This window comes from Procambarus clarkii, chromosome 80 (genome assembly GCF_040958095.1).
Source record: "Procambarus clarkii isolate CNS0578487 chromosome 80, FALCON_Pclarkii_2.0, whole genome shotgun sequence".
Lineage (NCBI taxonomy): Eukaryota > Metazoa > Arthropoda > Malacostraca > Decapoda > Cambaridae > Procambarus > Procambarus clarkii.
In genome coordinates, this window is record NC_091229.1 from 24,581,313 (window position 1) to 24,644,513 (window position 63,201).

Here is a 63,201-nt window from a genome sequence, read left to right on the forward strand (position 1 = left end):
GTGAAGTAATGGCTTTTCTGTGCCAGTTTGGCAGAAGATGCACTCTCTCTGTCGGGGTTCACCAATCTCCCAGTTGCATCTGTAACCTAGACGTAGTCTATATAGCCTAACTGCTATTTCCCTGTGGATTCCTTTTGGGATATTTAACCTTTCTAATTTGGTTGCCTGAAGATACCATGTTGCAGAGGGCGAACCTTCAGCTATTCTCTGGTGCAGGTAGGCTTTGTTGAGATGTGAAAGTTTTTTGGTGATGATGTTTTTTATGTTCTCTATGCTGGGTTGAATTGTTTTATGTATCACTGGATGACGAGTTGCCAATTTAGCAATTTCATCAGCTTTTTCATTTAATGGGATTCCAATATGGGATGGGATCCAGTTTAAAGTTATGTTGATTCCTTTGCCTTTAGCGACTGCTCCAAGATACAAAATGGTGGTAATTATTTCCACATTATCTTTCCACTGTTTTTGTCCTAATATTTGAAGTGCAGCTTTTGAGTCTGTGTGTATGATTGCATTTTGAGTGTTTTATGCAATCACATATGCGAATGCCTGTTGTATGGCAAACAGCTCAGTTTGGGTTGATACTGGTCCTCCCAGTCTCCAATATGCCTGTACGCTGGCCGTGCAAAGAGCAGCGCCAGCACTCTCATATTCTGTGTCCACCGATCCGTCTGTGAAAATGTGGGTGGCTCCTGCTACTGCTATGCTATACATTTGCTCTTCTATTATGCGCCTTAGGATTGTCGGATCATAGGCAGCCTTTTTCATTGGGAGACTTTCTATTACTATTTTGAAAGTAGGCTCTTCCCACGGCGCGGAAGGAGTGTAATTTGGGTGTGGATGATCACCCTCTCTATCAAGAATCATGTTTTTTAAATGTAGTCTGTTTAGGACTTTTCCTGCTCTTGCAACCGAAGAGTTTCCATTGTTTTGGCCTAGTCCAACCACCAAGGCCTGCCGTACTGGGATTGGATCAGAAGAAATAATTATCTTACTGATAATTGTAGCTGTCCTTTGTGATATTCTTTCTTGTAGAGAGGGCAAACCCGTCTCCAGTCTAAGAGTTTCAAGCCTGGTCCACATGGGGGCTCCCAGTGCAGCTCTCATAGCATTGTTTTGGGCAACTTCAAGCTTTTTCCACTGTTGGTGTGATAGATTTGTGAGTGCAGGTGCGGCATAATCGGTCACTGATCTGACTGCCTGTACATAGTATGTGCGAAGGACTTGCAGATTGGCTCCTCCAGAAAGGGAGGTTAGCGACCTGAGGATTGCCGTCCGGGCCGCAGTTCGCTCTCTCAAGTAAGTGGCCTCAGCATTAAAATTCATGTGTGTGTCCAGGATGATTCCTAGATACTGATAGGTGTCGACCCATTCTATTGGTTGACCCTGTACTGTGAGTTGGATGTTGGGCTTCGCTATTTTAATGGGCATGGCCTTTGACTTTGAGGGGTTGAGTTTGATCCCAATCTGTTTTGCCTCTTTACTGATGCAGTCTAAGCATTTGGGTGCAAGGCGCGCTGCATCCCTTCCTTTTATGATGATGACAAAGTCGTCCGCGTAGTTTAGCAGCCTGCAGTGATGTGGAAGTTTCAACCTCATTATTCTTTCCATTAAACAGTTGAAGAGAAGAGGGCTGAGAATACCTCCTTGCGGTGTACCATTTTCATGTCTTTTGTACTCAGAAACTGTGCCATGAAGTTTTACTCTTGCTTCTCTGTTTATGAGACAGTTTTTGGTCCAGGAGAGCAGGTTGCCTCTGACCTCTTTGTCAATGAGGCAGCAGAGAATAGCTGGGGCGCTAGCCAGTTCAAAGGCTTTTTCGAGGTCCAGGAATATCAGCAGTCCTGGTCTATCATTCAAGTGGGCTAACAGAGTTGTAATACATTCCACTGTGCCAACCCCTCTTCTATAGGCATACATATCATGGTGCAGTTTAGGCATTTTCCACTCCAGTCTGTTGAGTGCCATTCTGTCAGCCGTCTTGGCTGCACAGCTTTGGAGAGAGATGGGCCTGGGATTAGCTGGATCTTTGGGTTTTGGGATCGGCACTATGTCTGCTCTATTCCAAGCAGAAGGTCTAGTTTGAGAAGTCCAGGCTAAATTAATTAACCTTAGGTATGCAGCGTCTCCCTCTGGGCCGAGGTTTCTAATCATTTTATAGGTTATTTTGTAACCAGGGGATGTATCCTTGGAGTTTTTCTTAGCCCGATTGAGCTCATCCAGTGTGAAGGGGGCATTAGTGTCAGAGACTTCTTCACATGCTGTAAGGATTCTGTGCCACCTTTCTTCCTCTAGTCCGGTCTGTACTGCTAATACATCTGGTGGAAGTTGATTGCTGGCTGCTCTCTCTGCAAACCTGGTTGCCAGTACTTCGGCTTCCTGTTGAGGATCCTTTGGGTGTGGAGCTTTAGGTGTTTTATTCCCTTTGGCCCGGTGAATTTGCTGCCACATCTCTCCGAGAGAGGTGTGTTCATTCAGGTGTGAACACCATTCCAGCCACTTTTGTTCTTTTATTTGTCTGGTCTCTCGATGTACATGTTCCTTGACCTCACAAAGTAAGATCCTGTTGCGGTCACTTGGCTGCTTTTTGTATAGCTTTCTTGTTCTGTTGAGTCTATGGTTGAGTTCTTTGACACGTTCGCAATAGTACCAATGATCTTTATGGTGTCCGGTGGACTGTTTTTTCAGTGGGATTGAGTGGTTGGCTGCACTTTGAATCGCTTTGACATATTCTTGTTCTGCCTGATTAATGTCTTCGGGAAGATCATAGTTTCTTTGCCACTCTGAAATGAGGTTTTGAAATCGGTCCCAGTTTGCTAAAGCAAAGTTCCAGGCTTCAGATGGAGGCGGTGGTGGGGTGGGTAGGTCTAACTGAAGATCAATTTGGACCCCATAGAGGTCGCTTGTCAGTGTGGGCTCAACTGACCATGTTGCTGCATCTCTTAGGGAGGCTGACACGAAGGTTAGGTCTAATCTGCCTCCTTGGATGTGGGTAGGTTCATTCTTGTTTAGGATTTGTATTTCTGGAAGCTGGTCTAGTAGATGTGTAATGTGTATGCCGGCTTCATTTGTTCTGTTCGAGCCCAGTGCCAATCGATGATGGGCATTAAAATCTCCACAAATGATTGTGTTTGTTGTTGTCGCGTGTCCAAATAACACAGAGAGATCCATTTCGGCATGTGGAGACCTGTACACATTAAACACTTCAAGTTTGTCGTGTCTTAGCTCAATGGTGACTCCCATTACCTCTGTCCCTGCTCCACAATTGGGTGGGCTGGTTATGGATTTGGAGATCAGGTCACATTTTACATAGATTGCACATCCCCTGGATTGCCCATTGATCCATGGAAGGAAGAAGCCTCGATAGCCTGAGATTTTAGGTTCTGATCCGGCTCGAAGTAAGCTCTCCTGTAGTATCAGGATGTCTATGCCCTTGGTTGCTGCTATGCATTGCAAGTGTTGCAATTTAGTGCGCAGTCCTTGCGCATTCCATTGCAGGATCTTTAGACCTGTAGGTTCTTGGAATTTGCTGATAATTCCGTGGTATCCATGGAGTCTGATGAACACGCCATGGAAGTTGCAATTGGTGTATAGGTTCTTAGTGGACCTGAAACTGACTCATCAATGTCGCTTTCCGACGAGCTGGACTCTATCTGTTTTTTATGGGGGTGTCTCCTGCCCTGCTGTCTTGACGGTGTGGATATTACATCTTCGAATTTTTTGAGCTTGTGCTCAATTGTCTTCCGAGTCTCTGTGGTTTGCTTGATTCCATGTGAATACAGCAGACTTTCGATCAACTCAGTGACCAAAGTTTTGAGCATTGGCCAGAGAGCGTCCAGTTCAGTGGGAGCACTATTTAATGTTGTGCAGGTTTGGGGCCTAGTAGCTTTTAGACCCTTCTCGGTGGTAACTTTGACACTGGAATTGCTACTCCTATTGGCCCCAGTGTGCTTGCTGGATGAAATGGGAGGCCGACTGCTTTGAACATGATTCTTGTGTCCTCCATCTTTCTTTTTGTCCTGTACTGTACTGTACTGTACAGTACATTCCTGTACTGTCTTCTCACCCTTCACCATGGCCGATGGCGAAGGGCCGTGTGCCCCCTCTTCCTGAGTGGGTAGACCCCACGCGGTTTTAGTGGGCATGGGAGCTGGTATTCGTTTTGGTGGGGGTTTCGGCTCCGCTGTAGGCGTGGTGGGGTTCGTTTGAAGCCTTTTGAGCCTTTCAGGGCATTTCAAGTTCCAGGCATGATGTGCCTTGGAACAATTTGGGCATTTTGCCTGAACAGGGTGGTTTGCCTTGAATTTAAACAGCTTTCATTTTTCATTTTATACCCGCATTTTGGGTGAGGTGATATGTTACAACAGTTTTGGATGAGGTGAACAAAACTTTCAACACAGGATAGAACACGAAACAATGGGTGTTGAAGGTAAGAATGGAAGTAATTGCAGAGGGCCTATTGGCCCATATTTCTTGATGCTTCTATATTGATGCGGAGTCTTGAAGTGGGTAGAATATAGTTGTGCATTAATTGGCTGTTGATTGCTGGTGTTGATTTCTTGATGTGTAGTGCCTCGCAGACGTCGAGCCGTCTGCTATTGCTCTATCTATCGATGATTTCTGTGTTGTTTGCTAAGATTTCTCTGGTGATGGTTTGGTTGTGGGAAGAGATTATATGTTCCTTAATGGAGCCCTGTTGCTTATGCATCGTTAATCGCCTGGAAAGAGATGTTGTTGTCTTGCCTATATACTGAGTTTTATGAGACTTACAGTCGCCAAGAGGGCATTTGAAGGCAGAGACGACGTTGGTCTCCTTTAAAGCGTTCTGCTTTGTGTCTGGAGAGTTTCTCATGAGTAGGTTGGCCGTTTTTTTGGTTTTATAGTAAATCGTCATTTGTATCTTCTGATTTTTGTCTGTAGGGATAACGTTTCTACTGACAATATCTTTCAGGACCCTTTCCTCCGTTTTATGAGCTGTGGAAAAGAAGTTCCTGTAAAATAGTCTAATAGGGGGTACAGGTTTTGTGTTAGTTGTCTCTTCAGAGGTTGCATGGCATGAAGGAAAGTGACACGTTGAAAGTTCTCGTTAAGAGTCTCCCTATTGTCCCTATCTGAGAGGCGTCACATTTTAACCCCTTCACCTTGACGCAGACGTCAACACCTCTACCTCTCCCACCCTACACATGGAACCCTATTTCTCATTTGCTGTAGAAACGTACAATACGAACGTTTAACGACATTATAAAGCATCGTTTTTGTACGTTCCTGTATGTTGCGTCCAAAAATATGGATGGGGAGTGGAGTGGAGTGTGTGGAGGAGGGTGGAGGCATATATATGTATCTGTGATAATGTCACCTGTCAAATGGAGCAGAACAGAGACCCCTGTCATCATCCACAGACAGCGAAATATTACATGTCATCTAAGAGCATTTCCCTGAGGACACCTGTACTGCATATGTACAGTGACAGTGGCTGTCTTGGCTTCTCTTCTCTTACTATTATTATTCTCTCTATCTCTCTCTCTCTCTCTCTCTCTCTCTCTCTCTCTCTCTCTCTCTCTCTCTCTCTCTCTCTCTCTCTCTCTCTCTCTCTCTCTCTCTCTCTCTCTCTCTCTCTCTCTCTCTCTGTCTCTCTCTCTCTCTCTGTCTCTCTCTCTCTCTCTCTCTCTCTCTCTCTCTCTCTCTCTCTCTCTCTCTCTCTCTCTCTCTCTCTCTCTCTCTGTCTCTCTCTCTCTCTCTGTCTCTCTCTCTCTCTCTGTCTCTCTCTCTCTCTCTCTCTCTCTCTCTCTCTCTCTCTCTCTCTCTCTCTCTCTCTCTCTCTCTCTCTCTCTCTCTCTCTCTCTCTCTCTCTCTCTGTCTCTCTCTCTCTCTCTGTCTCTCTCTCTCTCTCTGTCTCTCTCTCTCTCTCTCTCTCTCTCTCTCTCTCTCTCTCTCTCTCTCTCTCTCTCTCTCTCTCTCTCTCTCTCTCTCTCTCTCTCTCTCTCTCTCTCTCTCTCTCTCTCTTTCTATCTCTCTCATTCTTATTTCATAAGAATACTTTTTGAATCTTCTCTAACAATCTGTATAGAGAACAATGCAGCTGTCACATAAAGACCGGGCACACAGTGACACTGCAAGCACAAGCTGTTCTCCTACCTCAGCTCATCTGAATCCTGTCTCAAGAGTTTCATTTATTTAATTTGAATCATTAGGAATAAATTTTATTTAAATGTGTAATAATCACATAAGGAACAGGATGAGCCTGTAGCCAACAGTGTGCCAGAGCCTTCAGTTGACCTGATCTCCCGTGTATCAACCTGTTGAGTGAGCAAGTTCCTGATGCGAGTCATCCTAGGAATGAATGCTTGAAGCTTCATTACTACTCCAGAGTGCCAGACCCGATCAGAGCCCTGGAAACACAAACCGAAACTGTCTCTATTTTCCGCTTGTTACAGCTTGTAATAAAGTTGTTACATCTTGGCTTAACGTGTTTATGACGTATTAGAACGTTGTTACAACTTGATATATTGGTTGTTATAACTGGTTAGGAAGTGTTAAAACTTGTTCGAACGTTGTACCAACGTCGTAGTTTCGGTGTGTGTTTGGCGGGAGGCTCCTGCTGTGTCTAGAGCATCAACACAGCTGATCTTTGACTCATCCAGTGACTGATGCCTCTTAGTGGTGAGGTTTAGCCAGAGATCAGCAGCAGATCGGCCTGTTTTGACACCATACTGTCGATCTATCTATCACTGTCTGTGTGTCTGTCTGTCTGTTTCTCACTCTGTCTGTGTGTCTGTCTGTTTCTCACTCTGTCTGTCTTTCTGTTCTATCTTGATGTTGATTATGATAATACTGACTAAAAGATGAACTCATTAAGTCAAGCAGCAACAGATGAGTGAATCCAAACGGTGATGTTTACATACCGAAGACCAAGAGCACTGTTAACAACGCAACATGCACAGATACACACAAGTATTTACCTGTCCCATTTTTAACCGTAGGCGGCAATTAGTCTCAATTACAGGTAACGGAAGATTGTCTCAAGCGTTCCTGCCATTGTTTCGTGTCATGGGTAGTTAGGCAAGATTGACTTCAATTCACTTCTTAATCCTTTGACATTCGAGTCAGTTCGGCTCCTCATACAGCCCGTCCTCATAAACAGAGGCCAGAGTCCATTCCATCCATCCGCCAAACCCGCTGTTTATGAATAAAAAACGGTTTACACACGACTCATAACTGATGACATCCGAACACTTCTGGAACAAGTGCTTCGATGACGACTTTTGTTCGAACCACAACGCTGTAAGTGCTTCACCCACGAACTACAAACACAAATAATCGCCAACAGCACCTAAACACCTACCCTAACCATTCCCTAAATATGCACAATATGCTAATTTATAATAATATTAATTTATATATGAAAAATTACTGTTTTGAATGAACAGCATGTTATAATTTTGTAGTCGAGTCTTTGGGGTCGACCGCTGAATGGAATGGACTTTGTGCTGCTTTGTCCTGCTTGATCCTGCTTGGTATTGATTGGTGCTGCTTGGTCCCGCTTGGTGCTGCTTGGTGCTGCTTGGCCTTGATTCGTGCTGCTTGGTCCTGCTTGGTGCTGCTTGATGCTGCTTGATCCTGCTTGGTCCCGCTTGGTGCTGCTTGGTCCTCCTTGGTGCTGCTTGGTGCTGCTTGGTGCTGCTTCGTGCTGCTTTGTCCTGCTTGGTGCTGCTTGGTCCTGCTTTGTCCATCATGGTGCTGCTTGGTCCTGCTTTGTGCTGCTTGGTGCTACTTCGTGCTGCTTGGTGCTGCTTGGTCCTGCTTGGTGCTACTTCGTGCTGCTTGGTGCTGCTTGGTCCTGCTTGGTGCTACTTCGTGCTGCTTGGTGCTGCTTGGTGCTACTTCGTGCTGCTTGGAGCTGCATAGTCCTGCTTGATCCTGCTTGGTCCTGCTTGGTGCTGCTTGGTCCTGCTTGGTGCTGCTTGGTGCTGTTTGGTGCTCCTTGGTCCTGCTTGGTGCTGCTTGGTGCTGTTTGGTGCTGCTTGGTGTTGCTTGGTGCTGCTTGGTCCTGCTTGGTGCTGCTTGGTCCTGCTTGGTCCTGCTTGGTGCTGCTTGGTGCTGCTTGGTGCTGCTTGGTCCTGCTTGGTGCTGCTTGGTGCTGTTTGGTGCTGCTTGGTCCTGCTTGGTGCTGCTTGGTGCTGTTTGGTGCTGCTTGGTGTTGCTTGGTGCTGCTTGGTCCTGCTTGGTGCTGCTTGGTCCTGCTTGGTCCTGCTTGGTGCTGCTTGGTGCTGCTTGATCCTGTTTGGTGCTGCTTGGTCCTGCTTGGTGCTGCTTGGTGTTGCTTGGTGTTGCTTGGTGCTGCTTGGTCCTGCTTGGTGCTGCTTGGTGCTGCTTGGTGTTGCTTGGTGCTGCTTCGTCCTGCTTGGTGCTGCTTGATCCTGCTTCGTGCTGCTTGGTGCTGCTTGGTCCTGCTTGGTGCTGCTTGGTCCTGTTTGGTGCTACTTGGTCCTGCTTGGTGCTGCTTGGTGCTGCTTGGTCTTGATTGGTGCTGCTTGGTGCTGCTTGATCCTGCTTGGTGCTGCTTGGTCCTGCTTGGTGCTGCTTGGTCCTGCTTGGTGCTGCTTGGTCCTGCTTGGTGCTGCTTGGTCCTGTTTGGTGCTGTTTGGTGCTGTTTGGTGCTGCTTGGTGCTGCTTGGTGCTGCTTGGTGCTTCTTGGTCCTGATGGGTGCTGCCTGGTCCTGCTTGGTGCTGCTTGGTCCTGCTTGGTGCTGCTTCGTGCTGCTTGGTGCTGCTTGGTACTGCTTGGTGCTGCTTCGTGCTGCTTGGTGCTGCTTGGTGCTGCTTCGTGCTACTTGGTGCTGCTTCGTGCTGCTTGGTGCTGCTTGGTGCTGTTTGGTGCTGCTTCGTGCTGCAGGTGCTGCTTCGTGCTGTTTGGTGCTGCTTGATTCTGCTTGGTTCTGCTTGGTTCTGCTTCGTGCTGCTTGCTGCTGCTCGGTGCTGCTTGGTCTTGATTGTTGCTGCTTGGTGCTGCTTGATCCTGCTTCGTGCTGCTTGGTGCTGCTTGGTCCTGCTTGGTCCTGCTTGGTCCTGCTTGGTCCTGCTTGATGCTGTTTGGTGCTGCTTGGTGCTGCTTGGTCCTGCTTGGTCCTGCTTGGTCCTGCTTGATGCTGTTTGGTGCTGCTTGGTGCTGCTTGGTGCTGCTTGGTCCTGCTTGGTCCTGCTTGGTCCTGCTTGATGCTGTTTGGTGCTGCTTGGTCTTGATTGGTGCTGCTTGGTGCTGTTTGGTCCTGCTTGGTCCTGCTTGATGCTGTTTGGTGCTGCTTGGTGCTGCTTGGTGCTGCTTGATGCTGTTTGGTGCTTCTTGATCCTGCTTGATGCTGTTTGGTGCTGCTTGGTCCTGTTTCGTGCTGCTTAGTGCTGCTTGGTGCTGTTTGATGCTGTTTGGTGCTGCTTGGTCTTGCTTGGTGCTGTTTGGTGCTGCTTGGTGCTGCTTGATCCTCCTTGGTGCTGCTTGATCCTGCTTGGTGCTGCTTCGTGCTGCTTCGTGCTGCTTGGTGCTGTTTGGTGCTGCTTGATTCTGTTTGGTGCTGCTTGGTGCTGCTTGGTCCTGCTTGGTGCTGCTTGGTGCTGCTTGGTGCTGCTAGGTGCTGCTAGGTGCTGCTTGGTGCTGCTTCGTGCTGCTTGGTGCTGCTTGGTGCTGCTTGGTGCTGTTTGGTGCTGCTTGATTCTGTTTGGTGCTGCTTGGTGCTGCTTGGTCCTGCTTGGTGCTGCTTGGTGCTGCTAGGTGCTGCTAGGTGCTGCTTGGTGCTGCTTAGTGCTGCTTGATGCTGCTTCGTGCTCCTTGGTGCTGCTTGGTCCTGCTTGGTGCTGCTTGGTGCTGCTTGGTGGTGCTTCGTGCTGCTTGGTGCTGCTTCGTGCTCCTTGGTGCTGCTTGGTGGTGCTTCGTGCTGCTTGATGCTGCTTGGTCTTGATTGGTGCTGCTTGGTCCTGCTTGATCCTGCTTGGTCCTGCTTGGTGCTGCTTGGTCCATCATGGTGCTGCTTGGTCCTGCTTGGTGCTGCTTGGTCCATCATGGTGCTGCTTGGTCCATCATGGTGCTGCTTGGTCCATCATGGTGCTGCTTGGTGCTGCTTGGTGCTGCTTGGTCCTGCTTGGTGCTGCTTGGTCCTGCTTGGTGCTGCTTGGTGCTGCTTGGTCCTCCTTGGTGCTGCTTGGTGCTGCTTGGTGCTGCTTGGTCCTGCTTGGTGCTGCTTGGTCCTGCTTGGTGCTGCTTGGTGCTGCTTGGTCCTGCTTGGTGCTGCTTGGTGCTGCTTGGTCCTCCTTGGTGCTGCTTGGTGCTGCTTGGTGCTGCTTGGTCCTGCTTGGTGCTGCTTGGTGCTGCTTGGTCCTGCTTGGTGCTGCTTGGTGCTGCTTGGTGCTGCTTGGTCCTGCTTGGTGCTGCTTGGTGCTGCTTGGTGCTGCTTGGTCCTCCTTGGTGCTGCTTGGTGCTGCTTGGTCCTCCTTGGTGCTGCTTGGTGCTGCTTGGTCCTGCTTGGTCCTGCTTGGTGCTGCTTGGTGCTGCTTGGTCCTCCTTGGTGCTGCTTGGTGCTGCTTGGTCCTCCTTGGTGCTGCTTGGTGCTGCTTGGTCCTCCTTGGTGCTGCTTGGTGCTGCTTGGTGCTGCTTGGTCCTGCTTGGTGCTGCTTGGTGCTGCTTGGTGCTGCTTGGTCCTCCTTGGTGCTGCTTGGTGCTGCTTGGTGCTGCTTGGTCCTCCTTGGTGCTGCTTGGTGCTGCTTGGTGCTGCTTGGTCCTCCTTGGTGCTGCTTGGTGCTGCTTGGTCCTGCTTGGTGCTGCTTGGTGCTGCTTGGTCCTGCTTGGTGCTGCTTGGTGCTGCTTGGTCCTCCTTGGTGCTGCTTGGTGCTGCTTGGTGCTGCTTGGTCCTGCTTGGTGCTGCTTGGTGCTGCTTGGTGCTGCTTGGTCCTGCTTGGTCCATCATGGTGCTGCTTGGTCCTGCTTGGTGCTGCTTAGTCCTGCTTGGTGCTGCTTGGTCCTGCTTGGTGCTGCTTGGTCCATCATGGTGCTTCTTGGTGCTGCTTGGTGCTGCTTGGTCCTGCTTGGTGCTGCTTGGTCCATCATGGTGCTGCTTGGTCCATCATGGTGCTGCTTGGTGCTGCTTGGTGTTGCTTGGTCCTGCTTGGTGCTGCTTGGTGCTGCTTGGTCCTTCTTGGTGCTGCTTGGTGCTGCTTGGTGCTGCTTGGTGCTGCTTGGTGCTGCTTGGTGCTGCTTGGTCCTGCTTGGTGCTGCTTGGTCCTGTTTGGTCCTGCTTGGTGCTGCTTGGTCCTGCTTGGTGCTGCTTGGTGCTGCTTGGTCCTGCTTGGTGCTGCTTGGTCCATCATGGTGCTGCTTGGTCCATCATGGTGCTGCTTGGTCCATCATGGTGCTGCTTGGTCCATCATGGTGCTGCTTGGTCCATCATGGTGCTGCTTGGTCCATCATGGTGCTGCTTGGTCCTGCTTGGTGCTGCTTGGTCCATCATGGTGCTGCTTGGTCCATCATGGTGCTGCTTGGTGCTGCTTGGTCCTGCTTGGTGCTGCTTGGTCCATCATGGTGCTGCTTGGTGCTGCTTGGTCCTGCTTGGTGCTGCTTGGTCCATCATGGTGCTGCTTGGTGCTGCTTGGTCCTGTTTGGTGCTGCTTGGTGCTGCTTGGTCCTGCTTGGTCCGGCTTGGTGCTGCTTGGTCCTGCTAGGTGCTGCTTGGTGCTGCTTGGTCCTGCTTGGTGCTGCTTGGTCCTGCTTGGTGCTGCTTGGCCCTGCTTGGTGCTGCTTGGTCCATCATGGTGCTGCTTGGTCCATCATGGTGCTGCTTGGTGCTGCTTGGTGCTGCTTGGTCCTGCTTGGTGCTGCTTGGTGCTGCTTGGTGCTGCTTGGTCCTGCTTGGTGCTGCTTGGTCCTGCTTGGTGCTGCTTGGTCCTGCTTGGTGCTGCTTGGTCCATCATGGTGCTGCTTTGTGCTGCCCTGTCCTGCTTGGTTGTGCATGATGCTACTTTGTGCAGCTTGGCGTTGCCTGATGCTGTTTGGTGGTGCTTGGTGCTCCTTTGTTTCATCTTGATATTGATTTTTTATAATCATGCTGCTTTTTGCTGAGTGATACTGCTTAATGCTGCTTGATACTGCTGAGCACTTCTTGTGCTGCTTGATACTGCTGGCTGCTGCTTCGTGTTTCCTGGTCGTGAGTTGTGCTGCTAAGTGCTGCCTGTTGCATCATTATACTTCTTTATGATGCAGCACAATGTCACATGATGCAACAGGGAGAGAGAGTTAACACTCAAGCAGGTAGGACAGTAAATTGACAGATACACTGACAGTCTCCCATTGTCTGACTGCCAGAGTGACAGGCATTTGACAGGAAGCTGAAATTCCCAGGTACGCTGACAGGGTTCTCCGAGACCTAACTGGTGATGTGAACCTCACTCAAGATAATAACGCCCCGTTCTGAACTGTAGACCGAAAGGTATCGAACCCCCGTGATCTTCACATTCAACCCACTGTCCAGAACCGCTGGCGCCTCAGCCCAGCTTAACAGGCCGCCCTGGTAAACAATGGTGTTTACGGTCTGTTGGTAATTGTTTGTGTTTGCAGTGCGTGAGTGAGGTATCTAGAGCGACGTGGTTCACGTCCACGCACCGTACGGGAACAGTTCGAACGGCGTCAGTTGTGAATCTCATATGGCATCCCAGCCTCATAAACAGAGTCCAAAGTCCATTCCATGCAGCCGCCAAACCCACTGTTTACGAATGAAAAATGGTTTACACACGACTCACAACTGATGACATCCGAACACTTCCGGAACAAGTGCTTCGCTGACGCCTTTTGTTCGAACCACAATGTCGTAAACGCTTGACCCACGTACTATAAATACCAATAATAGCCAACAGGACAATCGACTTGAGAATGGTCCAGGACGGATCGAAACGTCGTCGTCCCTACATTTTCTAGTTGGTGGATTGGTCAACATACTTCAGCCACGTTATTGTGACTCATCGCCTGCAATAGCCAACAGAACCTAAACATCTAACTTCATCTAACCTATGCCTATATATGCACAATATGGTAATATCTTATAATATTAATTTATATATGAGAAAATTCCCGTTTTGAATGAACAGCATGTTAAAATTTATGAATGCGTCTTTGGGGTCGACCGATGGATGGAATGGACTTGGTCTGAGGACGGGGTGCATATGCAGTAAGTTTTATTAATAAAAATAGGATTTGGGTGGCTGGATTAAGGATTAATGGCTATTGTTTATTAGGCCAGGGTACTTTATTAGGCCAGGGAACTCTATTAGGCCAGGGAACTTTATTAGGCCAGGGTACTTTATTAGGCCAGGGAACTTTATTAGGCCAGGGAACTTTATTAGGCCAGGGTACTTTATTAGGCCAGGGAACTTTATTAGGCCAGGGTACTTTATTAGGCCAGGGAACTTTATTAGGCCAGGAACTTTATTAGGCCAGGGAACTTTATTAGGCCAGGGTACTTTATTAGGCCAGGGAACTTTATTAGGCCAGGGTACTTTATTAGGCCAGGGTACTTTATTAGGCCAGGGAACTTTATTAGGCCAGGGAACTTCATTAGGCCAGGGAACTTTATTAGGCCAGAGTACTTTATTAGGCCAGGGAACTTCATTAGGCCAGGGAACTTTATTAGGCCAGAGTACTTTATTAGGCCAGGGAACTTCATTAGGCCAGGGAACTTTATTAGGCCAGAGTACTTTATTAGGTCAGGGAACTTTATTAGGCCAGGGTACTTTATTAGGCCAGGGAACTTTATTAGGCCAGGGTACTTTATTAGGCCAGGGAACTTTATTAGGCCAGGGTACTTTATTAGGTAAGGGTACTTTATTAGGCCAGGGTACTTTATTAGGCCAGGGAACTTTATTAGGCCAGGGAACTTTATTAGGCCAGGGTACTTTATTAGGCCAGGGAACTTTATTAGGCCAGGGAACTTTATTAGGCCAGGGTACTTTATTAGGCCAGGGAACTTTATTAGGCCAAGGTACATTAAACGTTTTTCCTTCATAAACACAAGGGTTCGTGACCGGATTAATGAGCATTTGACCATTGTTTGTGAAGAGGAGCTGTGGCCGAAGAAGGAGGTGACGCTCCTCGCCCTGGCCGTGGTTCGCACCCTCGCCCCAACTATGGTCAGGCAGTCAAGCGAGATAAATGCCGTGAAAACGCTGGTTACAAGTCCTCCTCCAGCCGCGTCTACTGAAGCGGTCCTGTGAAGCCTCCCATCACGCTCCAGTGAGACCTAGAGGCTCTAACAGGGCTCTGGAGCCGGTTGGACGCCGGCCATATAATTGACCACACCGCCAGGCGCGGCTCGGCCACGCTGCCACCATCCACCACCTCACCAAATATATTTCTTTTCAAGGACCAGATACAAATAATTAAAAAAAAATATTCATGAAGTTTTTAGTTACGGGGATCTCAGGAGAGGTGGTTGATGCCACGTGGTGCTACCTGATCATACTTCAAGGCATACAGGACAATGGGATGTATAAATCGAAGCGTTAGTAACAAGACACCAGGTGTTGTTCTCTAGTTATATCTGGCTCTGGTTAGGCCCCATTTAGATTATGTAGTTCAGTTTTGGTCGCCGTATTATAAAATGGATATAAATTCACTAGAACGTGTCCAGCGTAGGTTGACAAAGTTAATCCCCCAAATGAGAAACCTGTCATATGAAGAAAGATTAACAAAGCTTAAATTATATTCACTAGAAAGGCTGTGAGTTAGGTATGACATGATACAGGTGTGCAAGTGGATGAATAAACATACCAAAGGGGGATATTATAAGGTTATTAATTAAAAGTATTAACACAAGGCAGAACACGAAATAAAGGGTATAAGTTGAATAAGTTTAAATTTAGGAATGACCTGGGTAAATACTGGTTCGGTAAAAGGGTTCTTGATTTGTGGAACCAATTACCGCGTAACATAATAGAAGTAGGATCTCTTGATAGTTTCAAGCGTAGGTTAGACATATATATGAATGAGATTGGGATGTTATAAATAGGAGCTGCCTCGTATGGGCCAATAGGCCTTCTGCAGTTACCTTTATAATGTAATTATGTTCATGCTGATTCATGCTACTTTATGGTACTTAATGCTATTTGAAACACCTTCGTCATACATGACTAATGTTAGATAGTATTGCTTAATTCAATGTAAACAGCTCGATGGCATAGCTGTTGCTACTTGATGCTGCTTTTTGCTTGTTGGTAATGCTTGTTGCTGCTGTTGCTAGTGCTGGTGGTGCTGGTACTGGTACTGTTGGTGCTGCTCAATGGTGGTGGTGTTGCTGGTGGTGGTGCTGGTGCTGCTGGTACTGCTGGTGCTGGTACTGTTGGTGCCGATGGTGCTGTTAGTGATTGTGCTGGTGCTGTTGGTGTTGCTAGTGATGGACCTGGTATTGCTGCATGCTGGTGATGCTGTTGGTGCTGCTGAATGGTGGTGGTGTTGCTAGTGGTGGTGCTGGTGCTTGTGTTACTGGTGCTGGTGCTTGTGTTACTGGTGCTGGTGCTTGTGTTACTGGTGCTGGTGCTTGTGTTACTGGTGCTGGTGCTTGTGTTACTGGTGCTGGTGCTTGTGTTACAGGTGCTGGTGCTTGTGTTACTGGTGCTGGTGCTTGTGTTACTGGTGCTGGTGCTTGTGTTACTGGTGCTGGTGCTTGTGTTACTGGTGCTGGTGCTTGTGTTACTGGTGCTGGTGCTGGTGCTTGTGTTACTGGTGCTGGTGTTACTGGTGCTGGTGCTGGTGTTACTGGTGCTGGTGCTTGTGTTACTGGTGCTGGTGCTTGTGTTACTGGTGCTGGTGCTTGTGTTACTGGTGCTGGTGCTTGTGTTACTGGTGCTGGTGCTTGTGTTACTGGTGCTGGTGTTACTGGTGCTGGTGCTGGTGTTACTGGTGCTGGTGCTTGTGTTACTGGTGCTGGTGCTTGTGTTACTGGTGCTGGTGCTGGTGTTACTGGTGCTGGTGCTGGTGCTTGTGTTACTGGTGCTGGTGCTGGTGTTACTGGTGCTGGTGCTTGTGTTACTGGTGCTGGTGCTTGTGTTACAGGTGCTGGTGCTGGTGTTACTGGTGCTGGTGCTGGTGTTACTGGTGCTGGTGCTGGTGTTACTGGTGCTGGTGCTTGTGTTACTGGTGCTGGTGCTGGTGTTACTGGTGCTGGTGCTTGTGTTACTGGTGCTGGTGCTTGTGTTACTGGTGCTGGTGCTTGTGTTACTGGTGCTGGTGCTTGTGTTACTGGTGCTGGTGCTGGTGTTACTGGTGCTGGTGCTTGTGTTACTGGTGCTGGTGCTTGTGTTACTGGTGCTGGTGCTTGTGTTACTGGTGCTGGTGCTGGTGTTACTGGTGCTGGTGCTTGTGTTACTGGTGCTGGTGCTTGTGTTACTGGTGCTGGTGCTTGTGTTACTGGTGCTGGTGCTTGTGTTACTGGTGCTGGTGCTTGTGTTACTGGTGCTGGTGCTGGTGCTTGTGTTACTGGTGCTGGTGCTGGTGCTGGTGCTTGTGTTACTGGTGCTGGTGCTGGTGTTACTGGTGCTGGTGCTGGTGTTACTGGTGCTGGTGCTGGTGTTACTGGTGCTGGTGTTACTGGTGCTTGTGTTACTGGTGCTGGTGCTTGTGTTGCTAGTTACTGGTGCACCAGCAACCAGCAACACAAAAGTTCAAGGCTAAGCTCAGGGTGTTTGCTGTCGGAGATTTGGTGTTGGTGTGTAAACGTCGTCTAGGGACTTCCATGTCCTGTAAGTTCGAAGGAGCCTACCAAGTGGTAGAGAAGTCGGGAGACCTCAATTACAAAATATTTAACCCTACTCTTTCAGAACATAAAATGAGTGTGCATGTCAACAGGTTAAAGGCTTGTTTTAGTAGGGAGGAGTTACCACCTGAGGAAAATTGTAGTGAGGGGGAATGATGTTAATATTCAACTTCTCAGTTCCAGTTCAGGAGGGAAGGAGATGCTGTCATTTACAGAAGGAGCAGCGTGATGAGTTCCAGGTTCTGCTGGACAACCATACATCAGAGTTTCTTTCACCCTATGCCCCTGTTACCTAGCAGTAAAATAGGTACCTGGGTGTTAGTCAGCTGTCACGGGCTGCTTCCTGGGGGTGGAGGCCTGGTCGAGGACCGGGCCGCGGGGACACTAAAGCCCCGAAATCATCTCAAGATAACCTCAAGATCTCTGTTTGGGGAGATTCCCACCCAGACTCACCTCATCACACACGACATTCAGCTCCTGGACAGCACTCCAATCCGACAACATCCCTACAGAGTGAATCCCAAGAAAAGAAAACTTATCCAACAGGAAGTAGATTATCTGCTTCAGTATAATTTCAAGTCAAAGTACTTGGAATTCTCCGTGCTTGCTGGTACCAAAACCAGGGGGAGCCTGGAGGTTATGTGTAGATTATCGTAAATTGAACAAATTTACCACTGTTGATGTATTTCCTTTTCCACTTTTAGAGCAATGCATTGAATCGATAGGACATGCTACTTATGTGAGTAAACTTGATTTATCTAAAGGCTATTATCAAATTTGTTTAATTGATTATGCTAGAGAAGTTACTGCCTTTATTACACCTGATGGTGCTAATGAATTTAACGTCATGCCATTTGGTGTGAGGAATGCACCTGCCACTTTTCCAAGACTCATGAATTTCTTACTCAAGGATGTGCCAGATTGTAGGGCCTACCTTGACGACATAGTCTTATATAGTAAGAATTGGGCAGATCATCTTTCAACCCTTAAGCAATTATTTACAGTGTTGCAAAGTGCAAATTTAACAGTGAATATTAATAAGTGTAGTTGGGCAAGAGGTGCTATAATCTATCTTGGACATGAAGTAGGACAGGGTAAGATACTTCCTTTACAAGATAAGATACAAGCCATTGTGGACTACCCAGTGTTAACCAGTAAAAAGGGAGTCCAAAGATTCATTGGTGTGTGTGCTTACTACAGGCGGTACTGTAAGAACTTTTCGACAATTGCTGCCCCATTGACAAATTTGTTGCGATAAGCAGCAAATGATGATGTAAAGTAAAGTAAAGTTTAAGCAAGTTTACGAAAGTTTACGTTTACGTAATGTTTCGTAAACGTAATAAAAGTTTACGAAAGCAAGTAAAGTTTAAGTGGACACAAGATTGCCAGAATTCATTTCAGAACTTAAAGGGCATAGTATCAACGTCACCTGTTCTTGCCAGCCCTCAATATGACAGACCTTTTATTTTACATATTGATTCATCAGATTTGGGAATAGGTGCTGTTCTTATACAAGTGGGTCAAGATAACATTGAACATCCGGTGTATTATTATTCCAGGAAATTTAATTCAGCACAAAAGAACTATTCAGTGGTAGAAAAAGAGGCCTTAGGTCTAATTTTATCTATTAAGAAGTTTGAAACTTACTTTTCAGGTAATAAAGTGTTAGTGTATACTGATCACAATCCTCTTGTATTCATAAATATGATAAAAATTAAGAACCAAAGAATTCTGTATTGACAAGAATTTAATGTGGAGATTAAACATATTCCTGGAAGACAGAACTCCTGGATAAGGCTGGTGCCTTATCCAGGAGTTTTGTGTATGTAACATGACATATGTTAATTTTAAGTGTCATTTTATTTGATACATTTTTACTTTCAGAAAAAAATGCCATTGATCTTCAATCAATTGCATTTTTTGGGGGAGGTGGAAGTGTGTTACGTATTCCTATTTAAGGAATATACTCACATTACAGTTATCCTATATTTTGGAAACATAGGGAAGTATGGTGCGCGATTAAGTCACACGTCCAGGACCTGTTAGTTTTTTTGGGATCGTGAATTTTGATCCTGTTCAGTTGTGTAGTTGCCAGTTTTTCCCTCCTTATTATTCTCTATGCATATATTTATTCTATGTAAAATATGTTACATTTGTTTATTCATGTAAACCTGACCATTCAAATTTAAGTTGTTCTTATATTTGTATTAGCACGAAGTTTTTGCTCAGTTAAATAAATTAAAATTAAATAAATTTTCCACTCGTCATGTTGTGGAGGGGCGAGAGCTGGGGGGCTCCGACGCCAGTTTTGATTTAGTATCTGGAAGCCGGCCGTTGAGTCAACTGGTCCGAAAAGTTTTGTCTGTTTTAATCATCTGTATTTTGTCTTGGTAGTTTATTTTATCTAGGGAGAATTCCTTATATTATAACACTTTAGTAAGCCATCTGATTAACTGTTATACCTGAATGATAATGTTCCTTTGATATATATATATAGATAATTTAGATTATAACAAATAGTTTACATACCTGTGTTATTCTTACACCTTGTAAGAATTATTTAGTTTTTGTGACAGACTTATGGGACACTCTGGTTGCACATTAGAGACGGATTATTGTTGCTTTCCCGTAGCCCACTGCCATTGCTTACCCCTGCAGTGTGGACAAGCCCTTACAGTGTTGCTGGTCCTGGTGTTGCTGGTGCTAGTATTGGTGTTGCTTGTGTTGATGCTAATGTTACTGGTGCTTGTGCTGGTGCTGGTGGTAGTGCTGGTATTGGTGGTGCTGGTGCTAGTGTTGCTGGTGCTAGTGTTGCTGGTGCTGCTGTTGCTGGTGCTGGTGCTGCTGGTGGTGTTTCTGGTGCTGCTGCTGTTGCTCCTGGTGCTGATGTTGCTGGTGTTGCTGTTGCTAGTGCTAGTGCTGCTGGTGGTGTTTCTGGTGCTGTTGCTCCTGGTGCTGATGTTGCTGGTGCTGCTGGTACTGGTACTGTTGCTGGTACTGGTGCTGATGGTGGTGCTGCTACAGTTGCTGCATGGTGCTGGCGCTGCTGGTGTTGGTGCTGGCGCTGCTGGTGTTGGTGCTGGCACTGCTGCTGATGTTGCTGGCACTGCTGCATGCTGCTGCTGTTGCTGGCACTGCTGCTGCTGTTGCTGGTGGTGGTTCTGCTGCTGCTACAAGTGTTGGTGGTGCTGATGGTGCTGGTGCTGATGGTGCTGATAGTGCTGGAGGTGCTGGTGTTGGTTCTTGTGCTGCTGGTACTGTTGGTGCTGCTGGCACTGTTGGTGCTGCTGGTACTGCTGGTGCTGCTGGTACTGTTGGTGCTGCTGGTACTGTTGGTGCTGCTGGTACTGTTGGTGCTGCTGGTACTGTTGGTGCTGCTGGTACTGTTGGTGCTGCTGGTACTGCTGATGCTGCTGGTACTGTTGGTGCTGCTGGTACTGTTGGTGCTGCTGGTACTGCTGGTACTGTTGGTGCTGCTGGTACTGTTGGTGCTGCTGGTACTGTTGGTGCTGCTGGTACTGCTGGTGCTGCTGGTACTGTTGGTGCTGCTGGTACTGTTGGTGCTGCTGGTACTGTTGGTGCTGCTGGTGTTGGGTCTTGTGCTGCTGGTACTGTTGGTGCTGCTGGCACTGTTGGTGCTGCTGGTACTGCTGGTGCTGCTGGTACTGTTGGTACTGCTGGTACTGTTGGTGCTGCTGGTACTGCTGGTACTGTTGGTGCTGCTGGTACTGTTGGTGCTGCTGGTACTGTTGGTGCTGCTGGTACTGCTGATGCTGCTGGTACTGTTGGTGCTGCTGGTACTGTTGGTGCTGCTGGTACTGCTGGTACTGTTGGTGCTGCTGGTACTGTTGGTGCTGCTGGTACTGTTGGTGCTGCTGGTACTGCTGGTGCTGCTGGTACTGTTGGTGCTGCTGGTACTGTTGGTGCTGCTGGTACTGTTGGTGCTGCTGGTGTTGGGTCTTGTGCTGCTGGTACTGTTGGTGCTGCTGGTACTGTTGGTGCTGCTGGTACTGCTGGTGCTGCTGGTACTGTTGGTGCTGCTGGTACTGTTGGTGCTGCTGGTACTGTTGGTGCTGCTGGTACTGTTGGTGCTGGAGGTGCTGGTGTTGGGTCTTGTGCTGCTGGTACTGTTGGTGCTGCTGGTGCTGCTGGTACTGTTGGTGCTGCTGGTGCTGCTGGTACTGTTGGTGCTGCTGGTACTGTTGGTGCTGCTGGTGCTGGAGGTGCTGGTGTTGGTTCTTGTGCTGCTGGTACTGTTGGTGCTGCTGGTACTGTTGGTGCTGCTGGTACTGTTGGTGCTGCTGGTACTGCTGGTGCTGCTGGTACTGCTGGTGCTGCTGGTACTGTTGGTGCTGCTGGTACTGCTGGTGCTGCTGGTACTGCTGGTGCTGCTGGTACTGCTGGTGCTGCTGGTACTGCTGGTGCTGCTGGTGCTGCTGGTACTGCTGGTACTGTTGGTGCTGCTGGTGCTGCTGGTACTGCTGGTACTGCTGGTGCTGCTGGTGCTGCTGGTACTGCTGGTACTGCTGGTGCTGCTGGTACTGTTGGTGCTGCTGGTACTGCTGGTACTGCTGGTACTGCTGGTACTGCTGGTACTGCTGATGCTGCTGGTACTGCTGGTGCTGCTGGTACTGCTGGTGCTGCTGGTGCTGCTGGTACTGTTGGTGCTGCTGGTACTGTTGGTGCTGCTGGTACTGCTGGTGCTGCTGGTACTGCTGGTGCTGCTGGTACTGCTGGTACTGCTGGTACTGCTGGTGCTGCTGGTACTGCTGGTGTTGCTGGTACTGCTGGTGCTGCTGGTACTGTTGGTGCTGTTGGTACTGTTGGTGCTGCTGGTACAGCTGGTGCTGCTGGTACTGTTGGTGCTGCTGGTACTGTTGGTGCTGCTGGTGCTGCTGGTACTGCTGGTGCTGCTGGTACTGCTAATGCTGCTGGTACTGTTGGTGCTGCTGGTACTGCTGGTGCTGCTGGTACTGTTGGTGCTGCTGGTACTGCTGGTGCTGCTGGTACTGTTGGTGCTGCTGGTACTGCTGGTGCTGCTGGTACTGCTGGTGCTGCTGGTACTGTTGGTGCTGCTGGTACTGCTGGTGCTGCTGGTACTGTTGGTGCTGTTGGTGCTGCTGGTACTGCTGGTGTTGCTGGTGCTGCTGGTGCTGCTGGTACTGCTGGTACTGCTGGTGCTGCTGGTGCTGCTGGTGCTGCTGGTACTGCTGGTGCTGCTGGTACTGCTGGTGTTGCTGGTACTGCTGGTACTGTTGGTGCTGCTGGTGCTGCTGGTACTGCTGGTGCTGCTGGTGCTGCTGGTACTGCTGGTGTTGCTGGTACTGCTGGTACTGTTGGTGCTGCTGGTACTGCTGGTACTGCTGGTACTGTTGGTGCTGCTGGTACTGTTGGTGCTACTGGTACTGTTGGTGCTGCTGGTACTGCTGGTGCTGCTGGTACTGCTGGTACTGTTGGTGCTGCTGGTACTGTTGGTGCTGCTGTTGCTGCTGGTACTGCTGGTGCTGCTGGTACTGCTGGTGCTGCTGGTACTGCTGGTGCTGCTGGTACTGCTGGTGCTGCTGGTGCTGCTGGTACTGCTGGTGCTGCTGGTACTACTGGTACTGCTGGTGCTGCTGGTGCTGCTGGTACTGCTGGTGCTGCTGGTACTGCTGGTGCTGCTGGTGCTGCTGGTACTGCTGGTGCTGCTGGTGCTGCTGGTACTGCTGGTGCTGCTGGTACTGCTGGTGCTGCTGGTGCTGCTGGTACTGTTGGTGCTGCTGGTACTGTTGGTGCTGCTGGTACTGCTGGTGCTGCTGGTACTGCTGGTACTGTTGGTGCTGCTGGTACTGTTGGTGCTGCTGGTACTGCTGGTACTGCTGGTGCTGCTGGTACTGCTGGTACTGCTGGTGCTGCTGGTGCTGCTGGTACTGCTGGTGCTGCTGGTACTGCTGGTGCTGCTGGTGCTGCTGGTACTGCTGGTGCTGCTGGTGCTGCTGGTACTGCTGGTGCTGCTGGTACTGTTGGTGCTGCTGGTGCTGCTGGTGCTGCTGGTGCTGCTGGTACTGTTGGTGCTGCTGGTACTGCTGGTGCTGCTGGTGCTGCTGGTACTGCTGGTACTGTTGGTGCTGCTGGTACTGCTGGTACTGTTGGTGCTGCTGGTGCTGCTGGTGCTGCTGGTGCTGCTGGTACTGCTGGTACTGTTGGTGCTGCTGGTACTGCTGGTGCTGCTGTTGCTGCTGGTACTGCTGGTGCTGCTGGTGCTGCTGGTACTGCTGGTACTGCTGGTGCTGCTGGTACTGCTGGTGCTGCTGGTACTGTTGGTGCTGCTGGTACTGTTGGTGCTGCTGGTACTGCTGGTACTGTTGGTGCTGCTGGTACTGTTGGTGTTGCTGGTGCTGCTGGTGCTGCTGGTGCTGCTGGTACTGCTGGTACTGCTGGTGCTGCTGGTACTGCTGGTGCTGCTGGTGCTGTTGGTGCTACTGGTACTGCTGGTACTGCTGGTGCTGCTGGTACTGCTGGTACTGCTGGTACTGCTGGTGCTGCTGGTACTGCTGGTGCTGCTGGTACTGCTGGTACTGTTGGTGCTGCTGGTACTGCTGGTACTGCTGGTACTGCTGGTGCTGCTGGTACTGCTGGTGCTGCTGGTACTGTTGGTGCTGCTGGTACTGCTGGTACTGCTGGTGCTGCTGGTGCTGCTGGTGCTGCTGGTGCAGCTGGTACTGCTGGTACTGCTGGTACTGCTGGTACTGCTGGTGCTGCTGGTACTGCTGGTACTGTTGGTGCTGCTGGTACTGCTGGTACTGCTGGTACTGCTGGTGCTGCTGGTACTGCTGGTGCTGCTGGTACTGCTGGTACTGCTGGTACTGCTGGTACTGCTGGTACTGTTGTTGCTGCTGGTACTGCTGGTACTGCTGGTGCTGCTGGTACTGCTGGTACTGCTGGTACTGCTGGTACTGCTGGTGCTGCTGGTGCTGCTGGTACTGTTGGTGCGGTTGGTGCTGCTGGTGCTGCTGGTGCTGCCGGTACTGCTGGTGCTGCTGGTACTGCTGGTACTGCTGGTACTGTTGGTGCTGCTGGTACTGCTGGTACTGCTGGTACTGCTGGTGCTGCTGGTACTGCTGGCGCTGCTGGTGCTGCTGGTACTGTTGGTGCTGTTGGTGCTGCTGGTACTGCTGGTGCTGCTGGTGCTGCTGGTACTGCTGGTACTGCTGGTACTGCTGGTACTGTTGGTACTGCTGGTACTGCTGGTACTGCTGGTGCTGCTGGTACTGCTGGTGCTGCTGGTACTGCTGGTGCTGCTGGTACTGTTGGTGCTGTTGGTACTGCTGGTGCTGCTGGTGCTGCTGGTGCTGCTGGTGCTGCTGGTACTGCTGGTACTGCTGGTGCTGCTGGTACTGCTGGTACTGTTGGTGCTGCTGGTGCTGCTGGTACTGCTGGTACTGCTGGTGCTGCTGGTACTGCTGGTGCTGCTGGTACTGTTGGTGCTGCTGGTGCTGCTGGTACTGCTGGTACTGTTGGTGCTGCTGGTGTTGTTGGTGCTGCTGGTACTGCTGGTGCTGCTGGTACTGCTGGTACTGCTGGTGCTGCTGGTGCTGCTGGTGCTGCTGGTACTGCTGGTGCTGCTGGTGCTGCTGGTACTGCTGGTACTGTTGGTACTGCTGGTGCTGCTGGTACTGCTGGTGCTGCTGGTACTGCTGGTACTGCTGGTACTGCTGGTACTGCTGGTGCTGCTGGTGCTGCTGGTACTGCTGGTGCTGCTGGTGCTGCTGGTGCTGTTGGTGCTGCTGGTGCTGCTGGTACTGCTGGTACTGCTGGTACTGCTGGTACTGCTGGTACTGCTGGTGCTGCTGGTGCTGCTGGTGCTGCTGGTACTGCTGGTACTGCTGGTGCTGCTGGTGCTGCTGGTACTGCTGGTACTGCTGGTGCTGCTGGTGCTGCTGGTACTGCTGGTGCTGCTGGTGCTGCTGGTGCTGCTGGTACTGCTGGTGCTGCTGGTACTGTTGGTGCTGCTGGTACTGTTGGTGCTGCTGGTGCTGCTGGTACTGCTGGTGCTGCTGGTGCTGCTGGTACTGCTGGTACTGCTGGTACTGCTGGTACTGCTGGTGCTGCTGGTGCTGCTGGTACTGTTGGTGCTGCTGGTACTGTTGGTGCTGCTAGTACTGTTGATGCTGCTGGTGCTGCTGGTGCTGCTGGTACTGGTGCTAGTGCTGGTTCTGGTGCTGGTGTTGGAAATTCACGACAACCAAATTTTAACCCCCTAGGACGATAAAATAATTTTATTGTGCTAGGAAATCACATTTACTAACAATACTAATAAGTAGCCTTGTACAGCCAAATTCTCATCAGTATTGATGCTGTTATTACATCAGCTGCTGCCCGGCTTCTATGAAAATAATAAATATATGTATATATATATATATATATATATATATATATATATATATATATATATATATATATATATATATATATATATATATATATATATATATATATAGCCACTAGACCATCACGACTGGACAAAAGCTGATGGTAGCCGAGGCTATTTGCCCATCAGCCCACCAGCACTCTGATGGTAATCTTGGGCATAGTATTTTATCAAATCACCTCATTCTTTGGGGCACCATCAGAGTGCCGGCGGGCTGATGGACAAATAGCCTCGGCTACCGTCAGCTTTTGTCCGGTCGTAATAGTCGAGTGGATAAGGTGCCCTGTACACCAGTTGCATAGTGCTCCTGGCAGTATGGGTTCGAGTCATTTCTGGGGTGTGAGTTTTCAGTTGCATGTATGCCAAGCATTATTGGACTCCAGACTTTGCTGCCAGCTTCATCTTCATTGCGGACACCGCATCTGATTGACTAAGTACTCCATAATAGTTTTATTGTAGCTATAATATTATGGTTTTTGGGTGTCCAACCGTTATGTTGAATGAAGATCAAAGAACACCAGTAAGTGTGTTTTCCATACTCAGTCAACTCCACTCTCAATGTGTGCTTGTGGAAATACACACAGTTATATAGAAATTATATAATATTAATTTTGCAGCATGGAGTTATCTACGAGAGAAGCTTACCACATTCTGATGAATCATGTGTCTTCCAACACAAAGCGTACAAACAGGATTAGACGGGTTACAGAGAGTTGTCTGATGTATTCTACGTTCACAACTAGGCAGCTAAGAACTTAATTACCAATAATAACAGTAGTTAGTGCACTAACCCCATGATTGAAATTTATTACTGATTTTTATTACTGAATATATTTTCATCTTCATGTCATTGGTAGTCTCAGCAATATTGATTTTACCCTCCACCCCAAAAGAAGTGTTAGGGAAATATTCCAAATAATAATTAGAAGTTATTACACTCCACTTCTCTAGTTTTTATTTGGATCAATTATTTATTTATTATTATTCTAGCTGTACCCGGCAACGTGTTGCTGTGGCCAGCAACGCGCAACCCTCCCCTGTCCCCCTGTCCTCTCCACCATTCCCCCCTCCCCCGTCTCCTCGTCCTCCCCACCCTGCCCGTCCCCCTCGTCCTCCCCACCCTGCCCGTCCCCCTCGTCCTCCCCACCCTGCCCGTCCCCCTCGTCCTCCCCACCCTGCCCGTCCCCCTCGTCCTCCCCACCCTGCCCGTCCCCCTCGTCCTCCCCACCCTGCCCGTCCCCCTCGTCCTCCCCACCCTGCCCGTCCCCCTCGTCCTCCCCACCCTGCCCGTCCCCCTCGTCCTCCCCACCCTACCCGTCCCCCTCGTCCTCACCATTCTCCATTCCCCCGTCCCCTCATCCTCCCCGCTATTACCCCTCTTCCCCGTCCTCTCGTCATCCCCAACCATTCCCCATATAATTTCTGTGAGCTGAAGGTGTTGTCGCAGCTTCTAAGCATGTTGCAGCTGCTTGGTCGACAATAGGGTAATCCCAGCTGGATTGCTTTTGAGCTTCAGAAGGGAAGGGATGGGGACTCCCCCCCATCCCCTTGTTTTCTCTACTCTTTCCCCCTCCCCCATCCCCTCGTCTTCCCCAATATCCCCCACTCCCCTGTCCCCTTGTCCTCCCAACCATCCCCCACTTCAGTCCCCCTTGTTCTCCCCACCATTCCCCACTTCCTCATCCGATGTATTCCCAAATGATCTGATGTTCCCATCAGAAAATAGGGAACATCAATTGATCTGATGTTCTCATCACTGAAATATAAGAAAAACAGTTAAAAGAACGAAATGAAAAAAATTATAAAATACATAAAATAAACTATACTCACGAAATGAACGGAATGGTAATCAACACAGCTCAATTCCATCGCAATGTCACTTAAAATATTTCAATCAAAATGAAAATAAATCGAAATCTACAAAAATTCAATTTGTCAATGCAATCGGAAACACTGAAATGGAATAAATTTATTTAGTATTACGTGTGTTGCAATTACATTTAACAGATGGCACTGTTTTTCAAAAACCTAGTTATTACCTGTCACAGGTATGGCATCTATATAGTAGGCATATAAAAGCACACACATATTCAAATGGAACGCTGTGTCAAAATTTCTAAGCAATTGGTTTAGAACTTTCGGAGATAACAGTGTGTGTTACTCTTACGTCCAATAGATGACCCTGTTTAAAAAAAAAAAGTGTTTTCCTCTCACAGATGTGGCATGTATATAGTATGTATATAAAAACACGTAGTAGTAACCCTCCCCACCGTCCCCTACACGGAGTAGGGAAGATTATCTTCTTGAGATTATCTTGATATGATTTCGGGGCTTTTTTAGTGTCCCCGCGGCCCGGTCCTCGACCAGGCCTCCACCCCCAGGAAGCAGCCCGTGACATCTGACTAACACCCAGGTACCTATTTTACTGCTAGGTAACAGGGGCATAGGGTGAAAGAAACTCTGCCCATTGTTTCTCGCCGGCGCCTGGGATCGAACCCAGGACCACAGGATCACAAGTCCAGCGTGCTGTCCGCTCGGCCGACCGGCTCCCCTGTCGGCCGAGTGGGACGGGGGAGTGGGGAAATGGTTGGGGAGGACGAGGGGATGGGGGATTGAGGAATGATTAGGGAGGGGGGAATGGTGGGGAGGACTGGGGGACAGGGGAAAGATTGCTGTGACTCAGCAACTTACATGCGTTACTGAGCCACAGCAACGCGTGGCCGGGTTCAGCTAGTATAGATATACTGGCTCACAGTAGCTTTAAGCATCTCTGAATAGCATATTCAAGTACTCCTAACATTACAAAATATTTTTGGAAACCCGTTTCTTTTTTTATATGCAATAATTGGTAAGCCAGATGCAGACACAACAGTGGGCTGGAACACGAGAGCAGTCACCTAGACTTCAACTATTCCGGACCATGCATAAGCACGTTTAAATAAGCTTAAGTATGCACGTTGAAATAAGTTTCATCGTTCCTTTTTTTTTGATGGTTGAACAAATATGAACATGGTCAGCCATGTCTGGCCCTAACTGCAGTGTTTAATGCTGTATACATTTGTTTTACATTGATTTACATTCATTTGCATTTATTTTTGCACTAAATTTACAATTTACAATAAATTTACATAATTTATATTCTGTATACATATATTTACAATACAATTGGGCAGGTACATTTATACATATACTTCCCCAAAACGCTATAATTGCTAGTGACTAGAAAATTGTATAAACTCATGTATATATAAATAAAATAAGGATCAATTCAGCAAGTCTGAACTGGCAGAGAAGACTGATGTACAGCTTGATGTAATATTGTACGAGGGTATGCCTTGTGTCGATGGGCATATTTTGGAATGTATTTGGGCATTTATCTGAAGTGTAAGTGTCTGCTCGGGCACGCCTTGGAGTGTAACAGTATAATCGGGCACGCCTTGGAGTGTAACAATATAATCGGGCACGCCTTGGAGTGTAACAGTATAATCGGGCACGCCTTGGAGTGTAACAATATAATCGGGCACGCCTTGGAGTGTAACAATATAATCGGGCACGCCTTGGAGTGTAACAGTATAATCGGGCACGCCTTGGAGTGTAACAATATAATCGGGCACGCCTTGGAGTGTAACAGTATAGTCGAGCACGCCTTGGAGTGTAACAATATAATCGGGCACGCCTTGGAGTGTAACAATATAATCGGGCACGCCTTGGAGTGTAACAGTATAATCGGGCACGCCTTGGAGTGTAACAATATAATCGGGCACGCCTTGGAGTGTAACAGTATAATCGGGCACGCCTTGGAGTGTAACAGTATAATCGGGCACACCTTGGAGTGTAACAGTATAATCGGGCACACCCTGGAGTGTAGCAGTATAATCGGGCACGCCTTGGAGTGTAACAGTATAATCGGGCACGCCTTGGAGTGTAACAATATAATCGGGCACGCCTTGGAGTGTAACAGTATAATCGGGCACGCCTTGGAGTGTAACAATATAATCGGGCACGCCTTGGAGTGTAACAGTATAATCGGGCACGCCTTGGAGTGTAACAATATAATCGGGCACGCCTTGGAGTGTAACAGTATAATCGGGCACGCCTTGGAGTGTAACAGTATAATCGGGCACACCTTGGAGTGTAACAGTATAATCGGGCACACCTTGGAGTGTAGCAGTATAATCGGGCACACCTTGGAGTGTAACAGTATAATCGGGCACACCTTGGAGTGTAGCAGTATAATCGGGCACGCCTTGGAGTGTAACAGTATAATCGGGCACGCCTTGGAGTGTAACAGTATAATCGGGCACGCCTTGGAGTGTAACAGTATAATCGGGCACGCCTTGGAGTGTAACAGTATAATCGGGCACGCCTTGGAGTGTAACAGTATAATCGGGCACGCCTTGGAGTGTAACGGTATAATCGGGCACGCCTTGGAGTGTAACAGTATAATCGGGCACGCCTTGGAGTGTAACAGTATAATCGGGCACGCCTTGGAGTGTAACAGTATAATCGGGCACGCCTTGGAGTGTAACAGTATAATCGGCCACGCCTTGGAGTGTAACAGTATAATCGGGCACGCCTTGGAGTGTAACAGTATAATCGGGCACGCCTTGGAGTGTAACAGTATAATCGGGCACACCTTGGAGTGTAGCAGTATAATCGGGCACGCCTTGGAGTGTAACAGTATAATCGGGCACGCCTTGGAGTGTAACAGTATAATCGGGCACGCCTTGGAGTGTAACAGTATAATCGGGCACGCCTTGGAGTGTAACAGTATAATCGGGCACGCCTTGGAGTGTAACAGTATAATCGGGCACGCCTTGGAGTGTAACGGTATAATCGGGCACGCCTTGGAGTGTAACAGTATAATCGGGCACACCTTGGAGTGTAACAGTATAATCGGGCACGCCTTGGAGTGTAACAGTATAATCGGGCACACCTTGGAGTGTAGCAGTATGCTGGGATATGCTCGGCTTGTTTTCATCCCGCGTACCTTTGTTGACACTCTGGCGTCACTTGTGTGACGCTTTGTAACACCTGTCAGTCCTCAGTGAGTTAAGACAACACAAGAGATTATACTGTAAGCAGTAGCAGCTGGGGCAGACGTAAAGACCATGAGACATTCAGATTAACGACACACATGTTCCTTTGTACCCACAACATTCCTGGTCATGCCCACAACATACCCGGTCATGACTATATCTTGGAGGGTGGAATGTACCTCAGAATGAGCTGGAGGTCAATAATAGTTGGACGAAAGTGCAGTAATAATAGTAGGCTCTCAGAAGCACGTCTGAGAGACATACCAGAGAGCATACTGAGGAAGTTACTCGAAGCTTGCACTAAAGAGGCAAATTTTTGAGTCCCGATGGTCACATGTATAAACAGGTGGGTGGGGTCGCCATGGGTTCTCCCCAAGGTCTCCTGTTCGCCACTTTTTATATGGGTATCATAGAGGAGAGGGTCTTAGTTGACTTGACTTAAAACCTGCCATATACTGCAGGTATGTTGACGATATATTTATGCAGGTACCTGATGTCAGGCGTTTGCAGCAGGTGAAGGAGGCATTCCAGCAAAATTCCGTGTTAAGTTTCACTTACGAGATGGAGAGTGATGGGAAGCTGCCCTTTCTAGATGTAACAGTCGTGGAAAGGAACAGAGGCTTTCATACTGCAGTCTACACTAAGGAAACGAGCATAGAAATGTGCCTTAATGCCAAAAGTAACTGCCCAGACAGGTACAAGTGGAGTGTTGACAATGCTTACGTCGACTGGGCTCTCACTCACAGCTCTGGTTGGAAGCAGGTCGACGAGGAACTTTGTAGAATAAGGCAGATCCTAGTCAACAAAGGCTTCCCCTAATGGTTATGTTGGAGATGTCTTTAAAAGAATGATGACACGCCATGCAACCTTTGAAGAAACTACCAACACAACACCTGTACCTCCTATTAGATTGTTTTACTAGAACTTCTTTTCTACGGCCTATAAAGAGGAAGAAGGAGTCTTGAAAGATATTATTGAAAGGAACGTTATCCCCGCAGACACAAATCAGAAGATGCAACAAGAAGACCGTAAACTTGCTTATGAAAAATTCTCCAGATACCAAGCCAATCACCTAAGAGAGACTAACGTCGTCTATGCCTTCACATGTCCACTTGGGGACTGTCAGACCCAACGATCTTATTATATAGGCAAGACAACAACGTCTCTCTCTAGGCGATTAACAATGCACAAGCAACAAGGCTCTGTCTGGGAACATGTAATCTCCACACACAACCAGACCATCACCAGAGACATCTTGACAAGCAACACTGAAATAATCGACAGACATAACGATGGCAGGAGACTGGACATCAGCGAGGCACTACATATTAAGAAGTCTAGACCAGCAATCAACAACCAGCTAACACATAATTACCTTCTACCCACTTCAAGACCCTGAGCCAACGCAGAGACAGCATCCAATGACCCTACCTAAGGAACATAAGCTGCCCTATTGATACATTTAATACCTAATTAATACCTCTGATCCTTTTACTCATTGGTATATTTAATACCCAGTTAACACCCCCTTATTATGGCATTCATCCACCACCTCACCCAAAGAGTATATAATCCGATGTTAAACACGGTAAAATTGTCTTGTCAAGAAACATTTTTTGGCGTCAGACTGTAATAAAGTGTAAAAATGATCTTAAGAGAGTTAATTTTTCAACTGCCCTCGACAGTGAAGAAAAACAAGAAATATTGAGAAGATTCGTGTTAGAATCATGAATCTCACCCTTTCAGTCATATTCAACAACAGCAGAAATACTGCTATCAATATATATATATATATATATATATATATATATATATATATATATATATATATATATATATATATATATATATATATATATATATATATATATATATATATATATATATATATATATATATATATATATATATATATTAGTATATTTTGGTAGCAGTCTTTCCTGTAGACATATATTATTAAATATGACCGAAAAAGTAAGATTAATAATTCTAACACGAATTTTCTCAATCTTTCGTACATTTCGTTTCACTGTTGGAGGTAAATCAAAAATCAATTCTCCAAAATTCATTTTTATTTCTAGTCTGACGCGACACGAGCGCGTTTCGTAAAACTTATTACATTTTCAAAGACTTTAGTTCACAAATACACAACTGAATAGAACTTACGCATCTCCGATTTTATATCTACTTTTGAGTGAGGTGGAAGGGGTGATGTGGCATTAACACAAGACAGAACAAGATGTGGTATTAATAGGGTATTAATTTCATCAACACAAGACAGAACAAGAGTATTAATAGGGTATTAATTTCATCAACACAAGACAGAACACGAAACAATGGATATTGAATAGAAGTGTTTGTAGAAAGCCTATTGGTCCATATTTCTTGATGCTTCTATATTGGAGTGGAGTCTTGAGGTGGGTAGAATATAGTTGTGCAATAATTGGCTGTTGATTGCTGGTGTTGACTTCTTGATGTGTAGTGCCTCGCAAACGTCAAGCCGCCTGCTATCGCTGTATCTATCGATGATTTCTGTGTTGTTTACTAGGATTTCTCTGGCGATGGTTTGGTTGTGGGAAGAGATTATATGTTCCTTAATGGAGCCCTGTTGCTTATGCATCGTTAAACGCCTAGAAAGAGATGTTGTTGTCTTGCCTATATACTGGTTTTTTTGGAGCTTACAGTCCCCAAGAGGGCATTTGAAGGCATAGACGACGTTAGTCTCTTTTAAAGCGTTCTGTTTTGTGTCTGGAGAGTTTCTCATGAGTAGGCTGGCCGTTTTTCTGGTTTTATAGTAAATCGTCAGTTGTATCCTCTGATTTTTGTCTGTAGGGATAACGTTTCTATTAACGATATCTTTCAGGACCCTTTCCTCCGTTTTATGAGCTGTGGAAAAGAAGTTCCTGTAAAATAGTCTAATAGGGGGTATAGGTGTTGTGTTAGTTGTCTCTTCAGAGGTTGCATGGCTTTTCACTTTCCTTCTTATGATGTCTTCGACGAAACCATTGGACTAGGACCATTGGAGGTCCTAGTCAATAACGGCTTCTCCAATGGTTTCGTCGAAGACATCATAAGAAGGAAAGTGAAAAGCCATGCAACCTCTGAAGAGACAACTAACACAACACCTATACCCCCTATTAGACTATTTTACAGGAACTTCTTTTCCACAGCTCATAAAACGGAGGAAAGGGTCCTGAAAGATATTGTTAATAGAAACGTTATCCCTACAGACAAAAATCAGAGGATACAACTGACGATTTACTATAAAACCAGAAAAACGGCCAGCCTACTCATGAGAAACTCTCCAGACACAAAACAGAACGCTTTAAAAGAGACTAACGTCGTCTATGCCTTCAAATGCCCTCTTGGGGACTGTAAGCTCCCAAAAATCCCAGTATATAGGCAAGACAACAACATCTCTTTCTAGGCGTTTAACGATGCATAAGCAACAGGGCTCCATTAAGGAACATATAATCTCTTCCCACAACCAAACCATCGCCAGAGAAATCCTAGTAAACAACACAGAAATCATCGATAGATACAGCGATAGCAGGCGGCTTGATGTTTGCGAGGCACTACACATCAAGAAGTCAACACCAGCAATCAACAGCCAATTATTGCACAACTATATTCTACCCACCTCAAGACTCCACTCCAATATAGAAGCATCAAGAAATATGGACCAATAGGCTTTCTACAAACACTTCTATTCAATATCCATTGTTTCGTGTTCTGTCTTGTGTTGATGAAATTAATACCCTATTAATGCTCTTGTTCTGTCTTGTGTTGATGAAATTAATACCCTATTAATACCACATCTTGTTTTGTCTTGTGTTAATGCCACATCACCCCTTCCACCTCACTCAAAAGTAGATATAAAATCGGAGATGCGTAAGTTCTATTCAGTTGTGTATTTGTGAACTAAAGTCTTTGAAAATGTAATAAGTTTTACGAAACGCGCTCGTGTCGCGTCAGACTAGAAATAAAAATGAATTTTGGAGAATTGATTTTTGATTTACCTCCAACAGTGAAACGAAATGTACGAAAGATTGAGAAAATTCGTGTTAGAATTATTAATCTTACTTTTTCGGTCATATTTAATAATATATATATATATATATATATATATATATATATATATATATATATATATATATATATATATATATATATATAAAGTGTAATTGGCCTGTTATGTTGAACATTGTCTTCTGTGTTGGCATCGTTATGTTCTGGTCTTGTCCTTACTCTCATGGTGGGTAGAGTAAATAGTTCCGTGATTTGGGTGTTCATGGTAGGTTGTTCTATTCTTATGTGAATTGCTTCAAGAATTTAAATCTTCTTGCATCTTGGGTTTTGTCTATTATACAGGTATTTATGTTCAACATTTCTCTTGTTAGGGTGATGTCATGGGCTTGTCTCATGTGATTCCTGGGGGCCCACCGGATTGAAAATGGCATGTCAAACGCCTCGTCAGCTTGGTCGACGTCATACCTATGTACTTAGATTGAAGGTTACATCCTTCGTGGGGGCAAGTGTACATGTATACAACGCTTGACTGCTGTAGAGGGTTTTCCGTCGACTTTGGGCTGTTTTTGATAAGGAGTTCGGAAGTCCTCTTGGTTTTGTAGAATATTATCAGGTTCATGTTTTGGTTAGGAGTAGTGCTTTTTACTCCTTTACGGATTATTTCTTTCAACTCTTTTCTTTTCTGAAAGAAATAATCCGTAAAGGAGTAAAAAGTATTACTATATATATATATATATTTATATATATATATATATATATATATATATATATATATATATATATATATATATATATATATATATATATATATATATATATATATATATATATATATATATATATATATATATACTTAACTCTCGTGTTTAGGAGAGTTGTGCCTTAAGCAGAGACACTGTGTCTTCCCATATTAACAGGGACTTGATGAAATTAACGTATAAATGACCCCTCACTTGCTCTGGTGCTCTTGGGAGGTGTTGATCTTTGGGGTATTTAAATACTCCGAAATTACCATCTCTTTTAAGGGTCTGAGCGGGTGGTGGAGCGGGTTAAGGCGTACCTGTTATGCCAGTTGCTGGAAGGCTTCTGTGCTGGCTAGGGTTCGAGTCTCCTGGTGGGAAAGTGTTCTAAAGTTGTATATATATATATATATATATATATATATATATATATATATATATATATATATATATATATATATATATATATATATATGTATATATATATATATATATATATATATATATATATATATATATGTATATATATACATATATATATATATATATATATATATATATATATATATATATATATATAATATATATATATATATATATATATATATATATATATATATATATATATATATATATATATATGTGTGTGTATATCACGAAAATAAACACGTGATTAAAAATGTGACAATGTCAGACCACGGAGGAAAAATGAAACAGGAATTTCCTTAAGTACTTTCGTATATTAATACATCTTCAGAAGGAGTGAAGATGGAGTGGCTCCTTCTGAATATGTATTAATATACGAAAGTTCTTAAGGAAATTCCTGTTTCATTTTTCCTCCGTGGTCTGACATTGTCATATATATATATATATATATATATATATATATATATATATATATATATATATATATATATATATATATATATATATATATATATATGTCGTACCTAGTAGCCAGAACTCACTTCTCAGCCTACTATTCAAGGCCCGATTTGCCTAGGGTTATCGTCACATTAGATTAGAAGAGATTATCGTCACAATATATATATATATATATATATATATATATATATATATATATATATATATATATATATATATATATATATATATATATATATGTATGTATATATATATATTGTGACGATAATCTCTTTCAAAAGAGATTGAGCCTGCTCTTCCCTACATATTTACGTCTTTCAAGTGCAAGGTACTATATTGAAGATACGTCCACCAGTATCACCAAACGTTTTGCCCAGAAAGCAAAGCGTACCAAGCACAACTCGACACACCGGCTACCGCCCGCCGTCAACCAGCAAACTGCTCATTCTCCGCCTGCCTGTTGCTGATTGGCTGGTGTCTCGCCGCACCTGCACTCACGCCACCCCATGAGTCGACGTCTGGGCCAGCTGCACGCCGACTCCTCAGAATATCTCTGTGCTCCATGGAGTTGACATCTCTCTATTAGTAGACTAAGCCCTGGCTGTCGTGTACTAAGGGAGGTGGCAGCTTGAAGCCAGTATTCCCAGCACCTCACTTATTTGATTTATTTTAACTTGCACTTACTTGTCTTAGAGTAACTTTTCATTGCCCGTAATTATTCATGTTGTTTTGTTTGTTGACTTGTTTTGAATTTTACGAGATTGTCTTTATTCATATCTTGTTTTCTAGAGTAATTAAAATTTCATTGTTTATACTTTGTGTTTTGTGTGTCTTCCCATTACCTTACCACAGACAAAAGGACAAACTTCTCTTTTTTTTTTGTTATGTGACGAAGCCCTGCCCCCAGCTTTTGAAACAGCCGAACACCAACGCTTTACCGTCACATTACATGGGGGCCTGTCCACGGAGCTTCACTCAGGTACTGGTACCAGATCGTAAATTTGTAGTAAGGGTTTTTGGCTTTGGTAAAGTAACTTTTCACTGTTTTCAATATTCAATTTTATTTTCATATGGTGCTGTGTGTATTGTGCATTCCGAGAGTAGCATATGGTGAAGGTGAGACAACTTTGGATTACGTGGTGACTGTAGGCCTCAGTCATTCTCTTAATTGGTCATCTCTCCCTCCGTGTTATTACTCGTGTTTACCATCTTTTGTCCCAAGGATATTTCTCATATTTTCGGCAGATCATCATATTGGTACCCTGGTACTGTGGTCTGTCCCCGGGTCAAGTGCACCTAATCTTCTGCAATCCGACGGTAGGAGGATAAAGAGGGTCATAGTTCCTCTTGCATGAACTTTAGTTGCTGAATTGAGACCTCAGCAGCAGTTCTCGTCACCAGTTGACACCTCGCACCCCTACACGTCGGTCAGAGATGATGATATTTACATTGGTAGGGAATTAGCCTTCTTTTTCAGAGCACAAAAGTTCGCTAATTCTGTAAGTATCATATTAATTTCAGTGGGAAAAACTTGCTTATGTCCTATAGAGACTTGGCAAGGTATGCCTACATTCTTGGACTACCTAATTCACTTTTGAGGTAATTAACTGTTTCATTTGTTTTAGAAACTCAGTTTCGCTTGTTTAGTAGGATTTTCTTGCCCTTATCCTCTTACATGAGTACCGGGTACAAGATTTCCTGCGACCTTGATTTATTAATCATTTATCATCTTGAAATTAACATTAATTGTTAACGATTCCACAGGATAGGTACCAGTTGCCACGTTGTCCTGTTTCTGACATTCACTATATCACAACAGTATATTCGTTGTGCATTTATTTGCTAATTTCACCATGTTTCGTCTCCAAGCTTTCCGTGCAGATCCAGCAGGTGAAATAGGAACCTTAAGTCGTGCCAAGAGGACTGAATTACAAACTCTTGCACATGAGTATCAACTAGAAGTTCCCTACCAAGCCAACAAAAATGAATTACATAACCTGTTACTGGATCATCTCTTAGAGGAAGGTAAGATAGACTCTGAAACTTACTTTATTGCAGATAAAACTGATTTGGCAACGATGAAACTCAAAATAGAGCTTGCCAAGATCGAACGCGAACAACAAAGAGAAGCTCTACAACTGAGGAAAGAGGAAGCCGCCTTGAGGAAAGAAGAACAAGAACGTGAGATTGCAATACTCCGTGAGCGGGAACGAATACAGCTTGAAACAAAACAACGCCAATTAGAGATGCAACGCGAGCATGACAAACAACAAGCAACTCTGGCTATGGAATGTCGTCAACAAGAATTCGCGTTGGAAACTACACACCTCGCTCAACGCCAGCAAGCTACCGCCAGTCTTCCTGTCAGTTTCAATATCTCACATGCAAGTAAGTTAATGCCACCATTCGTAGAGACAGAAGTTGATGTATTTTTTACCACCTTTGAGACCCTTGCTAATCAACTAAGTTGGCCTGTCGACCAATGGGCATCCCTTCTCAGAGTACATCTCACAGGTAGAGCTCCAGTTACACTCAGTACTTTGGCGACTGAGAATGACTACCAGACTCTGAAACAAGCAGTGTTGGACGCCTACCTTCTCTCCACCGAAAGCTATCGAAGGAAATTCCGTGACCACCTGAAGGCAAGTACCACTACCTTTCTCGAATTTGCTAATACCAAAAGGAGATATTTTATGAAATGGCTGGAAGCAGCACATGTCTCTACCTTTGCAGAACTCGTCAACCTCATGCTGGTTGAAGAATTCTTGAGGCGTGTGCCGCCTCCTGTCCGTTTATATTTAGCAGATAAAGAAGAGACCGACTACCTAAAATGTGCTAAGTCGGCTGACACTTACAGCCTCATCCACCGGCTGACACCAGAACCATCTTCCAGTAAGAAGTCTTGGTACAGTTACGAGAAAGTGAGTACCGATCAAGCTGGCTCGCAATTGTACTGTAAGTATTGTAGACTCTATGGACATACCATAGATAAATGTGGTAAGTCTCAATACAAAGGAAATACTGAATCCACTAAACCCAAACAGACTCCTCCTAAGTCCGGTAAGCCTGTGATGAATGTTGGTGTTCATGTTAATGATCTTTCTCTTTTCAGTAAACACCTGTATACTGGAACTGTCTCTACCAACGGTTCAAATCCGGAGGGACGTTTCAAACTGAAGATCTTGAGGGACACAGCGGCTCTTCAATCAATTATTTTGAAATCAGCTGTGCCCAATATCGCCTACACCGGAGAAACTGTCTTCATCACTGACCTCACTGCTACCACTCCTTATCCTCTCGCCAGAGTCCACCTGGATTGTCCCTTCGTGACCGGAGAAGTCCAAGTCGCCATCAGGGAAAAGCCTTTTCCCATGCCTGGAGTGCAACTTCTCCTGGGCAACGACTTGGCAGAAGACCTGCAACCGACCAACCTGATCGTCATGGACAAACCCCAGGTGTGTACCTCTGTAATGGATAATCCCATCTTTGAGTATGTTCCAGCAAAGGTTCAAGAGAGTGATGAAGTTTCTCCTCTGGTTTTAGTGACCACCCGTGCACAAGCTGCACGACCACAGCCAGCTGACTCTACTACTACCGCTGTCCCTCAAGACCCTCAGAAACTACCCCCGAATCTGACCAAGTTGGAGTTCCATAAGTTACAGAGGGAAGATCTTACCTTGACACCATTATTTTTCCAGGCTGAGACTCAACCTGACAGTATTCCTGGGTTCTTCCTAGAGAACGAGTTGCTCTACCGCAGATATAGACCCAGTAAACTGAAGGAGGAGGACGATTGGGCCAACGTCGAACAACTAGTGATTCCTGCCAGCCTGCGGCCCACTATTCTACACCTGGCCCACGGAGCACTCTCACACTACGGATTTAACAAGACCTACCATGGAATCCGTCAAGACTACTACTGGCCAGGTATGGTAAATAGCGTCAAACAGTACGTCAAACAGTGTCATACATGTCAGCTGGCAGGTAAACCGAACATCTCTATCCCCAGAGCACCACTGATTCCCATACAGGTGCCTGCGGAACCTTTCCACAGACTTATTATAGACTGTGTTGGTCCTTTACCTCGGACCAGTTCAGGTAACGCCTATATCTTAACCATCCTGTGTCCTACCACCAGATTCCCCATAGCAGTTCCAGTAAAGAACATTACGGCTGCTACGGTTGTGAAACATTTATTGAAGATCTTCACCCAGTATGGATTTCCAAGGGAGGTTCAGAGCGACTGTGGCACCAACTTCACCAGTGATCTCTTCAAGAGGACACTGGAAGAGTTCAACATCAAACAGGTACTGTCCAGCCCCTATCATCCTGCTTCACAGGGTTCTCTTGAGCATAGTCATCGGACTATTAAAGCACTCCTGAAGAAGTTTTGTAATGAAACCTCTAAGGATTGGGATAAGCAAATTGACCTGATAATGTGCATCTATAGAAGTCTTCCCAATGAGTCTCTAGGAGTATCTCCTTATGAGATGCTCTACGGACGTAAGTGCCGTACTCCTCTCAAAGCTTTCAAAGACTCTCTACGTGATGCCACCTTCAGTGAGCATCAGAATACAATACAATACAATACAATTTTATTTAGGTAAGGTACATACATACAATAAATATTTACAAGGATTGTTTGACTTATAGGTAGAGCTAGTACATACAATGCCTAAAGCCACTATTACGCAAAGCGTTTCGGGCATGATAAACTTAAATGATAAGCTTAATACTAATTGAGCATAATGAGTAGAATGAAAACAAGAAATGAAAACATAGATGAAAAAGCAGCACAAATACAATTATGTCGACAAACAGCGCTCTTTAAAGAAAAAAACAGACATTGGTTGACAATAGAAGGGTAAGGTAGGTTAAAGGGAATTTATTAGGTATAGCTTCGCTTTTAACTTAAACTGCTTGAGAGAGGTACAGTCTTTAACATGGTTGGGAAGGTCATTCCACATTCTGGGCCCCTTGATTTGTAGAGCATTTCTAGTTTGATTAAGTCGTACTCTAGGAATATCAAAACTGTATTTATTTCTGGTGTGATGCTCATGGGTTCTGTTACAACCTTCTATGAAGCTTTTGAGATCAGGATTGGCATTATAGTTTAGCGTTTTATATATGTATAATACACATGAGAGAATGTGCAGTGACTTAATGTCTAACATATTCAGAGATTTAAGTAGGGGTACCGAGTGATGTCTGGGGCCAGAATTGGATATTGTCCTAATAGCAGCTTTGTGTTGAGAAATTAGAGGACGTAAGTGATTTTGGGTAGTAGAGCCCCAAGCACAAATACCATAGTTGAGATATGGATAGATAAGGGAGTAATAGAGTGTCACCAGGGCAGGGCGTGGTACATAATATCTGATCTTAGAAAGAATGCCCACAGTTTTTGAAACTTTTTTTGATATGTTTAGAATGTGTCCCTGGAAATTAAGCTTGTGGTCAATGAGAATGCCAAGGAATTTGCCATCTAATTTGTTACAAATTTGGGTATTGTTTATTTTGAGATTTATTTGATTAGAGGATTTATTGCCAAACAGAATATAAAAGGTTTTGTCAATGTTAAGGGTGAGTTTGTTGGCAGTTAGCCACAGATGGACTTTATTTAGCTCAGTATTTACTGTGGCATTTAGAGCAAGGGGATCAGGACTGGAGTAAATGAAGGTTGTGTCGTCAGCAAATAGAATTGGTTTGAGGTGTTGGGAGGCATTTGGAAGGTCATTAATGTAGATGAGAAAGAGGAGAGGGCCAAGTATGCTGCCCTGGGGAACACCAATGTTGATGGGTAGGGTGGGAGAAACTGTATTATTCACAGAAACATATTGGAGCCTGTCAGTAAGGTAGGATTTGAGGTATTGTAGGGAGTGTCCTCTGACTCCATAATGATGTAATTTAAGAAGAAGGTTTTGGTGGTTGACAGTGTCAAAAGCTTTACGCAGGTCCACAAACAACCCAACAGAGAACTCATTTTTATCAAGAGCTGTATGAATCGAGTTAAGCATACTAATAAGTGCATCGTTAGTGCTTTTTTTGGGTCTGAAGCCATATTGGCAAGGGCTAAGTATATTGAGTTTGGCTAGATATGAGTAAAGCTGCTTATAGATTAGTTTTTCAAAAATTTTTGACAAGTTTGGCAGGATAGATATAGGTCTGTAGTTGTTAACATCTGTGAGATTACCACATTTGTGGACAGGCGTTACTCTCGCTTTTTTTAGAATATCTGGGAAGGTTTGGAGTTCAAGTGACTTGTTGAAGAGCAAGGCAATAGCAGGGGCTAAAGATCTGGAGGCTTTTTTGTAAATGTACCCCAGTTTCTTCAAAACCTACAACACATTCTAGAGAGGGTACACAGTTTTGCCAACGATAATCTATTGAAAGCACAGGAGAGAATGAAGGCTCATTACGACCAGACCAGCAAAGTAAGGAAATTTAAACCGGGAGACTTCGTACTTGCCTATTTCCCTATCCCAGGTTCTCCTTTGCAAAAGAGGTTTTCAGGACCCTACCGCAACAAGGAGTGCAGAAACAACCACAACTACTCTCTAGAAACTCCAGATAGGCGGCGGAAGACCCAGTTGTGCCACGTCAACCTCCTGAAGCTATATAACGGTACTCCTCCCACTGTAATGATAACATATTCTTCCTTTAAAGAGCCATACATCCACAGTGAGACCTTCCCTGCTTCTCCTCCCGAAAGCACTGAAACGGAGTCAGCGCTTTCCAATTCGGAAATCCTAACTGATCTTCATAATTATTTTCAGGACAATCATAGTGCACCTCTCATCAAAATCTTCAAAGAACATCAGGAGTTGTTCCGAGATGATCCACAAGAGTGTAATGTAACTCAGCACGACATCCAACTGCTCCCTGACACCCGGCCGATTCATCAACCCTTCTACCGAATCAGCCCTAGCAAGAAGGAAGTCATGCGTGCTGAGATGCAGTACCTCTTGGATCATGGACTGGCTACACCTTGTGAGTCCCCCTGGGCCTCACCCTGTATCTTGGTGCCAAAACCCCAAGGTAAGGTTAGACTTTGCACGGACTACCGTAAATTAAATAATGTGACTGTCAAGGATGCATACCCCTTGCCACGGATAGATGACATTCTTGACGTCATTGGTAATGCCCAGTACTTGTCCCAAGTGGACTTGCTCAAGGGGTATTACCAAGTGTGTCTAACAGAGCGAGCCAAAGAAATATCTGCCTTTATCACTCCCTTTGGACTTTTCAGATATGAACGCCTTCCTTTCGGACTATGTAATGCCCCGGCCACCTTTCAGAGAGCTGTCAACCGCGTCATCCAGGGCTTGGATAACACCTACGCCTATTTGGATGATATCGTTGTAGCATCCAACACCTGGAGCGAACATCTGCTCCAGCTGCAACGAGTGTTCGCCAAGCTCCTGACAGCCGGCCTCACCATCAACCTGGGCAAGTCCACCTTTCCCAAAGGTAAAGTGCGTTATCTGGGTCATGTAATTGGGAGTGGCAGCCTAGCTCCGTTAAACACACACACTCAAGCCATCCAGCATTATCCACAGCCTACCACCAGGAAGCAGCTCCTGCGCTTCCTTGGTCTTGCCTCCTACTACCGTAGGTTTGTGAAAAATTTTTAGTACCGTAGCAACACCATTAATTACTTTAACCAGTCCCAAGCAACGGTATAACTGGACCATGCAGCAAACCGTTGCTTTCGAACAACTCAAATTCCTCCTCTGTTCTAATCTTATTCTCGCCTCGCCAGATATCACCAAGCCTTTCATCCTTCATGTCGACGTCAGTGGTACCGGCATCGGGGGTGTCCTGATGCAGCAACGAGGCGAGGAGGTTCTGCCTGTCAGCTACTACAACTACAAGTTGAAACCCCACCAGAGGAACTACAGCACTATCGAGAAGGAGCTACTCTCCATCGTCCTCAATCTCCAGCACTTTGCTCCATACCTACAAGGTGCCAGGTCTACCACCATCTTCTCAGACCACAATCCTCTCCGCTTCTTACATCAAGGCCAATTCAATAACCAACGTCTTCTACGATGGGCTTTATATCTGCAAAATTTCAACCTGGAGATCCGCTATATCAAGGGTTCTGACAACATCATAGCCGACGCCCTCTCCAGAGTCTATGAAGTAGAAGCAACTCCAACTATCACTCCACCACATGAAGACGTAACTTCTTCCAGAACCGCAGGCTTCGGGGGAGAGTTGTGACGATAATCTCTTTCAAGAGAGATTGAGCCTGCTCTTCCCTACATATTTACGTCTTTCAAGTGCAAGATACTATATTGAAGATACGTCCACCAGTATCACCAAACGTTTTGCCCAGGAAGCAAAGCGTACCAAGCACAACCCGACACACCGGCTACCGCCCGCCGTCAACCAGCAAACTGCTCATTCTCTGCCTGCCTGTTGCTGATTGGCTGGTGTCTCGCCGCACCTGCACTCACGCCACCCCATGAGTCGACGTCTGGGCCAGCAGCACGCCGACTCCTCAGAATATCTCTGTGCTCCATGGAGTTGACATCTCTCTATTAGTAGACTAAGCCCTGGCTGTCGTGTACGAAAGGAGGTGGCAGCTTGAAGCCAGTATTCCCAGCACCTCACTTATTTGATTTATTTTAACTTGCACTACTTGTCTTAGAGTAACTTTTCATTGCCAGTAATTATTCATGTTGTTTTGTTTGTTGACTTGTTTTGAATTTTACGAGATTGTCTTTATTCATATCTTGTTTTCTAGAGTAATTAAAATTTCATTGTTTATACTTTGTGTTTTGTGTGTCTTCCCATTACCTTACCACAGACAAAAGGACAAACTTCTCTTTTTTTTTTGTTATATGACGAGGCCCTGCCCCCAGATTTTGAAACAGCTGAACACCAACGCTTTACCATCACTATATATATATATATATATATATATATATATATATATATATATATTATTAAATATGACCGAAAAAGTAAGATTAATAATTCTAACACGAATTTTCTCAATCTTTCGTACATTACGCTTCACTGTTGGAGGTAAATAAAAAATCACTTCTCCAAAATTCATTTTTATTTCTAGTCTGACGCGACACGGGCGCGTTTCGTAAAACTTATTACATTTTCAAAGACTTCACAAATACACAACTGATTAGAACTAGCGTTTCCCTGATTTTATATCTACATTTGAGTGAGGTGGGAAGGGTGATGTGGCATTACATTTGAGTGAGGTGGGAAGGGTGATGTGGCATTAACACAAGACAGAACACTAGAGGATATTAATAGGGTATTAAAAGTATCAACACAAGACAGAACAGAAACAATGGGTATTGAATAGAAGTGTTTGTAGAAAGCCTATTGGTCCATATTTCTTGATGCTTCTATATTGGAGCGGAGTCTTGAGGTGGGTAGAATATAGTTGTGCAATAATTGGCTGTTGATTGCTGGTGTTGACTTCTTGATGTGCAGTGCCTCGCAAACGTCAAGCCGCCTGCTATCGCTGTATCTATCGATGATTTCTGTGTTGTTTACTAGGATTTCTCTGGCGATGGTTTGGTTATGGGAAGAGATTATATGTTCCTTAATGGAGCCCTGTTGTTTATGCATCGTTAAACGCCTAGAAAGAGATGTTGTTGTCTTGCCTATATACTGGGTTTTTTGGAGCTTACAGTCCCCAAGTGGGCATTTGAAGGCATAGACGACGTTAGTCTCTTTTAAAGCGTTCTGTTTTGTGTCTGGAGAGTTTCTCATGAGTAGGCTGGCCGTTTTCCTGGTTTTATAGTAAATCGTCAGTTGTATCCTCTGATTTTTGTCTGTAGGGATAACGTTTCTATTAACAATATCTTTCAGGACCCTTTCCTCTGTTTTATGAGCTGTGGAAAAGAAGTTCCTGTAAAATAGTCTAATAGGGGGTATAGGTGTTGTGTTAGTTGTCTCTTCGGAGGTTGCATGGCTTTTCACTTTCCTTCTTATGATGTCTTCGATGAAACCATTGGAGAAGCCGTTATTGACTAGGACCTGCCTTACCCTACAGAGTTCTTCGTCGACTTGCTTCCATTCCGAGCTGTGGCTGAGAGCACGGTCGACGTATGCGTTAACAACACTCCTCTTGTACCTGTCAGGGCAGTCGCTGTTGGCATTTAGGCACATTCCTATGTTTGTTTCCTTTGTGTAGACTGCAGTGTGGAAACCTCCGCCCTTTTCCATGACTGTTACATCTAGAAAAGGCAGCTTCCCATCCTTTTCCGTCTCGTAAGTGAAACGCAGCACGGAACTCTGCTCAAATGCCTCCTTCAGCTCCTGCAGATGCCTGACATCAGGTACCTGTGTAAAAATGTCGTCAACATACCTGCAGTATATGGCCGGAACCTGCAGAAGGAGGAAAGAATCGAGGCAACTACAGAAGCACCATACTGTCCCCCGAGCTTAAAGCGGCAGCTAAAAGCCTTCGTGAGAACAAGGAGATAGTTGTCAGGAGAGGTGACAAGTCGCCAATATATGTCATTCTTAAAAAAGACGAATATCTGGCGAAAATGAACATCATACTCTCTGACCAAACTAAGTTCCAAAGGGTAACGAAGGACACTACAGCCGAATTAAAAGCAAAGGTCAACAAACTGATCGAAACTGTGAACGCCAAGAAATCCGGACTCCACCTGCCAAAGATCATTGGGGAATATAAACCTGGATATGCGTATGGAAATGTCAAGACGCACAAGCCTGGAAACCCACTTCGGCCAATCATTAGCCAGATACCCACACCCACGTACAGACTGGCGAAGCGACTCAACGGCCTGCTGACTCCTTATGTTCCTTGCGCCTTCAGCCTGAAGTCTCCAAAGGAATTTGTGGACTTACTGCGGGGCGCACGGGCCACAGGGATAAGAGCCTCGTTGGACGTAGAATCGCTGTTTACCAACGTACCTGTGGACGAGACAATCGGAATGATAGCCGACAGAGTGTATCGTGATCCAGCCTGTACTCCTCTTGACATGCCAGAAAGTATTCTGAGGAAACTACTCCAAGCTTGTACTAAAGAGGCACCCTTCTTGAGCCCGGATGGGCACATGTATAAGCAAGTAGATGGGGTCGCCATGGGTTCTCCCCTAGGTGTCCTGTTTGCAAACTTCTACATGGGTACCATCGAGCAAAAAGTCTTAGTCGACATGAACTTGAAACCGGCCATATACTGCAGGTATGTTGACGACATTTTTACACAGGTACCTGATGTCAGGCATCTGCAGGAGCTGAAGGAGGCATTTGAGCAGAGTTCCGTGCTGCGTTTCACTTACGAGACGGAAAAGGATGGGAAGCTGCCTTTTCTAGATGTAACAGTCATGGAAAAGGGCGGAGGTTTCCACACTGCAGTCTACACAAAGGAAACAAACATAGGAATGTGCCTAAATGCCAACAGCGACTGCCCTGACAGGTACAAGAGGAGTGTTGTTAACGCATACGTCGACCGTGCTCTCAGCCACAGCTCGGAATGGAAGCAAGTCGACGAAGAACTCTGTAGGGTAAGGCAGGTCCTAGTCAATAACGGCTTCTCCAATGGTTTCATCGAAGACATCATAAGAAGGAAAGTGAAAAGCCATGCAACCTCCGAAGAGACAACTAACACAACACCTATACCCCCTATTAGACTATTTTACAGGAACTTCTTTTCCACAGCTCATAAAACAGAGGAAAGGGTCCTGAAAGATATTGTTAATAGAAACGTTATCCCTACAGACAAAAATCAGAGGATACAACTGACGATTTACTATAAAACCAGGAAAACGGCCAGCCTACTCATGAGAAACTCTCCAGACACAAAACAGAACGCTTCAAAAGAGACTAACGTCGTCTATGCCTTCAAATGCCCACTTGGGGACTGTAAGCTCCAAAAAACCCAGTATATAGGCAAGACAACAACATCTCTTTCTAGGCGTTTAACGATGCATAAACAACAGGGCTCCATTAAGGAACATATAATCTCTTCCCATAACCAAACCATCGCCAGAGAAATCCTAGTAAACAACACAGAAATCATCGATAGATACAGCGATAGCAGGCGGCTTGACGTTTGCGAGGCACTGCACATCAAGAAGTCAACACCAGCAATCAACAGCCAATTATTGCACAACTATATTCTACCCACCTCAAGACTCCGCTCCAATATAGAAGCATCAAGAAATATGGACCAATAGGCTTTCTACAAACACTTCTATTCAATACCCATTGTTTCTGTTCTGTCTTGTGTTGATACTTTTAATACCCTATTAATATCCTCTAGTGTTCTGTCTTGTGTTAATGCCACATCACCCTTCCCACCTCACTCAAATGTAATGCCACATCACCCTTCCCACCTCACTCAAATGTAGATATAAAATCAGGGAAACGCTAGTTCTAATCAGTTGTGTATTTGTGAAGTCTTTGAAAATGTAATAAGTTTTACGAAACGCGCCCGTGTCGCGTCAGACTAGAAATAAAAATGAATTTTGGAGAAGTGATTTTTGATTTACCTCCAACAGTGAAGCGTAATGTACGAAAGATTGAGAAAATTCGTGTTAGAATTATTAATCTTACTTTTTCGGTCATATTTAATAATATATGTCTACAGGAAAGACTGCTACCAAAATATACTAATATATATATATATATATATATATATATATATATATATATATATATATATATATATATATATATATATATATATATATATATATAGTATTAGTATATTTTGGTAGCAGTCTTTCCTGTAGACATATATTATTAAATATGACCGAAAAAGTAAGATTAATAATTCTAACACGAATTTTCTCAATGTTTCTTATGTTTCTTTTCACTGATGATGGTAATTGAAAAATCAATTCTCCAAAATTCATTTTTATTTCTAGTCTGACGCGACACTTGAATGCGTTTCGTAATAACGTATTACATTTTCAAAGACTTTTAGTTTACACACACACAACTATAACCTGCAAACACTAAACAGAGTTCTTACTATGCTATGATTTAAACAGCTTTCATTTTATTTTATATCCGCATTTTGGGTGAGGTGATATGTTACAACAGTTTTGGATGAGGTGAACAAAACTTTCAACACAGGACAGAACATGAAACAATAGGTATTAATTGGGTAAATTGAAGGTAAGAATGGAAGTAACTGCAGAGGGCCTATTGGCCCATATTTCTTGATGCTTCTATATTGGAGCGGAGTCTTGAAGTGGGTAGAATATAGTTGTGCATTAATTGACTGTTGATTGCTGGTGTTGACTTCTTGGTGTGGAGTGCCTCGCAGATGTCAAGCCGCCTGCTATCGCTGTATCTATCGATGATTTCTGTGTTGTTTGCTAAGATTTCTCTGGTGATGGTCTGGTTGTGGGAAGAGATTATATGTTCCTTAATGGAGCCCTGTTGCTTATGCATCGTTAATCGCGTGGAAAGAGATGTTGTTGTCTTGCCTATATACTGAGTTCTTTGAGGCTTACAGTCCCCAAGTGGGCATTTGAAGGCATAGACGACGTTGGTCTCTTTTAAAGCGTTCTGCTTTGTGTCTGGAGAGTTTCTCATGAGTAGGTTGGCCGTTTTTTTGGTTTCATAGTAAATCATCAGTTGTATTTTCTGATTTTTGTCTGTAGGGATAACGTTTCTATTAACAATATCTTTCAGGACCCTTTCTTCCGTTTTATGAGCTGTGGAAAAGAAGTTCCTGTAAAATAGTCTAATAGGGGGTATAGGTGTTGTGTTAGTTGTCTCTTCAGAGGTTGCATGGCGTTTCACCTTCCTTCTTATGATGTACTCAACGAAACTATTGGAGAAGCCATTGTTGACTAGGACCTGCCTTACCCTACAGAGTTCTTCATCAACTTGCTTCCATCCTGGGCTGTGGCTGAGAGCACGGTCGACATAAGCGTTAACAACACTCCTCTTATACCTGTCTGGGCAGTCACTGTTGGCATTTAGGCACATTCCTATGTTTGTTTCCTTAGTGTAGACTTCAGTGTGGAAACTTCCGCTACTTTCCATGACTGTTACATCTAGAAAGGGCAGTTTCCCATTCTTCTCCATCTCGTAAGTGAAACGCAACACAGAATTCTGCTCAAATGCCTCCTTCAGCTCCTGCAGATGTGTGACATCAGGTACCTGTGTAAAAAATGTTGTCAACATACCTGCAGTGTATGGCCGGTTTCAAGTTCATGTCGACTAAGACCTTTTGCTCGATGGTACCCATGTAGAAGTTCGCAAACAGGACACCTAGGGGAGAACCCATGGCGACCCCATCTACTTGCTTATATATGTGCCCATCCGGGCTCAAGAAGGGTGCCTCTTTAGTACAAGCTTGGAGTAGTTTCCTTAGAATGTTTTCTGGTATGTCAAGAGGAGTACAGGCCGGATCATGATACACTCTGTCCACTATCATCCCGATTGTTTCATCCACAGGTACGTTGGTAAACAGTGATTCTACGTCCAACGAGGCTCTTATCCCTGTGGCCCGTGTTCCCCGCAGTAAGTCAACAAATTCCTTTGGAGACTTCAGGCTGAAGGCGCAAGGAACATAAGGAGTCAGCAAGCCGTTGAGTCGCTTCGCCAGTCTGTACGTGGGTGTTGGTATCTGGCTGATGATTTGCCGAAGTGGGTTTCCAGGTTTATGTGTCTTGACATTTCCATACGCTTATCCAGGTTTATATTCCCCAATAATCTTTGGCAGGTGGAGTCCGGATTTCTTGGTGTTCACAGTTTCGATCAATTTGTTGACCTTTGCTTTTTTATATGCAAAATAAATGTTCCCATGCGCCCCTGGTCTTAACCAACAATGGCTGACCACTCCCCACTACTGACGCTACTGGCTTACTTTGTCTAGATGTCAGTAAGTGATAGAAGGGTCACATTTACTCTATTTTGATACTGATAATTAAGTTAATTCAAATGAGATGATTTTATGATGTAAAAAGTCCAAAGACTAATGTATTTAAGAATAATTCCCAACAGAATAGCTGGTGAATTTATCGTACTATGTGGTAATGATATCCCGTTTTCTATTGACGGAAAATTCCACTACAAGCAACATTTTCTATGGGGTAACTTGTTTATACAACAGCAGCAATATTATCTGCAATTGCATGTAATATTATTAAGTGGTGTTGGATTTTCTGACAACTAGTACCCCCTATTACACTATTTTACAGGAACTTCTTTTCGACGGCTCATAAAACAGAGAAAAGGGCCCTGAAAGATACTGTTGATAGGAACGTTATCCCTACAAACAAAAATCTGAAAATACAATTGACAATTCATTATAAAACAAAAAAAACGGCCAATCTACTCATGAAAAACTCTCCAGACACCAAGCAGAACGCCTTAAAGGAGACCATTGTCGTCTATGCCTTTAAATGCCCATTTGGGGACTTTAAGCCCCAAAAGCTCTGTATATAGGCAAGACAACAACGTCTTCTCTTTCCAGGCGATTAACGATACATAAGCAACAGGGAGCCATCAAGGAACATATAATCTCTTCCCACAACCAAACCATCACCAGAGAAATCTTAACAAACAACACCGAAATCATCGATAGATACATCGATAGTAGCAGGGTCGACATTTGCGAGGCACTACACATCAAAAAGTCAGCACCAGCAATCAACAGCCAATTAATACACACCTATATTCTGCCCACTTCAAGACTCCGAACCAATATGGAAGCAAGAAGAGGAAGTATGAGCCAATAGGCCTTCTGCAGTTCTCATATCCAATTTATACCCATTATTCCGTGTTCGGTCTTGTGTTTGTCATAAGTTTGTTCACCTCACCCAAAACTTTGTACCATATCACCTCACCCAAAATGAGTATAAGTTTGATGAATCTGTGTGTAAATTAAGTCTTTGAAAATGTAATAAGCATTACGAAACGCGTTCAGGCGTCAGACAATTTAAAAAATGAATTTTGGAGAATTGATATTTTTATTACCACCGACAGTGAAGAAAAACATATGAAATATTGAGAAAATTCGTGTTAGAATTGTTAATCTTACCTTTTCGTTCATATTCAACAACATATGTTTACAAGAAAGACTGCTACCTATATATATATATATATATATATATATGACAATGTCAGACCACGGAGGAAAGTGAAACAGGAATTTCCTTAAGTACTTTCGTATATTAAATACATCTTCAGAAGGAATGATCTTAACAAACATTGATTTGTTTGATCTTAACAAACATTGATATGTATTTAATATACGAAAGTACTTAAGGAAATTCCTGTTTCATTTTCCTCCGTGGTCTGACATTGTCACATTCTTAATCACGTGTTTATTTTCGTGATATACACACGCACACACATATATATATATATGTGTATATATATATATATATATATATATATATATATATATATATATATATATATATATATATATATATATATATATATATATATATATATATATATATATATATATATATATATATAACTGACAACTGGTTCAACTATCCTCCTGTAACATTGTTTGTGTTGATATAAGTGAGTGAGGAAGACCAGGTGTTGAGGCCTCCCGGCCGGGGCTAACGACCGGGTGTTTCTAAAGTGTTTTACAGGACAACAAAAGAGCCGGGCAGGCCAGAGCACACTCCAGTGCGCTCTGGCATCACGGGGGAACTACACGTCGACAGGACTCCACTCTAAAGGCTGCTTCAATCCTTTCAGTTGATGGCAGAGAACACGTCCCCTGAAACCTGGATGAATCAAGCAACGGAACCCCTCTCATTTTAAGAGCGAAGGACGGCTTATGTCGGTCCACCCGGAGCCCTTATGAAGTTGGAACTGAGAAATAATAGGAAGGAAACCTTACTAAGGCTATAGCCTTGGGGGGAGAGTATGTGAGGCGAAAAGGAGAAGTTAAAGCATAAAAACACCAGCTAAGAAAAGTTTCCTATCAGATAAAAGGAGAAACTAAATATAGTAACCTGAGAAGGGATATAGAAGCAGCAAGGTAAATCAGAAGGCACTAAGCCATAACGACTATATAGTACTTAGAAGGGATATGAGGATAAGGACTTTGGATGGGACCGGGGGGGGGGATGATGGAAGGAATGGTGCCCAATCACTTGGACGGTTGGGGATTGAACGCCGACCTGCAAGAATTGAGACCAGTCCGAATGCATAATAAATGCAAACAAATAATTGAAGGAAAATTTTCTCGCCATCCCCCACTCCACCGTCCCCTCGTCCTCCCCACCATCCCCCACTCCACCGTCCCCTCGTCCTCCCCACCATCCCCCACTCCACCATCCCCTCGTCCTCCCTACCATTACCCCCCACTCTCCTGTCCCCTTGTCCTCCCACATTCACAAATTCCACGACCCCTCCTCCCCACCTTCCCCAACTCCTCCGTCCTCCCCACCATTACCTCCTCCCCTGTTCCCTCGTCCTCCCCACCACCCCCCACTCCCGTCCCCTCGTTCTCCCCCCACCATTCCCCACCCCCTCATTTTATGCATTCCCAAATGATCTGATGTTCCCAGCAGAAACTTGGGAACATCAAATGATCTGATGTTCCAGTCACTGAAAAATAAGAACAGTTAAAAAAAACGAAATGAAAAAATGTAAAAATAAAAAAACTATACTCATGAAATGAACATTACGGTAAACGACACAACTCAATTCCAATGCAATGTAACACAAAATAATTAAATCAAAATGAAAATAAATCGAAATCTATGAAAACTCAATTTATCAATACAATCGGAAACACTGAAATGTAATCGTAACATATTTAGTATACACATTACATATTGAGATCCATTGCAAACAATTCTAACTGTTCCCTCAATCCGCCGCAAAAAGCTCCCTACAGTGTGTGGCTCAGTTGTTGTGCCTATAATTTTCAGAAACTGAATGTGTCTCTTAACCCTGATAAAACTGTTCACTATATTCCCCCTTGGAAAGATGTGGAGGTCTCTCTGCATTATACCCCCATCAGTGTAAAACAAATGTATAACACTGACATTTTGAGATGTATAACATTAGAAGCTATTGACAGTCATCTTCAAATTCTCAAACCGACTGAATCCTATGCCTTTACTGATGGATCTGTGCAGTTAGGCACTGGTAGAACAGGTTGTGCATGTGCACTATGTAAAGGGAATGAAATGATCATGACTAGTACACAGAGATTGAACAACTGGACAAGCACGACACAGACCGAGCTATTGGGCATTTATCTAGCCACTAAATGCCTAAATTAAGCTCAATGGTGGTGGAGTTATTTTCTCTGACTCTAAAAGTGCTCTGCAGTCCTTAAATAACCCATCACAATGTATGTCTGAAGTAGCTTGTAATATTAAATGGAATGGAATTTTTGCCAATGATTATAACTCTTGTATAAAATTTGTGTGGATCCCATCCCATGTTGGAGTTGGAAAACATGACTTTGTTTATCGATTGGCCAATGAGGCTTGCAGGAAAGAAAACATTGATTATGACTTTGGACTATCTGATGCAATTATTAGAAACATACAAATTAAAGAAATTAATTCAGATTTAGAAGAACTAAGATATGCCCAGAGACCTGAAAGCTGCAGTATTAAAAGTTATGACAAGTTTTGTAATAATAGGTATTTGTATGGTCAGCACCGTAACCGAACCAGGCAATGTGATGTAGTCATTGTGCGAATTCGCCTTGGCTATAGACACATCTGGCAGGTTAGTGAGGCTGAGCCGCTACCAGAATACTCAGATTGTAATTTCTGTGAATATGAAACCGTAAAAGACTTTAGACCTCCTGGCCTCTTGTACCACCAACTGTGTAACTATTTTATTGACTCAGGTGTTCTGGACGACATCCTAAAAGTTTATCCAAAATTTGCTTGTCCATTTGAAAGAATGAAGAACAAATTTTATTTATATTACTTCCAAGCTGCATCACTTATGAACCCATCCCTGCCCTTGTGTGGCAGTGCACATCCCTGCCCTTGTGTGGCAGTGCACAGTAGAAAGTTGTTTTCACATATCCATACATTAAAACATTGATTGCAACTATGATATATATGTACTTCCGCCTACAGTTTAGACCTATTGTCTTGTGTATGACCCTCTGTCCTGCGTGACAGTGAATACCAGCATTATCCTCACTCTAATAAAACTTAATCGAAATCCTCAGATTAGGCAAAATTGTAATTAATTTTGTCAATAAAGATGTTAATAACAAAATAATAATTACATATTTATATTTAGTATAGCGTGCATTGCTCTTACGTGGAACAGTTGGCGCTGTTTTCAAAAAAGTATGTTTTTACCTGTCACAGGTGTGGCATGTATATAGTAGGTATATAAAAACACGCATGTATTCGAATGGAACATTGTGCTAAAATTTCAAAGCAATCGGTCAAGAACTTTTGGAGATTACAGAGTGTGTTTCTCTTACGTCCAACAGATGGCACTGTTTAAAAAAAAAACTTTTTTCCTGTCACAGGTGAGGCATTTATATAGTATGTATATAGAAACACGCGCCTATTCGAATGCAACGTGGTGTCAAAATTTCAAAGCAATCAGTAAAGAGGTTTCGAAGATTTCCCTCACATGAAAAACAGTTTTTCCAAAAAGCATATTTTTTCCCATCACAGACGTGACATCTATATAGTATGTATATAAAAACCTACTCGGATGCGAACGGAAGGTTATGTAAAAATTTCAAAGCAATCGGTGAAGAACTTTCGGAGATTAGCGGTTATGAACAAACGAACATTTCTATTTTTATATATAGAGAGAGTTATTAGTCTCATCATCATATTCAGTTCATTTACTCACTATTGTGAGGCCACAGTAACGTTTACATTCCTTGGTATGACTCATCGGTGTCATTACTTACTCATCGGTGACCTCACCTTCCAACCGTGGGATCCCGTTCTGGTGTTGCACTGATTAAACACTTATCTAACCAATCTATTTTTCTTCTATTATGTGTACTGAATGTGTTTCTCTCAAACACACGCGCATACATACGCGCAACTCCAGGAAGCAGGCCGTAACAGCTGTCTAACTCCCAGGTACCTATTTACTGTTAGGTGAACAGATCATCAGAGTGAAAGAAAATCTGTCCATTTGATTCAGCCTTGGCCGGGAATCGAGCCCGGGCTCATAGGACTGCGACCCATCTCCCCACCCCCTAGCGTTATCCACTCACCCGCGAAGTGTGTGTACGCACCAATTTGTGCCTGCAGAATCGAGTGTTGGATTTTGGATCCCGCCTTTCTACCCTTCGGTTGATTAAAGCAATGATTCCTGTTCTTCTTTATCATGCCTAGTTTTAAAGCTATGAATAGTGTTTGCTTCCACAACGTGCTCCTTTAGTTCATTCCATTTCCCCACTACTCTCATGCTAAAAGAAAACTTTCTAACCTCTCTTACTCATCTGAGTTTCCAGCTTCCACCCATGTCCCCTCGTTCTGATAGTATTCCGTGTGAATATTTCGTCTATTTTCACTCTGTCAATCTCCTTAAGTATTTTGTATGCTGCTATCATATCTTCCCTCTCCCTCCATTTTTCTAACGTCGTCAGTTTCAGTTCCTTCAGTTGCTCTTCATTTCCCATCCCTTGCAACTCCCGGATTAGCCTCATAGCAAATTTCTTTAACCTTATCCAGTTTCCTAATGTATGTCGTCAGGTGGGGGACTCCATGATGGGGGTGGCATACTCTAAGACTGGTCTCACGTAGGCAGTGTAAAGCACTTTCAATGCCTCCTCACTTAGGTTTCTGAATGACGTTCTAATTTTTGATAGCGTAGAGTATGCTGCTGATGTTATCCAATTTCTTTTTGCCACCAGCGTTAGATTTGGTGTTACGTCTACTCTCAGGTCCCTTTCTCGAATCATCACAGGAAGATAGTTCTCCTTCATTGTGTACTGACCCTTTGGTCTCCTGCCACCTAGTCCCATTTCCATAACTTTACACTTGCTCTTGTTGAACTCCAGTAGCCATTTCTCCGACCATCTCTGCAGCTTGCTCAAGTCCTCTTGAAATATCTTACAATCCTCATCTGGCATAACTCTTCTCATAAATTTTGTGTCATCCTCGAACATCGACATGTAGGACTCGACTCCTGTAGACATGTCGTTCACGTATATTAGAAATAGAACTGGTCCCAGCACCGATCCTTGAGGAACTCCACTCGTTACTGATCGCCAGTCCGACTTCTCACCCTTTACCGTTACTCTCTGACTCCTTCCTGTTAGGTAGTTCCTTACCCATGCATAGGGCCTTTCCGCTTACTCCTGCCTGACTCTCAAGTTTGAATATCAGTCTCCTATGCAGAACTGAGTCAAAGGCATTTTGCAATCCAGAAATATGCAATCTGTCCATCCTTCCCTGTCCTACCTTAGTCATGTTATTTTATCATAGAATTCCAGAAGATTTGTTAGGCATGATTTCCCTTTCCTGAACCCATATATGTGTTTAGGTGTGTAACCGGACTTAACCTGATTATTCTTTCAAGTTCTTTACAGGGGATGCTTGTGAGTGATACTGGTCTGTAGTTAAGTGCCTCTTCCTTAACTCCTTTCTGAAAATTGGAAAGACATTTGCATTTGTCATCATTCCAGCAGCTGGGCAACTCTCCATTCATGAGTGACTCATTATAGATCCTTGCCAGACGCACGCTGAGGGCCTGCGCTGCCTCTTTTAGTATCCACGGTGATACATTGTCTTGTCCAACTGCTTTAGTTTCATCCAGTATTGTTAGCTTTACCATTACCTCCTCTGATGTCACCTCTATATTCGTTAGTCTCTCATCTTGGGTCATCTCCTCTTCTAACAACGGGAGCTGCTCAGGCTCGGTTGTGAACACTCCATGGAAACTGGCATTCAGTTCCTCTCAAATTTTCTTGTCACTTTTCGTATATGCCCCCTCTGTTTTCCTTAGTCATGTCACTTGATCGTTCACCGACATTTTTGTTCTAATATGGCTATGTAATAATTTAGGTTGTTTTTTTCATTTTCATTGCAATATCGTTTTCATAATTCCTTTCTGATACTCTCCCTATATTAATTTATTCATTCCTAGCTCTGATGCATCTAATCTTATTGTCCTCTATCCTTTGTCTTCTGTACTTCCTCCACTCCCTCCTGCTTCTCACTTTTGCTTCCTGACACTGTCAATTATACCATGGGTTATTATATTCCCTCTTGCTTTTTTCCTTCAGTGTATAAAACTCTCTTTGGCCTCCTTGCATTTCCACTTGACTAAGTCCATCATATCTTTCACTGTTTTTCTCCTACTTCTTCTTCCCCCCCCCCCCAACACATTTGTGTGTGTGTACACTCACCTAGTTGTGCTTGCAGAGGTTGAGCTTTGGCTCTTTGGTCCCGCCTCTCAACTGTCAATCAACTGGTGTACAGATTCTGGAGTCTATTGGGCTCAATCAAATCTACATTTCAAACTGTGTATGGAGTCGGCCTCCACCACATCACTTCCTAATGAATTCCAGTTGTTAATTACTCTGACACTGTAAAAATTCTTTCCTAGTTCTCTGTGGCTCATCTGGGTACTAAGGTTCTACCTGTGTCACCTTGTCCGTGTTACGCCCATGTTAAATAGTTTGTCTTTGTCCACCCTGGCAATTCCCCTGAGAATTTCGTAGGTGGTTATCATGTTTCCCCTTACTCTTCTGTCTTCCAGGGACGTAAGGTTAAGCTCCCGTAGCCTTTCCTCGTAACTCATACTTCTTAGTTCTGGGACAAGTCTGGTGGCATACCTCTGAATCTTCTCTAACTTTGTCTTGTGTTTAACTATGCATGCACTCCAGGCTGGAGCAGCATTCTCAAGGATTGGTCTGACATATGTGGTTTACAAACCTGAACGATTCCTTACGCAAGTTTTTAATGGTAGTTCTTATGTTGGTCAATCAAGCATATGCCGCTGATGATATCCTGGTCAGGTTCGGGGTGATATCAATCCCAAGTCTTTCTCTCTCTCTCTGATTCTAGAAGAATTTCATCTCCCAAATGGTACCTTGTATCTGGTCTAATTATTCCTTACACCTATCAACATTATATTACATTTGCTTGGGTTAAACTCTAACAACCAATTGTTGGACCATTCCTTCAGTTTGTCCAAATCTTCTTGAAGCCTCAAGCTGTCTTTTTCTGTCTTAATCTTTCTCATAATTTTGGCATCGTCAGCAAACATTGAGAGGAATGAGTCTATACCCTCTGGAAGATCATTTACGTATATCAGAAACAGGATAGGTCCGAGTACAGAGCCCTGTGGGACTCCGCTGGTGACTTCACGCCAATCTGAGGTCTCACTTCTCACAGTAACTATCTCCTTTCTATTGCTTAGGTACTCCCTCATCCACTGGAGCACCCTACCAGTTACTCTTGCTTGTTTCTTCGTTTTTATGAACCAGCCTTTTATGCGGTCCTGTGTCAAAGGCTTTCCGACAGTCCAAGAAAATGAAGTCTACCCAACCATCCCTTTCTTGTTTAATCTTTGTCACATGATCGTAGACTTCAATTAAACGCGTGAGGCAAGATTTACTCTCCCTAAACCCATGTTGGTGGTTTGTCACGCAGTCCCTTCTCTCTAGATGTGTTACTATGTTTTGTCTGACAATCTTCTCCATCACCTTGCAAGGTATATACGTTAAAGTCACTGGCCTGTAGGTCAGTGCCTCTTGCCTGTCACCCTTTTTGTATATTGGGACTACATTAGCCGTCTTGCATATTTCTGGTAAGTCTCCCTTTTCCAGTGACCTACTTTAAACCATGGACAGTGGCAAGCAAATACTTCTGCGCACTCTTTCAGTACCCATGGTAAGATTTCGTCCGCACCAACAGCGTTGCTCACGTCCAGATCCAACAGATGCCTCTTAACCTCATCTCTGTAAATTTCGAACCTTCCCTGGCCTCTTGGCTTACTGCCACCTCTCCTAGCGCAGTGACTTCATCTCGTTCTATTGTGAAGACCTGAAACCTCTTGTTGAGTTTGTGGGAAAATTGTCGGGATTGATATAATGAGGAGAACTACTAGGGACTTGTACTGTACTAAATTAAAAATTACTGTATGCAAAATTAATTCAACTAAAGACTCTAGTTAGGGTCGTAAATCCTAGCTTCTCTTTCCTAATGATGGAGTGTGGGCTATAAGGGGCAGGTGGGGTTCCTAAGGATAAATGGAGAAGTTGATTGAAGATCCACAATCCACCTGCAGACAATTCAACACATTAGCTTGTATTGTTAATACAAGGATAAGAATAACTAACTCAGTTCTATAACTGAACACTGGTTCTGTTTAAATCATTGATTTAAACATGAACACAGTCCAGAGTAGAACCATAACTATAACAGCCAATATTCATATACTAATAAACACAACAATTTGTATTATAGAGGTATGATATGTGTGAATATGCAATCAAATAACCATAAATGTGGTCCAAGTACTGTTTACTATGATGGGAGCCGGTCGGCCGAGCGGACAGCACGCTGGACTTGTGATCCTTATATCAAGGTTATACAAGCATGCATTTGGTCAATCAACACACCAAAACAGCTAAATATACTTATGTCTGAGTATCGTGTGCCGTCTGATAAGCTGCCAGACTGATAACTCTCTTGTAGAGTTTTGGCACTAAATTTTATGTCACAGCTTTGCTGTTTAACATTCTGATAGCGTTGCTAATTGATTATGTCCTTAATTGCGTTTGCAGTAGGATAAGATAGGTGTGGTGGAGGCAGCGTCACTTCGAGCCACTATACACCCTTAGGGGGCATCAGAATCAGATTTCCCCCAAAATTAATTAAATGAAAACTGGTTTGATTTCAATCAAACTTTTTTGACGAGTTGTACATGAAAAGAGTTTCATCTGGCCCAAGTCTCAGCATCGTAGCATAAATAGGAGGGGAGAAAAAAAATATTTAATTAGGTGTCAAAATTATTCCAAATGGTCAAAAACGATTATCAAACACAAGTGTCAACTGAAATCATATCTATGACTCTTTGCTATTTAGATAAAGTACTAGGAATTTTTCCTAGTAGATATTGTGCAGGTACTCCTCCCGTTCTGGAGAGTAATTACTGGTGATAACGATATGTTATTATGGTGTCCATTACTGAATGATGTTCGCAAGGCACCGCCACTTGTTTTCACTCTGTAAACAACGCTTTCTCTGCCCCGGGGCAGAGAGGGCACCCCTTAGGTCGCTTCATCTCCCGAGTTGGCTCCGCCCTCTTCCCTAGAGAGAGGAACCTTCAATGCATATTGACTGAATATTTTTACTGTCTAGACGTATGATTGAGATAAGATATGATTATAATATAATTAGATATAAGATTCATAGATTATAAGTAGTACTTAATATTACTATTGATTCTTATTAAGGATTTTATTTAATCATTACCAGTAATCGATTGATTGTTCCAATAGTTTTTTTAATTACGATACTGTTCTCGAAGCTTCTAGATCCTTGAAAAATCATGCAAAAAGTCACATGGGGCTCTATGATGTACGTGATCACAGTGGCATTGTCATGAAGGGTCCAGATGTAGGATATAATGAATCTGAAGTGATTCTGATATGATTTTTATATGATTTTTGATATGTGGAAATAATACATTTCTTAGATAATATTGATATAATGAGTAAAATTTCCCATAGTGTTCTTCACACACCTCTTTGTCATTCTCTGCGTACCTATCCTCACCCATTCAAATTTTCATCGCCTGTTCTTTCATTGTAGTTTCGCTCCTGATTTGACTGTGGAGCAGTTTTGGTTCAGTCTTGGCTTTATATGCTATATCATTTTCATATTGTCTCTCTGCTTCTCTTCTCACACTAACATATTCATTCCTGGCTCTCTGGTATCTCTCTCTCTCTCTCTCTCTCTCTAGTGTTCGGTTATTTCGGAAGTTTCTTTACGCCTTTTTGTTCAGGTCCTTTGCTTCCATATATGCCTTATTAAACCATGGATTTTTCTTTTGCTCCTCATTGTTTTCCTTTTAGGCCACGATAAATCTTGTTTACTGCCTCCTGACACTTTTGGGTGACAGTCCATCATGTCTTGTAATATCTTAGTTCTGACTTCTCTGTCCCATGGTATTTCTCCTAGGAATTTTCTCATCTCATAATTACCCTTTCGTAATTTTTGTAATTGTGTGTGTGTGTGTATTCACCTAGTTGTTCTTGCGGGGGTTGAGCTCTGTTCTCTTGGCCTGCCTCTCAACTGTCAATCAACTGTAACTAACTAATAACAAACTATTTTTTTCCACACACACACACACACACACACACACACACACATCCTCCCCCATCTCTCCCTCACCCGCTCTCTCCCTCTCCATCTCTCTCCCTCTCCTCTCTCTCCCTCTCTCCCTCCAGCCTCTCTCTCCATCTCCTCCCCCCTCCCTTTCTACTTTCTTCTCACTTCAGTGGAAGGGTCGGATCCCCCCCACCCGCCCATTTATCTCTCCCTTTATCACTCCTCTTTCTCTCTCTCTCTTTCTTTCTCTCTTCCTCTCTCTCTCTCCCTCCCTCATCCCACTCTGCCCTCCTGACAAATCCTATCACGGCACAACTATAGGAACAGGGTCAAGCATGGCAGCCAGAGGTACCAGGGGAACAGGGAAGAGCCAAGGTGACGAAATGAAGGAAATGTTCGCCCAGTTTCTGGAGGACATCAAGAGTGAGATGCAAGAAATGATGCAAGAAATGAAGAACGAAATAAGCAACCTGAAAAGAGAGCTGAAAGCAGCAAAGGAGGAGATTAGAGCCCTCAAAGAGAATGGTATCGAGGCTGAGAATCAGAAAACCATCCAGGGAGAAGGTGGTAATAGTTTTTTGGATGAGAATGCCACAATAAAAGCAACATTTGCGGAAATACTAAAAAAAAATAACTCTGAAGTAATGACTGCAGTGATGGAGGTGGCCATGAAAGCAGCCACCTCACAGGAGGCGGCATGCTCCACTAGCCAACTGCTGGAAAGGAACAGATCAGTGGTTGCTGTGGGTATTAAAGAGCAGAAAGGTTCTAATAGGACAGAGTGGGATGACAAGGACAAAGAAGCAGTGAATGAAGTACTAAAGGCACTAGACATGGAAGGGGCTGATCATAGCATTGAGAAAGTTTTCAGGCTAGGTTGGTACAACAAAGACCGAGACCGAATGATAAAGATAGTGTTTGCAAACGAGAGCACAAAGGAGAAGATCCTATCAAGGAAGAGCTCCCTGAAAAACGGGGGAAAATTAAAAAATGTATTCCTCCAGAGAGACATGACAAGGGAGGAGAGAGCCGTGGCGGCAGAAGCAAGGAAGAGGCACAGGGCGAGAGGGGAAAACC

The 63,201-nt window shown here is 44.6% G+C and overlaps 5 protein-coding genes across 5 annotated transcripts; all 5 read right to left on the reverse strand.

Moving 5' to 3' along the window:
- Positions 1-7,767: 7,767 nt before the first annotated feature.
- On the reverse strand, positions 7,768-10,052 carry LOC138357937 (ribosome-binding protein 1-like). The gene is made up of 2 exons (XM_069315118.1): positions 9,658-10,052; positions 7,768-9,376 (listed from the first exon to the last, which is right to left on the reverse strand). The coding sequence occupies exons 1-2, from the start codon at positions 10,050-10,052 to the stop codon at positions 7,768-7,770; spliced, it is 2,004 nt and encodes a 667-aa protein (XP_069171219.1).
- Positions 10,053-10,088: 36 nt separating this feature from the next.
- On the reverse strand, positions 10,089-10,952 carry LOC138357938 (salivary glue protein Sgs-3-like). Its single transcript, XM_069315119.1, has one exon. The coding sequence runs from the start codon at positions 10,950-10,952 to the stop codon at positions 10,089-10,091; it is 864 nt and encodes a 287-aa protein (XP_069171220.1).
- A 17,502-nt stretch (positions 10,953-28,454) lies between these two features.
- LOC138357940 (mucin-22-like) lies at positions 28,455-30,504 on the reverse strand. The gene is made up of 2 exons (XM_069315120.1): positions 30,495-30,504; positions 28,455-30,097 (listed from the first exon to the last, which is right to left on the reverse strand). The coding sequence occupies exons 1-2, from the start codon at positions 30,502-30,504 to the stop codon at positions 28,455-28,457; spliced, it is 1,653 nt and encodes a 550-aa protein (XP_069171221.1).
- A 26,024-nt stretch (positions 30,505-56,528) lies between these two features.
- Positions 56,529-56,978, reverse strand: LOC138357941 (uncharacterized). The gene has a single exon (XM_069315121.1). The coding sequence runs from the start codon at positions 56,976-56,978 to the stop codon at positions 56,529-56,531; it is 450 nt and encodes a 149-aa protein (XP_069171222.1).
- A 305-nt stretch (positions 56,979-57,283) lies between these two features.
- On the reverse strand, positions 57,284-57,667 carry LOC138357942 (uncharacterized). The gene has a single exon (XM_069315122.1). It carries the CDS (start codon positions 57,665-57,667, stop codon positions 57,284-57,286), a length of 384 nt encoding a protein of 127 aa, XP_069171223.1.
- Positions 57,668-63,201: the final 5,534 nt, after the last annotated feature.

Excerpts from the sequence above, each read along its gene's own strand:
- LOC138357942 (XM_069315122.1), bottom strand. The coding sequence starts at position 57,667 with ATGACCCAAGATGAGAGACTAACGAATATAGAGGTGACATCAGAGGAG.
- LOC138357937 (XM_069315118.1), bottom strand. The coding sequence starts at position 10,052 with ATGATGGACCAAGCAGCACCAAGCAGGACCAAGCAGCACCATGATGGA. Across the intron at positions 9,377-9,657 it reads GCACCAAGCAGCACCAAGCA|GACCAAGCAGCACCAAACAG; the intron begins GCACGAAGCAGC and ends AGCACGAAACAG.
- LOC138357938 (XM_069315119.1), bottom strand. The coding sequence starts at position 10,952 with ATGATGGACCAAGCAGGACCAAGCAGCACCAAGCAGCACCAAGCAGCA.
- LOC138357941 (XM_069315121.1), bottom strand. The coding sequence starts at position 56,978 with ATGTCTACAGGAGTCGAGTCCTACATGTCGATGTTCGAGGATGACACA.